This window comes from Haliotis rufescens, unplaced genomic scaffold (assembly GCF_023055435.1).
Source record: "Haliotis rufescens isolate VD_foot unplaced genomic scaffold, xgHalRufe1.0.p SCAF_1, whole genome shotgun sequence".
Lineage (NCBI taxonomy): Eukaryota > Metazoa > Mollusca > Gastropoda > Lepetellida > Haliotidae > Haliotis > Haliotis rufescens.
Window position 1 is genome coordinate 28,736,597 of NW_025963779.1, and position 72,089 is coordinate 28,808,685.

The 72,089-nt window shown below is 42.3% G+C and overlaps 4 protein-coding genes across 6 annotated transcripts in view; 3 read left to right on the plus strand and 1 right to left on the minus strand.

The window, feature by feature from the left end:
* Positions 1–3,706, minus strand: part of LOC124149501 (catalase) — an 18,687-nt gene extending 14,981 nt beyond the window's left edge. The window contains exons 1-3 of the mRNA XM_048394236.1: positions 3,479–3,706; positions 1,345–1,516; positions 489–599 (exon numbers count right to left, since the gene is read on the minus strand). Of these exons, the coding sequence (XP_048250193.1) occupies positions 489–599; positions 1,345–1,516; positions 3,479–3,535 (340 nt within the window). The 5' untranslated portion in view covers positions 3,536–3,706. The remainder of the gene's footprint in view (positions 1–488; positions 600–1,344; positions 1,517–3,478) is intronic.
* Positions 3,707–34,572: 30,866 nt separating this feature from the next.
* On the plus strand, positions 34,573–44,196 carry LOC124149503 (thyroxine 5-deiodinase-like). 2 transcript variants are annotated; one of them, XR_007220354.1, is made up of 3 exons: positions 34,573–34,692; positions 41,534–42,859; positions 42,903–44,196. XR_007220354.1 is itself a non-coding variant. In XM_046521132.2 (2 exons), the coding sequence occupies exon 2, from the start codon at positions 41,548–41,550 to the stop codon at positions 42,304–42,306; it is 759 nt and encodes a 252-aa protein (XP_046377088.2). In that variant the 5' UTR covers positions 34,573–34,692; positions 41,534–41,547; the 3' UTR covers positions 42,307–44,196. The 2 variants fall into 2 exon arrangements, 1 of the variants encoding a protein (XP_046377088.2); XM_046521132.2 differs by having other exon boundaries at positions 41,534–44,196.
* A 7,434-nt stretch (positions 44,197–51,630) lies between these two features.
* Positions 51,631–58,215, plus strand: LOC124149502 (thyroxine 5-deiodinase-like). Of its 2 annotated transcripts, none has more exons than XM_046521129.2 (2): positions 51,631–51,706; positions 56,639–58,215. In XM_046521129.2, exons 1-2 carry the CDS (start codon positions 51,696–51,698, stop codon positions 57,405–57,407), a joined length of 780 nt encoding a protein of 259 aa, XP_046377085.2. In that variant the 5' UTR covers positions 51,631–51,695; the 3' UTR covers positions 57,408–58,215. The 2 variants fall into 2 exon arrangements, with proteins under 2 accessions (XP_046377085.2, XP_046377086.2); XM_046521130.2 differs by lacking the exon at positions 51,631–51,706 and adding an exon at positions 54,299–54,427.
* Positions 58,216–64,577: 6,362 nt separating this feature from the next.
* Positions 64,578–72,089, plus strand: part of LOC124149504 (15-hydroxyprostaglandin dehydrogenase [NAD(+)]-like) — a 10,568-nt gene continuing 3,056 nt past the window's right edge. Inside the window, exons 1-5 of the mRNA XM_046521133.2 lie at positions 64,578–64,804; positions 66,421–66,544; positions 69,562–69,668; positions 70,226–70,322; positions 71,693–71,769. Coding sequence (XP_046377089.1) covers positions 64,712–64,804; positions 66,421–66,544; positions 69,562–69,668; positions 70,226–70,322; positions 71,693–71,769 — 498 coding nt within the window. The 5' untranslated portion in view covers positions 64,578–64,711. The remainder of the gene's footprint in view (positions 64,805–66,420; positions 66,545–69,561; positions 69,669–70,225; positions 70,323–71,692; positions 71,770–72,089) is intronic.

Genomic DNA, 72,089 nt, shown 5'->3' on the forward strand with positions numbered 1-72,089 from the left:
GTGGAGGATACGGTCAGCCTTCTTAGATTTCAAATTTACTACTTCTAATTTACGTACTATCGTTTTTTTGGTATATTATTCATATTATATGCTATGCCCTGAAACTACAATCACTCACACACTCACTCACTCTCTCATTGAATCACAAGCTACTGATTCTGTTTTTTAGTTCTGCAGTAGAAAATGTTAATCAGTATTCACCGCGTGCAGTGAGAAGTGCAGAGCTTGCCTTCACAGATATTAAAGTCACGAGTGCAACGACGAATTTCCTGACCTCCCGTCGGCCATTCTTGCAACTTCACGCCCTTGAATAAATATACGTGACTGTAATCAGGGACAGTGTGTGCAAGCAGCCTGTTATTAATACCCCTGTTATGTAGGTGGCCTTGAAGCGGGTACACGGGTTGTCGCGACACGGAAACACCGGAGACAAAAACGACACTGCACCCGTCTATTTACTTTACCAGACAGTCACTTGACATGCTTACCTACAGTTGAAAACCTGATCGCAAGTGGCGTCTTCTTGCCAACACGTTCAAATACCTTTGCTTTACAATACTTGGTGATGTCGTGTGTTATTTCCAAGTAGCCGAACGCCCCTGCAATGATATCAAACAAAAAACTAATTAGAACAAGTCTCAAAAAATATATTCCTCATAATGATCAGAATTGGTCAGATGCGTTTGTTCAACATAAATATTTTATTATCATGATTATTTAAAAAAAAATACACTTTGAATTAATTACTTTTTAAAATAAATACATTAATGTGTGTATTCTTATAAAAAAAAACAAATTAAATTCATTGTTGTGTCACAGTTGCGTCCCTCAGAGTTGATCTGATTATGATCCTTGGTCAGTCGCTACAATACCCCTGTTCGAGAGTTTCAGCACTGGTAGGCGTGTATGACAGGGGTCACTTTAGGATCTCATCCCACTCCGCTGCCATGTTACAACTGAAACACTGTTCAAAGTGGCGCAAACCCAACTCACTCACTCACTCACTCACTCACTCACTCACTCACTCACTCATCCAAGCAAGCACTCACTCACTCACTCACCGAAGCACTCACCGAAGCACTCACTCACTCACCGAAGCACTCACCGAAGCACTCACTCACTCACCGAAGCACTCACCGACGCACTCACTCACTCACTCACTCACTCACTCACCCAAACACCAACCCGCCCGCCCGCCCGCACGCACGCCAACTCACTCACTCACTCACTCACTCACTCACTCACCCACCCACCCACACACCCACCCACTCACTCACTCACTCACTCACTCACTCACTCACTCACTCACTCACTCACTCACTCACCCACTCACTCAGCAAGTACCTGCTCCTTTAGCATGCACGACTCTCTCAGGGATCCTCTCTCTGTTGAAATGCGCCATCTCGTCCGTGAACACGAAGTCCTGCAACAACACAGGCCCCTGTGGTCCCACAGTCATGGTGGCTGTCTTACGGCCCACAGGTGCACCTGTGCCTGTTGTGAGGACATCCGGTTTCTACAAAAGAGCACGGTGTATATAGGATATGAAAGTACAGATGCATATACGCTAGATGATCCGCGGTTTAAAAGGATCCAATTCACGAACATTTGTATATATTTTAATAATTGCGGTAGGTGAGGTAGGTGAACATTCCTCCAAACTAAAGAAAGATATGACTAGTTCATAACGAACAGGTTTCACTCAAAACACGACAGGGGTGAGTGAAAATGGTTTCATGCCGTTTTGGCAATACTCTGGCAACATAACGGCAGGGGACACCAGAAATGAGCTTCACACATTGAGCATATGTGGGGAACGAACCCAGGCCTACGACGTAACGAGCAAACACTTTAACCACTAGGCTACCACACAGCCCACATACGACAGGAATATAATAGGGGACATTTATCGTGATGACCAACCGACGACTAGATGATGAAACCCTTCTGTTATTCATTGTTAATATTACATATCCGACTATATGTTTGTAACCACGACTACACAGTACCTTTTTGATGGGAAACACATTCCCCTTCAAAATCTTTGAATTGTGAATAATTTTACCTGTATTGACTTGTGATAACTATTATTCATTACAAAGAATATGTCAGTCAACAAATGTAAATGTCGTGTTAAACTTTGCAAGGTTCCTGAATTGTTTCTTCACAGGAAGATAAAGCACCTGTTTATCTTCCCTTAAGAAATAACTCTCTGTAAAATGGTACTTGTAAACCTTTTTGTACTATGGGCCTGATGGCCTTCATGCAAATAAAACTGTCTGTTTGTCTGTATTGACTTGTGTCCAAGACATCTTCCCGAGGCAAGGGCGTTTACTGACTATGACAGTCCAGTTTTCACCCTTGCCGAACTAGGTTGGACTTCAGCAGAGACATTTTGTCTGGACTAACGAGCCTATGCATAGTCCAATCGAAACGCCCAGCGAACTAGACATCCGGTTCGTTAACAACTTGCAGATTTCGGTCGACTGCAGGATTTGCAAGGGATGTGTACCGTCAACTGGGCGTCGACAGATATTTTGCAAATCTTATCATGTTTTTAATCAAGGTGCTCAAGTGATTTGATGCACTTCGCGAAGTACGTCCCGTTTTATTACAATAAAGATTTTGACTATCGATGAGATTGTATTGACTAGGCGCCGCCGTTTTGTTTGAAGGAAATGCAAGAGATATGAGAGATGGAATCTGATTGGTCAACTGGATTGACATAAAAGGGACATAGATCGTAATAGCCACTTGTGGCGCTACGATGGAGTCAGGAACCTCCAGCCTAGTTCGAATTCGGGCCATAAATAGTGCATACATTTCCAAGTTTTTATTAGAAACCTTGATTGACCAATCACAAATATTCTCTAAGCTCATAACATAATTATTACACATAGTTATATTTAAGAAATAAACGACTCTCGGTCGTTGTTTAGCATACAATAAAACACCGCAAGGAGAACAAACCATGCCTGAATAGAATCCGACCTCGGCAATGTCGGACAAGTTAAGAGGGGTGTAAATTTCATATCTCTCCCATATCTGGATGCGATCCATTGCGTTTATCTACGTTGCCCAACTACATCTATGAGAAACAATTCACTAGACACTTCTCTCTCGTCGTCCAATTTACGACGTCATAAAGTCGAATCTCCAATGACGTCATGATAGAACAATGTTTTATCGTGAAATAAACCACGCCCCGTTCTTAATATTCTCTGCGATTTATCGCGATAAATCGCAAAGAACAATGAACTCGGGTAGGAACCCGGGTACAATGGGCCTCTGGTGATGAGAGGCGATCACACTGGCCATGGTGGTAGGCTCGTTCACTTCGGCCCATTCGTGTAACTGCACCTCGATATCATGGCACGTTGCTCATGACGTTACAAACTGCTTTGTCCGTCCCAGACTCGATTACAGCCGAACAATTTTGCCTGGGTCGTAAAAAACACCAACAAACAAACAAACTTACCTTCTGTCCTTTGCTGAATTCATTTAGCTGCTCGGACGCCTTATCCCTGGTCGCCATGATTAAGAAGTGAAGAAACGCGCAGAACTTTCCTCTGACGTACAGCTTATTCAGGTCAAATTACCGGTTGCATAAACCAGGATCTGTTCGTTGAAGGCTTGTCGATGTTATGCAGGCTAAGCTACATGCATGGGTAGGAGAGTGTGACTTTACGGATACTGCATGGAGTCGGATAACGCTAGAGATATCTATATATATCTGTATCGAAAGTGCTCTGTCATTGGTGGACATTGTTCAAATGGAACTGCCCTACACAGTTGGGTTTTGCTTTCATGGAGAATCTGGCCTTACAGGCGTTCAATGCTGGCGATATTGCAAGTCACGACCAATACAAGATTTATTGTAGATCGTGACAATTATGCATCATAAAGGCGCTCAGCCAGCGGGTCAGAATTCGCAAAATGGAGTGTTGTATAAGGCAAAACAGGTCATTGCACCGATAAATTGTGAAGTTGAAGTTTTTATAGCCGTGCCTACCTCTGTTTTTGATAAAAATAATATTTTGTAATATTCAAAACTTGTATTATTATTATTTTCTTAATTGTTGACGTATGTATATGTATACTACAGGTTAAAATCTAAATGTTTATCATTTATGCGACGCCACACCCTTGAAAATATCGAGAGGCGTGATAGCAAATAATCGATGGCAAGTTCAAATATCAACAGTTATCAGCCATGCGACCATTTAACATAGCGCACAGAGTTTTCATAGAGCACGAGATACCTAAATAGTATACATTATTGTACGATAATATACCTTTTTGGGCCAGTTTCAACTATCAAAATGAGTGAGTGAGGGAGTTTTGGTTTTACGCCTCTTTTAGCAATATTCCAGCAATATCATGGCGGGGGACACAGAAATGGGCTTCATGTCGGGAATCGAACCCGGGTCTTTAAACACTAGGCGACCCGACCGCCCCTCAACTATCACAAACTTGCAAAGTTACTGTAGAATAGACTTCAATCTTGGTTGTGTTTTTATTAAGTTACAAGGGGGGGCACGGGTGGCCCAGTCGTCTCAGGCGCCGCGATTCGCTGTGCAGAGTTGCGTCACTTGGGCACCCAGAAACCTATGACTGTGGGTTCGAATCCCGGTTCGCCCCGATTATGTTTCTAGGTTTGTCAGCACAATAGCCATGCTCGTGGGTTTCACCGAAGTGGTAAACATCTGAGACCTGCATCACTTGGGGCTTTCCTCCCACATTAAGCTGACACGCCGTGATATAACTGGAATACTGTTAAAAGCGGCGTTGACCCAACTCACTCACTCACTTACTGAGGTAAGAGCGTACAAACCGGTGCGCACACTGTGGTATAGTTTGCATTCCGTTTGTTCACGTATATTTAAGAATTGCAGTTTGTGTGGATTCATTGGAGTATGAACCGTCATAGAAGGCCAAACAGTATGGACGTAATGTTCAGTTTTACATTTGTTCATTTTTAAATTGAATCAAATATTAATATACCCCTGAATTTAAGGATATAAGAACTATAAAGAACATCCCAATTTTGAAACGAAACAAATTTCTTTCACTAGTCTTAATCAGAGCTTGCAACGACGTTCAATGTAAAGGGCCTCATTTTGTTATACTTCAATGAACTCACACAAAGTGAAAGACAGTTTTTATCATTTTTATTTCACTATTTATTTACCCCGAAGGGGGTACTTCTAAACACAAATTTATTTGGTACGCGTGACTTCATGTTTACACTGACAGCCATACAACAACCATCTGAAGGAAGTCGTTCCTCAAAAGGAGAGTGAGTAAGTGAGTAAGTATGGTTTTACGCCGCTTTTAGCAATATTCCAGCAATATCACGGCGGGGGACACCACAAATGTGCTTCACACATTGTACCCATGTCGGGAATCGAACCCGGGTCTTCGGCGTGACGAGCGAACGCTTAAACCACTAGGCTACCCGACCGCCCCCTCAAAAGGAGAGGTGACATGAACGTATGTATGCTTACATTGTTCTACAGAGACATAAGTTGTAATTTGTTTACAGCAAATATATTCATATACTATTATGTATTGTAATATCCACATTAGATGAGAAGGGTCTGCTAAGAACCATCTCACTAAGTCAGTCACAATAAAAGCGCCGACACGATAAACGCGACGAGTGAGATTTCCGAACTCGCTATAAACCTGTGGCGATTACAGGTGTCACTTCGTCATCATTGATCAATTGGCCGATCGTTGATAGGTGGTTGTAAAGATGTGTCAAATAAATACAAAGGTAAATTCAAGGATTGCTGTAGATTGTATATGTCTGTCTAGACACGGATCGGGTGGATACCACTATAGTTTGGATGTGCATATGTTCGTTTTCTTCACTAGGATGGGTTGTAGCGAGGGTATTTGTGAACGACCATGCAGTCAGACCTTTCTCAATGGATACTAAAATGATGAATTGAAGATTAAAGGGCCTAAATGATCAGAAACAATTGTTCTGTATGTATTCCTACAAGGGAATTCCCAAAGGGTTTCCCAGGAATGTGGAAATAGTCCGTCAATGTTTACGTCATTTCAAGAATACAGGCTCGTGTAGAACGTATGAATGTCAAATATTGTGTCATTTATACGTTTATGAGCGTCAGTTTCGCGGTCATGTGACCGGCCTCTCGTCCAATGAAAAAGCCGTATATCGCGTAAACTTCACATTAAAAAATTGTAGCTCAATCAACGAAAACAAATCTTAATAATTAAATTAACAATATAACTTCACAGACCGCTATAGACAACGACCAGTGACGTGGGTCAGAGCACAAATACAACACAAGCCACGCCCATCCCATTATCAGCCAATAAGGAAACGGTTGTCCGGTAGAGAGCCTGGCCTATTTTTTCAGTTTGTGGGAACATGAACGCAAAAGTATTGCTTGGTTAGCCAAGCAAATGCCTTAGCTTCACTTGTGATTTACTTAGTGAATAATAGAAGTGAATTCTTTCAGATAATGATCTAAAGATGTCAACTAAAATTCTCTCAGGCGATTTCTTTTTCCATTCGTGTTGATCCAACACTGATTGTGCTAAAAGGGGCATGCGGGAGTATATCAAAAAGATGCATAACGTGACATCAGACAATATATAGAGTGAGTGAGGGAGTTGGGACCTGCGCTGCTATAGCAACACGCCCGCGGAAGGAGACACCAGTACTGGGTTTCACATTTGTAAGTGAGTGAGTGAGTTGGGTTTTACGCCGCTTTTAACAGTATTCCAGTTATATCGCGGCGTGTCAGCTTAATGTGGGAGGAAAGCCCCAAGTGATGCAGGTCTCAGACGTTTACCACTTCGGTGAAACCCACGAGCACGGCTATGGTGCTGACAAACCCAGAAACATAATCGGGGCGAACCGGGATTCGAACCCACAATTATAGGTTTCTGGGGTGCCCAAGTGACGCGACTCTGTACAGTGAATCGCGGCGCCTTAGACCACTGGGCCACACGTGCCCCCTTCACATTTGTACCAGTGTTGGGAATCGAACCCGCGACGCTTCATCCACTATGTTATCCCACACTGTGATACTGATCAGTACACTATGCAAGCGTGGGCTCTCTGCTATCAGACAGCAGGATCGTGACAAGTGCAGCTCAGAACTGCCTCGTCATTCGGGTTAAAGTGCAGCTCGTGCAGTCGCCGGGCGAGCTCCCGACCCAATAACGTCTTGTTATATAAGGGGCTGTACAGGTTCACGTGTGCTTAAACGTGATTTTGTGATATCGATAGTATCTCATCGTCATCTGGAAACAAAACTATGTAGAACTGAAATCAATCAATATCAGCATTACGTCCCGTATAAGGGTGAGATATACCAGCGTATTTAAAGCTTAAACTAATTCATGTATAGGTATGAACAATCTGAATTCACATTTGAATAGTTCAACAGGTTTACAGACCACTTTCCCTGACAACTGAGAGTATAAATTTGGGAACTATTCAAACCCTAGTTACTAGCTGCACGGACGCAGACACACACACACACACACACACACACACACACACACACACACACACACACACACACACATACTAACCACACACACACGCACGCACACACACACACAAACACGCACACAGACACACACACGCACGCACGCACACACGCACGCACGCACACACGCACACACACACACACACACACACTAACCACACACACTAACCACACACAAACCACCACACACACATTACGCTGTGATATACCTGCAATATTATTGAAAGCGGCGTTTCACTCACGTTAACGGGAAGATGGGCAAGTTACATGCATGGCAGTCGCAGCTAGGTTGATCAGGCATTCCAAACTCCCTCTTTTTGTTTGCTGACTCAAATGTCATGACATACTTAATTCAACCGGTTACTCTAATTGCACATACACGAAGCATCCTATTTACACAAGATGAGATGACAATATTTTCTGTTGACATTCTGCCAACAAATTCCGGTATACCCGCTATTACGGAAATTTGTTTTCCGGAACGCGTTGTCGACCTGATTGTGTGTGTATATGTATTGCTTGTGGGAATATATATATATTGTTCCTATTTTTACGATGCACAGTTTCTTTATATGGCTAAGTCATATAAATCCATATAAAGAAACTGTGCACCGTAAAAAATAGGGATACAAAATATGCAATGGGAATTTATTCGAAATAAATTATGTTTCACAATTTAAATTCACAAACGTGAACAGTAAAATGACTAATGCTGTATAGCCTTGCCGTCAGAATGCCAGTCTTACGTAGGGGTCAAACCTGAAAATCACAGGCTCAGTATCGAGTGTGGCCACCGGCTGCATCAACAACGACAATCGACGCCTTATGGATGACAAACGTCTGGCAGGAAAAGCTTGTTTGATGTCATCCCAGGTTCTGATCAGTTCTGTCCGCAGATCCTGAAGCGTTGCAGGCGGATTTGGTTGACGTCGAAGTCGAAGATCCATTTCGTCCCAGACTTGTTCAATCGGTGAAAGGGGTGAATTTCCTGGCCAGGGAAGATCGACCTGTTGTTGCTCGAGGAACTGCTGATTAATACGTGCTGTGGGTAGACGTGCGTTGTCCTGCTGTAGGATGTTAGCGGGGCCATGACATTGGATGAAAGGAAGAACAACTGTTCTTAAGATTCCATCTCCGTATCGAAAGGCGTTCAAGTTAGCATGAAGGAAAATAAAAGGTGTTCCGTTACTGTGCCGTGATGCCTCGCCAGATCATGGCAGAGCCTCCGCCATAGCGATACCTCTCACAACACATGCATCTGCGTAGCGTTCATTTGACGTCGATAGACACGTTGACAACCATCTGATGACGAAAGCTTCAAACGAGACTCGTCAGTGAACATCACATGCCTCCACCAATACAGAGGATGCCTAAGATGCCGTTGCATTACGACCATATTTGTTAATGCTTAGGTTTACGGATGCGCCGCACACTGACACAAAGATGCCCCTTGTAAGCTATAAATGACCAAGCACCTCGCAGCGATAACCCGTTCGCGGAGCTCCCTGTACTTTTATAAGGTTAAAAATGCACCTCAAAAACATTAGAAAATGGTAACAAATAAAACCGTTATAGCTGCAATGAGGAGTTGCATTAGATATAGTTTGTGACAGAGAACTTTTAGTTCGAAAGGAATCAATAGATAAAAGACATTTCACATTTATCACAAGGTATTCTGGACATTTCATAGTTATCATTGGATTGGTTCCAGGTTATCGTCCATTAGTTAATGAAACAAGCAGTGAGATTCAAGGTATATTTCATTTGGAGCTTCCGGAGCGAGTCACAAAATCAATAGAGAGATGAGCAATCTGACACATAGGCTTCTGTATTTTTTCGATTACGACACACATGAGTTCATGGTCAGATCTAACTTTTAACGAATGAAAATGAGGTATTGTGACATGTGACAAAGACACTACAAATGATATATTCAACATTAGGTGAGGTGAGGTGAAATGGGGTTTAACGTCGCGTCCAAGATTATTGCACTTATATAGCGACGTGCATGCAAGTGTGTGTGTGTGTGCCTGCTTGTACTAGTCCGGACTGATGCCGATTTATAGTGCTATCTCACTGAGATACCATATGCCGAAGTTTAACATGAATACCCCACTCAGACACAGTATACTGACTCCGAGCCGACCAGTCCTTGTTTTAGCCCCTTAATGCCGAGCGCCAGACAGGGTAACAACTAGTACCAACTTTTAACGTCTTTTGGTATGATGCGGTCGGGGATCGAACCCCGGACCTTCCGCTCTACGGGCGGACGCTCTACAACTAGACCACGGAGGCGGTCTTCAACATTAGGAGAAGAGAGCGCGGTTTGCAATCGATCGAGTCGAATCCCGATCGTTCTAAGTTTTCCCTATGTACTAACGAGTCTGGCCGGTCTGATCCTGTCCTGTATTGATAGATGGGCTTAGAGTAAGTAAAACTATGTGAGTATAAAGCTGGTGTTGCGTTTCTTATGCGAGTATGAATGCAGATAGAGACAACTTGGAGCAAGCGTCGTTAGACCAATCACTTCTTGACGGAGCCGAGCCGCTGCGGACATGGCGAGTTGCAAAGTCATGGCGTAAATGACCATGATGACCAGGAACGGCAATACATTTAGTAACTGTAGTAGGGTCGCACTTGACGCCCGAAAGCAGTTACGACAGTACTATCGCTGCCACCAGTCAAAACTCCCCACTGTGATAGGTGGCCCCAACCATGCTTGGAGTTGAACTCGCACCCGAATGACCGTTATGTTTACAAACAAATGACGACTGTCGTGACGCCGAATACTCTCATCCCTGCTAAATTACTTTCTTTGTTTGTCAATTTGAATTTCTATTTCATTAAAAGTATCATGTTATTGAATGTAAGGGAGAAGTTGGTTGATTTTCCCGTTAGTCTGCAATCTCGAACCAATCTGATCATACAAACAACAAAGTATATTCACCTGGAAAACATGGTCAGTCGTAAACCTTTTCAAAATTCACTATGATGGCATTCCCAAAGACATAAACAAAAGTATGAACGTTACTACATTTGGGGTTAGAGGCCAAATTTCAAGATTCTTGTAATGGCCGCGCCCACACTGGTGGCAGCGATGTTACCAAGAGTGTAACGTAGGTGTCACGCGCTGGGGAGGAGCTGGATAAATGACATGTTTTAATCAGTTCCTATTGGGTATACTTGGTATGAACTACAATATGTAGTTCACAGCAAACGAAACAAACATAGCATATTCTGATAAACTGAATATAAACAATGTATCTAATGGACACGACCCACACTTGAAACTCAATAAAACAATGTCAGAACATATAAGCGACAAAAACCTTAATAATCTTTCAATCAGCATATGAAACGGGAACACTGGGTACAAGTCAAATTGGGGAAATGTATTGGAAATCATTTTCAATATTGAGGCGTCAAATTTAGAAATGTCCTCCACATGTCCACCAACAAACTTTTGAAAGCTTTGTAATCCTGATCAAACAACTTTTGAGCAAGAGTCGTATAACACTCTTAGGGCATGCACGATTTTACCTCAACTGTTGTGAAATGTAAATACCAACGTCTGGAGCTGCTAACCATCTCGTCATACAGTCACTCTGAGTGAGTGAGTGAGTGAGTGAGTGAGTGAGTGGGTGGGTGGGTGGGAGAGTGAGTGAGTGAGTGAGTGAGTATGGTTTTACGCCACTTTTAGCAATATTCCAGGAATATTACGGCGGGGGTCACCAGAAATGGGCTTCACACAATGTACCCATGTAGGGAATCGAACCCGGGTCTTCGTGACGAGCGTACGCTTTAACCGCTAGGCTACCCGACCGCTGTTCCACTGGTCTTTCTTATCTATACTTCAAGTGGGCAGATCAGTGAAAGGGAATTTGCTACTTACCGTTATTGATTGATTTACCTGAAGCTTTGCTTAAACTTGGCCAAATTTCTGTAATGGTCAACTATGCTCAAGTAATTTCAACAAAGAAATTCATAACACAATTATTTTTCGACCGACCCACATCTTAGATTGATAACATAAGTAAAAAAACGTCTGGCTCTTGTTTTACCCTCACATATTTTCTGGAAAAATGAACGTTTGATGAACGTTTAAGAGCAAGGTGAGGTGAAATTGGGTTTAACGTCGCGTCCAAGTTATTGCACTTATATGTATGTGTGTGTGTGTGGCTGCTTGTACTAGTCCGGAATGATGCCGATTTATAGTGCTAGCTCACTGACATACCATGCCGCAGTTTAACATGAATACCCCACTCAGACACAGTATTCTGACTCCGAGCCGACCAGTCCTTGTTTTAGCCCCTTAATGCCGAGCGCCAGACAGGGTAACAACAAGTACAATCTTTTAACGTCTTTTTGTATGACGCGGCCGGGCATCGAACCCTGGACCTTCCGCTCTCCGGGCGGACGCTCTACCACTAGACCACGGAGGCGGTTTGACAGCAAGTTGTTATGACTGTATTGGTTGTCACAGACACGTGTTAAGAAATAAAACATGCAGATGGAACTGTACAGTGCTGATTGTGTTGTCTTGCTTGTCTTATATCCCCGGATATTATTTCACATTGCGCAACAACAAAAAAGATTTCATGTCTCCGAACAAAGGTGCCGGGTAGACGGGAAGATCCCTCCGAAACTCTACACCCGTGATCGTGTCCCAGGGTACTTCGTGTAAATAATTGTAACTGCGGTTTCTTCCCTGTGAGGTCAAACACCCGTGATCGTGTCCCAGGGTACTTCGTGTAAATAATTGTACACTCCGTTTGACTCCAAATGAGAACGATGAATTGCAAAATAACTCGAAATCCAGAAAAGTGTAGGAAACATCAATACGGTACTTGACCATGAATACCCTGTACCCAACAAAATCTGAATTTTGTTTAATTTAAGACCCATGACGGATGAAGTTCTTTAAGAAACTATCATGTAATTTTGTATAGAAATGTATACATATATTTGGAGTCAAACGGACTGTGGTTTTTTTTGTAACTCCGGTTTGTTCCCTGTGAGGTCAGGGGTGCGTCAGGGGCGTGTGCTGTCACCAACACTCTTTTCAGTTTCAGTTTCAGTTTAATGATTTGGCTGAAGAAATCAATAGCTTATATTAATTAACGTCTAGTATTCAACTGGACGGCTCAATAATCAGTATGGTATTGTATGCAGACGACGTCGCGCTTATTGAGCGAGGTGAGAATTCGTTGCAGCGCATGTTGGATTGCGTAGCTCGCTCGTTGAGGCGACTCTGAGTAAATATTACGAAAACTAAATGTGTACACTATCGCCCTCAGTCTGTTGCAAGATCTGAATTTAACTTCACAAATGGTTGTGATCACATTGAAATTATTCATGCTTATAAATATTCAGGTATTTGGTTCAAGAACACCTCGACTTTAACTTTACTTCGTCAGAAATAGCTAAATCTGTAAGGTCAGCGCTCGGATATGCAAGTATAAATTAGCTTGTGGTATGGTTTATAATGTTTTTAACACTCTGTATGAAAACATAGGGCCCCCTGGATGATTGGAGTACTCTGCCCCAAGAGACCGCCTCCGTGGTAAAGTGGTTGAGCGTCCGCCCGGAGTGCGGAAGGTCCGGGGTCCGATCTCGGGCCGCGTCATACCAAAAGACATTAAAAAATGGTACTTGTTGTTACCCTGTCTGGCGCTCGGCATGAAGAGGCTAAAACAAGGGCTGGTCGGCTCGGAGTGAGTATACTGTGTCTGAGTGGGGTATTCATGTTAAACTGCGGCATGGTATCTTAGTGCGCTGACACTATAAATCCATCAGTCCGGACTAGTAGACATAAACACAAACACACACACACACACACACACACACACACACACACACACACACACACACACACACACACACACACACACACACACACACACACACACAAAACACACACACGCACAAACACACACACACACACACACACGTCACTATTTAAGTGGAGTAAACTTGGACGCGACAGTCCGGACTAGCACGCACGCACACACACACACACACACACACACACACACACACACACACACACACACACACACACACACACACACACACACACACACACACACAATAGAACGTCGCTATAGACGTGAAGTGCAATAATCTTGGACGCGACGTTAAACTCCATTTCAGCTCCCCTTGGAAGTCGAGCTTGGTAGGGTCAGACAGACTACAGGACAGACTTTGTATAAGCTTAGTCACACGAATACTGTGCAGGATGATGAAGCTGTAATTTCTATTCTGGTTTTATACACGATCTGTTGAAGGAAGCTATTTCTTTCGAGCCCTCTTTCATAAAAATACCTCCCGCTGATCAGATTATCTCTCTTATGGGAAATGGGTGTTTGTTAAACCCCAAGCCGCACTGGTATCATGAATGTTTTGACGTCGAAAAGATAAACTCGCTGTATTGTAAATAGAGAATCTCACCCGAGTGTCTTTTGATATCAAATATATCAACACAAGTTGATAAAAGTGGAAAAATTCCGAGGCTTGCCGAGGATTTTTGCCACTTTTATCAACGAGTGTTGATACATTTGATATCAAAAGACACTCGGGCGAGATTTTATTTATCATCCAACATCATTCTTCCAACCTTTTCAATTTGTAGACAGTAATTAGCAGTGTTTTCAGTGTAAAAATTACTGCTGACAGCTTCAGTAACAGAGCCATTAGTGATGTCATTTGATTGTGACGTCATGGTAACCGGTGACGTCACAATGGTCTGCAAAGCATTGTGATGTAATTTCATTGCAGCGATATCTACAGTGTAGATATCGCTTGATCTAATCCAAGCGATATCTCCTGTGGGAGTCAGTTTTGGATGATAACATATGAATACAAACCTTTTAAAGTGACGCTGTAAGTGTAACATCTGTGCCAACACATGGTTTTAACTTTCAATTATAATAATATTTTTAAATGACGTTTGATGTCTCAAAGGCCGGGTGTCGGTTATTGTAATATATACTGTCATATCAAAGTAACTTTCATGTATGTACAAGCACGTGACATCTTAATAAAATATTTTTCTTCCTATTCATATGTCCCAGGTTCGTATGGCTGTGAAAGTAAACGTTTACCCATGAAAAGATCTATAGAAAAGCTGACCTATATACATTTCACAATGTCGTCTTTTGTCGTTGCGCATAGACATCTTCAGCCGCAGCTTGCATTAGTACGCGTGTCGTTAATATAGGAAGTACAATGCGAACCATTGGGACAGAACCAGTGCATAGCGGTAACCGGGGCACATATATCCAGGGTCGTAACGTCCTTTAATTGGTGACTGTACTCATTCGACTATCCTCTTTAGCAAATATAAGGCGGCATTGATAAAGCTTATCTATGAGTTAGAATTTGACGCCCATGGTTAAGCAATGACACATATACACACTGGAACTTTCCATCTGACATGTACATGGATATATCAATCGACAGTTTCGGGGAAAACTGATGCTGATGTTTACTTAGACATGAGGAGATGAAGAGATCTGGGGGATGGGAGTTGGGGGAGAGGAGAGAGATAAGGGAAGGAGCGAGTCGCTGTCGCTGTAGGTGTACAGAGTTGCGTCCCTTAGGTGTGATGGAAACCATTCGTCACCACTCGCCTCTTTCCGTCACCTGCAGCTTGTCCCGGAATAACACGAGTTGGTCACGAATGGATGGAAACATGATTGTGGGTGTGGAGAACCTTGGAAGATGGTGGACGGGAGTTTTGATGAGATGTTCCGAAAGGACAGATTTCATGCCAGATTTTAAACAGAGGTCTTGTGTTCTTTATTCCTGGTGGCTATGGCGCGTGAAGTCTCTCCAATGTATGTGTCTCCACAGTTGGCATAAAATCTCATATACACATCCCGTAGGGTTTGGTTGACTGAGTGGGACCTTTACCGTTGGCGTGTCAGACGTTTCTAAGTGTCTCGTCGGTGGTGAATGTCAGGTATATACTGCCACCATGTTTCCTTGCAACTAACCAACATTCTCCATACCAGTGTTAGTCACTGGAGAAAGAGGACTTACTTACTTATATTGGAGATTTTACGTGCGCTTTCCGACTGCAGCGTATTTCGCACACGGGCCCGGCCAGGCCATTTATTGTGTTTCCGAAAAGGGGAAAAAGTTGTTTGGCAATCCAGTAGGGGTGTTTTAGTGGTTGTTTATATAGAATTTTGGAGAATTTGAGTTTGGAAAAAATGCCAAGAGGGTTTGGGGGCCGAACTAAGGGAGCTGAGTATGGAAGTTTTTTAGAAAGAGGAAACTTCCAGAAATTATTTAAATCCAAAGAAAGAAGCCAGCCATTAACAGAGACCAAGGCGTCTACCTACCCAGAGTGTATTGCTCTGTGTTTTAATCATGTCATCAACCACAAATTGACATATTGCCTAATAGATTAGCTCCTTGTTTTCCCAACCTGCCCAATCACTACAGCTTCATTATACTTATCTGGCTTCTCTCATATTGTTATTATGTTACTGACGATCATAAGAGAGTATACCGATCAGTTTTTCACAAACACAAACCCATGTTGATGAAAATGTTGTATTGCGAAACACACACTCACATTAAAAGATATAATTGTGATCCCACATGTGATATATTAAAGTGCCTTGTGACCACAATTCTCCCAACAACGTTTATTTTATAGATATTTTAAGAAAACGCGCCACATCAAAACCATATCAAGCTGATGAAGAAGTAAGCATATATTCCGAAACGTTGTGTTCCTCACAATAAAGAAGTTGACATACATAAATTCTCTTCCTTATGTGTCTCACTTCTAAATGCCTTATGAGTCTTCTAGTGCAGCGGCATAACCCCATATCTGACAGTATTGTGCATTTTGTGATACAAGCACCAAATTTGGCACACAGTTACTTTAATATGATGTAAACATTTTTGGATATGGAGCCACTTGAAATTCCAAATGCGTGAGACGCCATTTTGAAAAACTATAAACTTGTTCTTGGTGGCTATTTCTAAATCTGGGGGGTCACGGAATCATATCAAGCTGGTTTTCAACATGGGCTAGCTATCTTTAGATATATTCATAATCTATATTTCTGTTAAAAATGTACACCAAGGGATATACCAGTCCTATATCATAAGGAAATGTGTTTTTGGCAGTGCCGCAATCAAACCCACTTGTTAGTTGACCGCCGTCATATAGCTGTAATAGTGCTGAGTGCGGCGTTAAACAACAAACAAACAAACTTGTTAATTGTGTAAGTATCACTTTGTACATGCTATACGCAAACCCTGTCTACGAAAATATCAACAATAATTAATATTGTAATTAGAATGTATCACATGACCTTATTTATGCTATGGATTCCCCCAACGCCCATTTGTTGTATCAAGGATATATTTATGTATATGAGTAGCTCCTCATATAGACGAGAGCAACTGTAATAACTCGTCTGTGTGCGTGACAAAACTATACTGATACAACCATCCACTCCAACAACATTAAAAAATATTATAGTTTTTTTACGAATTCAAAATGAAATTTAAAGAATATATAGAATGGATTGAAAACTCTGACAATTATACAAGGAAATTTTCGAACAGTAGACGTCGATGTGATTACAATCTGAGGATTATTAATGTGAACAAGCTTACTTTAAAAATGGCCTTAGCCTTTGTGACTATACGCACACAGCTGTGTCCTTGAGGTAACTGTCAAAATCAATCACCCTTAGGCTCAAATGTATAGAAAAAAACAATGTGACTCATTGTGTTAAATAAAGAGCGTTACATTTCCGGGTCTCCGTTCACGAAGCGATCTTTGTGCTACGTAGTCGTAAGTCCATGTTAAAACATAGGAAGAGCGATCGTCTTGGCGCAAAGATCGTTCAGTTGAACGGGGCCTAGTTTTGAGAGCTACAACAAGAATATGATGAATCGCCGTTGATAATTAAACAGTTAACTTTAGGTGAGAAAAGTAATCTACTTATTTATTGAGAAGATATTTACTGTGTATGAGTGACCTTCTGGTGAAAGGGGAACTAAGCGCAAAATTACACACAGAAATATTATGTTACCGCGGGGATATAGATGGTGTGGTTTAGGTATGCTGTGTTGTCAAGCATCACAATAATCGACTGTCTGTACGCATCTACGAGTATGATAATCTGTACTTTACTGATAAAGTGTTATCCCAAATATAACATTTGTTACATTGCGCGTATCTCCGCCTCCGTGGTCTAGTTGTAGAGCGTCCGCCCGGAGAGCGGAAGGTCCGGGGTTCGATCCCCGACCGCGTCATACCAAAAGACGTTAAAAGATGGTACTTGTTGTTACCCTGTCTGGCGCTCGGCATTAAGGGGTTAAAGCAAGGACTGGTCGGCTCGGAGTCAGTATACTGTGTCTGTGTGGGGTATGTATGTTAAATTGCGGCATGTTACCTCAGTGAGCTAGCACTGTAAATCGGCATCATTCCGGACTAGTACAAACAGCCACACACACACACACACAGGTGCATGCACGTCGCTATATAAGTGCAATAATCTTGGACGCGACGTTAAACCCCATTTCACCTCACCTCACCTCGTCCGTGAGCAAGGATTTTGCAAATATAGTTAGATATCGGTGTGCATGAAAAGTTACTTCAGATTGGATGTATGCATCACAAAGATAACTGTGTAAGACCGTTCCTCTAATAGCTTATAACCCTAAATCGTTGATGAAAGACGCAAGACCAGACCAGAATGTGTCATTGTTACATTACTTGACACGGACTTGGGAAGGAAACTTAACACAATTTAATGCATTGAATGTGTGAGTATGGTTTTACGCCGCTTTTAGCAATATTCCAGCAATATCACGGCGAGGGACACCAGAAATGGGCTTCACTCATTGTACCCATGTCGGGAATCGAACCGGGGTCGTCGGCGTGACGAGCGAACGTTTTAACCACTAGGCTACCCGACCGCCCCCTTAATGCATTGAACAGAAGAGGATACCGACCACGTTCACCTGCAGACATTACATGTGTCGTGTTTGTTCTTGTACCTATACAACTGTTACGTGACGGGAATAGAGTCTCGCGATTATGTTGATTTGTTTATGATCCCATAGTCGCCATCCTTCGCCAGGTTTGACAATTTGTAATGTATTTGTTTGTTGTTTAACACAGCACGCACAAATACCCCAGCTATATGACGGCGGTCTGTAAATAATCGATTCTAGACCAGACAATCAAGTGATTGACATCATGAGCATCGATCTACGTCATTTGGAATACAATGACATGCGTCACCAGATCCCTTTAGTCGCCACTTGCGACAAGCATGGGTTGCCGAAGACCAATTCTAACCCGGATGTTCACGAGTCCACCACTTGTAGTGATGAAGCATACTAAACACATATATACTAACAGAAAAAAGTAACCGTGCTTCATATATAAGTAAAATTCAATGAAAATAAACTTATTCTGAAATTGAATCTTTCAATACATATGAATTGTTTGATAGGCATTACTTAGAAGTTGACGGATGTCAAAGTAGACACAATTTATAGATAACAATTGCTTCAATACTGTAAAGGTAACGTTTCGGTATAGATCCTTATACCGTTGTCGGCTGTTTTCACTGACTCGTCTTTATCAACTCAAATGATTGTCACAACCCATAGTGACACTGTTAATTGAGTTGTGACACCATCCCTCTTTCAGGGCCTGTCGCTCAGTCTCCTGTTACCATGTACGGGTTTTGTCAATGAATTTGTTATAATTCAAAAATTATCTGACGAATGGTCAACTATTATGCTATTTTCAATAAAATTACATGTGTACCACATTATATGAAGCACAGTCATTTGTTCCGTTAGTATAGGTTATTATGCCTTATATAGGATGTATAACAACACTAAAACTCAGTGGGGCGGTCGGGTAGCCTAGTGGTTAAAACGTTCGCTCGTCACGGGTTCGATTCCCGACATGGGTACAATGTGTGAAGGCCATTTCTGGTTTCCCCGCCGTGATATTGCTGGGATATTGCTAAAAGCGGCGTGACACCACAATCACTCACTCACTAACTAAAACTCAGACGGTGATATTGTATTTAAACAATAATATGGCTGTAAAACGTCGCTCACAGCTGGTTTGTCAAGCCAAGCCTAGTTTATTTCCAGGCTGGTAAAATGTTGACAATGAGTTGCAATAGTCGTCTGTGATCGACCTGCGCCATGGCTGGATATTCCCCCAGATTTAGCTGACACCCAGGGATGTAACAGAGAAACTGTTCAAAGTGACGTCAAACCCAACTCACTTACTCAAATATATTGCAATTAACAAAAGAAATTTACCCGCCCAACAATCACCAGAGTTGTGACGAATAGGCACACTCGCAGGCATAAATACACGCACGCACGCACGCACGCACGCACGCACGCACGCACGCACGCACGCACGCACGCACACACACACACACACACACACACAAAAAACACACACAAAAAACCAACAAAAAAAACCCAAAAAACCACAAACATCTTTCAATGGCATGATTGAAGCTCCGGCAAGTGCAAGGTTTATTCGACATGAGTATTAGCGAGGCCTGTATTTAGGACTTGTGTGTCTGATATCCATTCAATTTTTTTTTGTAATTTGCGTCACATCCCTGTAGTGAGTGAGTGAAGTGGGTTTACGCCGCTTTTAACCGTATTCCAGTTATATCGCGGCGTGTCAGCTTAATGTGGGAGGAAAGCCCTAAGTGATGCAGGTCTCAGATGTTTACCACTTCGGTGAAACCCACGAGCACGGATATGGTGCTGACAAACCTAGAAACATAATTTGGGCGAACCGGGATTCGAACCCACAATCATAGGTTTCTGGGGTCCCCAAGGGAAGCAACTCTGCACAGCGAATCGCGGAGCCTTTTACACACACACACATTCCTGTAATGTCCAGTTGAGTGAACGTGTCTGTAAAGGAATTTAGAAATGCATGACACGAAACTGTATGAAATGTATTATAAAGTGACAATTGTAGCATACGGTAAATTGACTTTGGAGGGCAAGGTCATCACTTGTGAAATTCCCATGCAAACTGATTTAAACCCGGTTAATGGTTAATGGTTTTTCATCCGCGCTTTGAATGTAAGCGATTGTATGTCAGCTTGCTCTTCAAAATAAAAACATATATCGTCGTTTCAGTTTAATAATTAGGTTTGTACAGAAATTATTTCCATGTACTGCTGTTACAGATGATTCATGTCAGGAGAATGTTTCAAAAACAACAACAAAGTACATGAGAAAGTAGGCTTAACTTTGAAGATAAATAAGGTTCCCGTAGAGCACGTGGTGTACACTTGCCAACAATCTATAAACAGACTGACTGTAAGGTCGAAAGCCACCCCTAAACTCAGTTAACAATATTCAAAGGAAAATTCACGTGAAGCATGCTTCCATGACAACCTGTTGTTTGTTGCTTAACGCCAGACAATCCAGTGACTGACACCATGAACATCGATCTACGCAATTGGGACACGCTGACATGCATCACCCAAGTCAGCGAGTCTGACCACCGGATCTCGTTAATCGCCTCTTACGACAAACATCGTCACCACTTACGACAAGCAAGGATTGCTGAAGACCATTAATCCGGATTTTCACGGCACATGCCTCTTAACTTGACCCGTTATTCCCTAATATGTCACCCATTGACCCGGGTGGTCCAGTCGTCTAAGGCGCCGCGATTCGCTGTGCAGAGTTCCGTCCCTTGGGCACGCCAGAAACCTATGATTGTGGGTTCGAATCCCGGTTCGCCCCGATTATGTTTCTAGGTTTGTCAGCACCATACCCGTGCTCGTGGGTTTCACCGAAGTGGTAAACGTCTGAGACCTGCATCACTTTTGGCTTTCCTCCCACATTAAGCTGACACGCCGTGATATAACTGGAATACTGTTAAAAGCGGCGTTAAAACCCAACTCACTCACACTCACCCATTGACCAGACCATATTAACAATGTAGAATGATATGTTTATTTCTCCCCTCGTCGCTGCTGCTACTGTTATGTTTAATCCCAGAATATTCACTGCGCAATAGAATATTTTACAAATTTTATAATGATTGTATTATTTGTAATTTTAGCATTAACGTGCTTTTATTATGTACATATTTGTATATATTCTGGTGTCTCGTAGATCAATTTTAGCCGGACAATGTACATTGATGAATGTTTTGTATTATCTTATACGGGGCGGTCGGGTAGTCTAGTGGTTAAAGCGTTCGCTCGTCACGCCGAAGACCCGGGTTCAATTTCCGACATGGGTACAATGTGTGAAGCCCATGTCTGGTGTCCCCCGCCGTGATATTGCTGGAATATTGCTAAAAGCGGCGTAAAACCATACTCACTCACTCACTGTTATCTTATACGTATGTACATTGTGTAACACCGAAATAAAAAAAATCCCCTTCTTCTACAAAAAGACGCCAGACAATGTGGTCCGTGTGGCACTCACCAGGTAACCGTTGAAAGTTTGTGATTGCATTTTCCCATCCCGCATTATTCCCCGAGTAATGTTGGCTCAATACAATAATTCTATTGGTCGTGTAGAGGCAGTTTTGTCTCAGGGTGATGGCGCAAGACTTTTCCAGGCTGACCGTCAATAACCCCTGGCAACGACGAAGAACACCCCGAAGTGTGCAGGATAGATCAGGACGACCAACACTTACGACACCTGTCGAGGACCGTAACATCCGTGTACAACATTTGAGGGATAGTTTCCGAACAGCAGCAGAGACTAGATCTAGATCCATGGTGTCCGACGAATCTGTATCCGAGCACGTGGACCAGTCCGACGTGTCGCCTTGCTGCCACGCCACGTTACAGAACCCATGCAGTGGTGTCAGAACGCATGCAGCGACGTCAGAACGCATGCAGCGGTGTCAGAACGCATGCAGTGGTGTCAGAACGCATGCAGTGGTGTCAGAACGCATGCAGTGGTGTCAGAACGCATGCTGTGGTGTCAGAACGCATACACTGGTGTCAGAACGCATGCGTTGGTGTCAGAATGCATGCGTTGGTGTCAGAACGCAGGCAGCGGTGTAAGAACGCATGCAGTGGTGTCAGAACGCATGCAGTGGTGTCAGAACGCATGCGGTGGTGTCAGAACGCATGCGTCGGTGTCAGAATGCATGCAGCGGTGTAAGAACGCATGCAGTGGTGTCAGAACCCATGCACTGGTGTCAGAACGCATGAAGTGGTGTCAGAACGCATGCAGTGGTTTCAGAACGCATGCAGTGGTGTCAGAACGCATGCAGTGGTGTCAGAACGCATGCAGTGGTTTCAGAACGCATGCGCAGGTGTCAGAACGCATGCAGTGGTGTCAAAACGCATGCAGTGGTTTCAGAACGCATGCAGTGGTGTCAGAACGCATGCAGTGGTTTCAGAACCCATGCAGTGGTGTCAGAACGCATGCAGTGGTTTCAGAACACATGCAGTGGTGTCAGAACGCATGCACTGGTGTCAGAACGCATGCGGTTGTGTCAGAACGCATGCGGTGGTGTCAGAACGCATGCAGTGGTTTCAGAACGCATGCGGTGGTGTCAGAACGCATGCAGTGGTGTAGGAATGCCTTGCTCGGAGACCAGCATGGAGGACAGTCCTGTTCACAAATGTCCCGTTCAGGACTGCTGGTGTTCGTGGTTACTGCTGTCGACGTAACGAGCGTTACGCTGCTAACTGTGCAACAAGTTGTCATCCATAAAATTGTGTCTACCTTTCAATGGCTTTTGGTCAGGACATCGAACCAACGACCTTCCACTCTCCGGGCAGCCGCTCTATTCACTTGACCACGGAGGCGGTCTTATATCTTTAGAGCTCTCCAATGTTTCATCCCGTGAAGATCTAGGCTAGAATTGGCCTTCCTCAACCCATGCTTGTAAGATGCGACTAACGGGACCGTGTGACTTGGTTGATGCATGTCATCTTATCCCAATTTCGTAGATAGATGCTCATGATGTTAATCACTGCCTTGCCTAGTCCACACCCGAACATTTAAAGACCGCGTTACATAGCTGGAATATTGCCGAGTGCGGCGTTGTGCATTTTTTCACCACTCGCCCCTTTCCGTAACCCGCTATTCGGCTTGTCCCGGAATAACACGAGTTGGTCACGAATGCGGCGTTGTGTTGAAGATCATCGTTAGATGTACGCTGCCTAACTGTATCTTCCCAAAACACACATGTGGCTTCAATAACATCAAGCGATATATATATATATATATAAAAGATTGGTTGGTGGTTGGGATACTTTTTTGTTTTAAGTCTGTTCCCGAAAATGCTCGAAAAATAGTTCCGCATTTGACATACTGGGTTTTCTGAAAACTTGTTCTGCGGCAAAACAACCTTGTTGATCTCTTTTATAGAAACGAAACGAATTGTGTGTATTAAAGCACTGACTGAGCTAACCCGATATACAGAGAGTATCTAGGGCACAGCGATTGTCTAATTGTGAGTCGTCGTACCGCAACGACGTTGGTCATCGATGCGATATTGCCTGATGTAAGCCCACCGTAATATAAGCTTGAATATTGCCGCCTCAGCGAGACACGGTGCGTTTCCTGTCAGTTAACTATGAAGGTTCTCATGTTATGGCAATATAGCTTACCCAAATGAATATTAATATAATAATAATTAATAATTAGTTTCTATAGGCACGTCATTTATTACTTGCCCGTGAAGAGATCACCCGTTTAATAAACCAACAGCTGTATTACACATTGTGTAATACCAAAAACGCGTGCTTGTGTACTCTCGGAACACGTTTCACGAACAAATATTGAAAGCTCTCAACATCCCTTGGCTTATTCAACGACATTGCGAGTTGAGTTGATAGATCGCTGAGAGGAGCTTATGCAAACTCGATGACCCCAGCAACCGTGTTGGCATGACACTGTTTCGCCGATGGATCTTGCAACAAAATTCCACAAATTACGTCATCGGGTATTGTGACGTTATTGTGAACTTTGAGGTGCAAGGCTCGTTCCACAAGGCGATCGTATTGTAGCGTGATGACAGTCGTTAGTCTGTTAAAGTATGTGAGTTGCGATAGTCTTAGCCCAACGATAATTTTGTGAATTCTAAAGGTGGACCGTTGTATGGTATTCAATTCATACGTTTCAATTTTTGACGTGTTTGAAGTATTATTCTGTTAAACTCAATTGGACTATGCCGTGGACCGTGTAGGTGTCAGCCTATTCACACTTAACAGTATAATTCTAAAAACGTTATAAATGGCAAGTAATAAATAAAATACTAAACTCGCTCCCGTGTAAAACCAATTTTATGAAACTCGTGAATAGTTGTGGTATCTGACTCGCTTTCGCTCGACAGATACCACAACTATTCACTCGTTTCATAAAATTGGTATTACACGGGAGCTCGTTTAGTATTCTAATATATATATGTGGTAAAAATCGCTATTATGAGACAGATGGTATATGCTTTACGGGTTTACGTTCGCCATGGTGCTAGACCAGATATAAATTGCCTGTACATGTATCAGATAACTGGAAGTGAAATACACTTAGTTTACAAAATGAATGCATAGAATGCCAGGTTTCATTAGTTGTAACAAATATATATTGTCATATAGAACCACAGATGTTACTACTCTAGCTCTAGGTCAATTGTGTACAGGGGACTCGCTGAAAGGTAGGTGTTACCTTTATGTCCTCTAGACCCAAGATAAATTCCTGGTACTGCATCTATATATGACCCTTAACAGGGTCAACAAAAGCTCTTTTCGACTTAAGGTTCAACATCCTATTTCACAATCATTTGTTTCTCGGTTGGTTGGTTTGTTGTTTAAAGTAGAACGCAATATTCCAGCTAAATGACGGCGGTCTGTAAATTATCGAGTCTGGACCAGACAATCCAGTGATTAATATCACGAGCATCGATCCACGCAATTGGGATTGATGACATGCATCAACCAAGTCAGCGAGCCTGACCACCCGATTCCGTTAGTCGCGCTTTACGACAAGCAAAGTCGACTTTTAAGGCAAGCATGGGTTGCTGAAGACCTTTTCTACCCCGGATCTTCACGGATCTCGGAATCCTATGTGTTTGTGTTATTCTGAATTCTTAACGGATGTGTTTGACAAAAACTACCATGACAATAAGGTAAGTTTTATTGAAATCTAGCAATCGTGACGTCCTATAGCTACATTCTAAGTTCACATTGCACTACTCACGCTCCCCGCCATGGTATTAATTCAACACAGGTTGACGATGTATGCAGACAGAAGTGTAAGCGAAGGAATGTTCACCATCGCCGTTTGTTCCCAGCTCTTTCCGTTGCGAAACTGTTTAATAAGCTGTACTCGGAAAGCGATAACCACTGTGGAAGTTTCATTTAATTGACTGGGAAATACATGCATTGCCATTTTGTTCAAAGTGTGCCTTTATGTTATTGTTGTACGTTAAATGTGTTGTAGGCCTATATATAAAGTCTATTTATGCAAATTTTCAATTATATGTTTAAAGACGTTAAATTCCAGCATTTAATGTGACATATTACTCCACAATAATAAGATGGCGACTTTTCTTCTTACAGACATTATAAGCATCAATGGGATATGTAAGGTGCCTTTTACTGTTTGAGTAATTCTCGTCACCTATACCTTCCGTAGAGGGGAATGTCCGAGTAACTCTCCATTCCTAAAAAAAAAATGGAGCAGAGGCCCCGCAGGGGCCGAGGCCAATTATTTTTAAGGAATGGAGAGTTACGAGGATATTCCCCTACTTAAAACTCATCCCTACTTTTACACTTTGACAAAATATTCTATAGTTGAAAATATTTGAAAAATTCAAATGCTGCTTCAAGATAATCAACAGCTGACAAGCAACTCTCCATTCCTGAAAAATAATGGAGCGTTCAAACAATAGAATGACGTCACATATGTGTTTTAAGCCGAGTTAAACGGCTTCTAAAGTGAAGGTCCAGGGTTACACTGTGTGGCAAACATTTTTCAAAATCATAATTATGCTAATGTCTTGATGCGGCTATAGTTTGACGGTCCGACTAATTAGTGCCTTGCTAGTCACCGCTCCAACATCCGGGAAACATCCAATCGGGGGTCGGATAATGACTCGGCGGAAAAAGGAAACGTAGCTCGTAGTCGTGAAAACAGTTTCGAGAAGTGGGTTCCGTTCATTTATCTTCCATCTGGCGAACCATCAGGAGAAAAACCTAGTGTGTTTTCCATGTAGAAACTTACGGACGCCTTTTAGGGCCATGTCCAAAAAAAATTCATATCCCTCTTAACTGGAAATTCCACTTAGTATCTGGAAATTTCCACTTAGTATCGCGAAAATTCCACTTAGTATCTGGAAATTTCCACTTAGTAAAGGCTTCCGTAGATACTACAATGACAACCAGTTCCAAATTAAAATACGAGGTGTCTAATCCGCAGTGAGACTACCCCAAATGTCGACACACACGGTTTATCTCCATTCGATACCTCTGGCGCACCAATCAGAATACAGGATTCTCAAATCTAATTTAGTTAAAAATCGAAAGAGGCCAACCTTTCAAAGAATGATTAATCACGGTAAATGTGATAAACTGCTTTCTCGATCTGTTTCTGATCAGGTCTTGAATAATGACCTTCCATACTGTACCTGAATTTAACGCTATGGGGCCGTAGACAGACATCTCTCAAACAAACGGAATATTAGTTCTTAAAGCCATGCGCCCGAGGCAAATCAGTGAGTTTTAATCCCATAAAGTACTGTTTCCTTGGGAAATTTGCTTTTCATAAAAGATGAAGCTGTTCCGACATGTGAATCCATGACGATAAAGGTTCTTCATTCCTTCTCTTTGCTCCAACATCATCATCAACAACAACAACAACAACAACAACAACAACATCAACAACAGCAACAACACTACTATTCATGGCTGACATAAAGGTAACAGTTCAGTTGCAGTGTTTGTGAGAAATGCAATTAGTTTGACAATTGTTCAGTATCAGATAAAAGATGGAGACATACTTCCGGCCATGTTATGACTATAAGCCACGTCACAGTAATGTACCTGTGTCAGCCAACCTAATCACCGGAACACCTCTGAATCAGTCTCTTTTCCAGCCTTTGCCAACCACTCACGCTTCGGGGCATGGGTGGCCCATCAATTTTTCTAAAGCGCCGCAATTCGCTACATTCAGAGTTGTGTCACTTACCTGTGCTAGGATCCTATGATTGCAGGTTCGAATCAATGATTCGTCCTGATTATTACCATACCTTAAGAGCCATACCCATACTCGTTAGCCTCTAGTATCAATGTTAACCTCTAGTTGGTCTAGAACAGACTCGATTAAGTATACTTCTTATCTATAGTTGTAATATGCTTACCGGGACAAACATACGCTCACTTTCTCTAACTGTGTGAGGGGGTGGAATAGTGGGTAAAGCGTTCGTCCGTCACGCCGAAGACCGGAGTTCGATTCACCACATGGGTACAATGTTTGAAGCCAATTTCTGGTGATATTAGGGGGCAGTGGTGGCCCAGTCGTCTAAGGCGCCGCGATTCGCTGTGCAGAGTTCCGTCCCTTGTGCACCCTAGAAACCTATGATTGTGGGTTCGAATCCCGGTTCACCCTGATTATGATTCTAGGTTTGTCAGCACCATACCCGTGCTCGTGGATTTCACCGGAGTGGTTAAAGTCTGAGACCTGCATCACTTAGGGCTTTCCTCCTACATCAATCAGACACGCCGTGATATAACTGGAACGCTTTTAAAAGCGGCGTTAAACCCAACTCACTCACTCACACTTTACAACCAATGAGCCGTACAGACAATATCAGGGCCACCTGAAAATAAGACAGGGACAGAAAAAAAATCGGTGGCTGATAGCAAGAAAGAGGTCCCCAGTCCGGGCACGCTGACACCAGTTTGTGATTTGAAACCTCTGACTGGCCAGTCAGAATCGATATGTTCCTAATTCATGAACGAATGGTTTTTTAACGCCGTTTAATTCCATCTTCATAACGGCGGCCTGGAAATAAACGAGTATGGACGAGATTAAAACCAGTGACCCAACACATGAGCAACGATCCGCGCCATCAGGTCACGATGACACGCAACCACATCACACGTTGTAATTATAACCACCCGATCATCCGTACACGACTCTTACGAGAAATGTGCTCTGGCCTCAACGCGGGGAATACTGAATCAGTTCCCATCTACCAAGGACATTACGCGCTAAGATGTGTACATTCTTATGTTGCAGTAAAGATTATTGTGGGTGTTAGGAAGTGGATGGAATTTAGAGTTACCGCCCCTGGTTGTTTACAAACACGACAGGCTTCATCGTTGTAAACGTTTCGGCATGGGACAGTTTCAATAACAAGAAGACTGGCTGTACCTATATTATAAGAGCGACGAGTGGGTTATACGATTTGTTTTGGTTTGGTTTGTTGTTTAATGCCACATTCAGCAATATTCCAGCTATTTGACGGCGGTCTGTAAATAATCGAGACTAGACAAGACAGGCAGTGATTGATATCATGAGGGGATACGATGCCAGTTGCGGATTAGATACCTAAAACCGAATTCCTGACAGCTACCAACACTATTCCGGATCCAAAAAGAGAGAGAGACCTGTATCAAGCACTCGACAGTGACAAAATGCTGGACATTCGTCATCGCACTAATATATATTAGTGCCTGTTACTTATTGCTGCGGTCACGTATTTGACTCATCGTATTGCCCTTTGGGATTGTAAACCTAAAACTGTGTTTTTCAATATAATTGTGTTGATTATTAATTCAGCTTGCGTTGTCGTTTATAGGTTTCACAATTTAGTTCTGTATGTACCGATTTGGCAATCACTTTATAACAACATACAAATACTATAAGGTATTTCAGCTCCAGAACTTACTGCTGTTCTATTTGTCTGCGACATTTTAATTGCAACCTTGCTGTTACTTTGGATTTGGTGGATAGTATATTCACAAGTTTCATCAATGGTGTTTCCTGAGAGAATACAACTTCCCGATGCAAGCGTGTCCACTAGCCTATATAAAAGCCTAGTTTCTACCCTTGCCACACCAAGCCAACGTTGCTTGGCTCGACCGTGGCGCCAGCCGCGTAGATCAGGAGTTGTGCCCCTTGTAATGAAAACACGATATCCAATCATGGCTGTTCTTTGATCGTATGGCTTCACAAAGATGGCGACTACCATAGGCGACGACCTGGTCGATCAGATAACGAAAACATATCCTGTCAGACAGACAAACAAAGGCAATCGTTGAGGGGTTTAAGAGAAATATATGCGTGTCAACAAAGACAGGCAGTGGTAAATCAGTCCTGTTTAAGGACTATTCTCATCATCGTACTGCTTACAAGCACAGTACTTGGGCGAGTTGATTTACAACTTGGAAAAACTTAGAAAATACTTGTTTCTCTTAACTGTTGAAAGACAAGCTACATTACAGCGGTCATGTTCTCGGAACCCAGATGTTGATTTTAATGAAACGTTCTCTGATTGGGCTGTCGATATGTGCTATAGTCCAATCATACTTAGCACAGGAATGTGGGAATCATGTGGGAAGGGTGAAAACTAGAATTTGATAAACAGGCTAGTGGACGCTCATGCCTCGCTAAAATGGAGAGAATAAAGGTTGACTGATTGTTAACCGGACGATATCACTGTGTTAATACCGGAAAACTAGGTGTCTTTGTTCTTTTCGAGATGCATTTAATAAGGGCTAACGTAACACATCACTAAATTAAACTCTTATATTTCATTCCCTTGTTGTGAATAGTGGATTGATCCCAACCTTCTTCAGATAATGTCGGTCGATTTTCTCTCCCCAGTAGGTCAGGGACAACTGGTAATAAATGACTCGACAAAATTTACCGGGTCAGCGGCTGTAGATAACTGTGAAGCGTATGATAAGGGCTTGCCTGACTTGCAATACTGCACATGGCAGATACCATCTTCCCGAGGCCAGGGAGTTAACTGACTATAAAAGTCAAGTTTCCACCCTTGCCGAAGTAGGCTGGTATTATGGAGTTACATTTTTGCTGGACCAACGAGTTTATGCATAGTCAAATCACAAACGAAATCGAAATCCGGTTCGTAAACTGTCATGCAGATTTCGGTCGATCGCAGGATTTACAAAGCACGTGCACCGCCAACTCGATGTCAACAGACATTTTCCAAATTTTTCCATGTTTTTAATCAAGGTGCTCACGTGATTTGATGCACTTCGCGATGTGAGACCCGTTTTATCACAATATAGATCTTGATTATCGACCAGATCGCCTGACTGGGCGCCGCCATTTTGTTTGAAGCAAATGCAAGTGATACGAGCGGTGGAATCTGATTGGTCCATAGGAGAGGCAGAGAAGGGACATAACTCGTAATAGCCACTGATGGCGCTACGGTCTAGCCGAGGAATGACAGCTTAGTTCGGCAAGGATGGAAACGACTTTTAATATCAGTTAACTCTCTTGTCTCGGAAAGATGGGCACATACTGAATGACTGTGCATTAACGGGTCGGGACTTTCTTCATATTCGTAACCTCCTATTCACCATATCACCACGCATGCTTTATGATACGGATGAACATGCTTGGAGTATGATGCTGCATTTCAAAATTTACTAAATTAAATATATCTGCTTGAAATATGCATGTCATGATAAACTGCTTTTCCCTTGGACGAGAAGTAGGTCACATGGCCGCGAAACTCACGTTCATGAGTGTATTAGTCGGGAGGCTGTTTTCTGGGCACGATGGACTATTTCCGCATTCATTTCAAGTTGTGTTACCCCAAGTTGTGAAACACTCTTTCATAAAAAAATAATTGATTTGCATCGGACTTGATACATGCAAGAATAGAGTGGATAAAGAAGACTCCATATGCTCTGCCATGACATCAAAGAAAAACACATCAAGTGGTGTAAAATAAGATAGAGAACTCTTTAGGGCTAAAATGTCCCTGTCATTTTCTTCATGGAACACAACAGTTCTATAAATTGTGCCTTTACTATTGTACTATTGTTCTTGCGCTTTCCGAAAGATACCAAATACTCAATTTGACCAAATTTGTCCCTAGAACAGCATCATCCGATGCCGCGAATATATTATATTATTGAAGAAACAAATTCAACATCCTTCCACGAAGCTCATTGAGTGGGTGGGGTCAACAGTCAAATCACTAATTACGGTGGGGGTAAAATTAAATTGACTTCAGCCATTATATGTCTATCATCCTGAAATACTAACCGAATGTTAATAAAGTCAAATTATCCAAATTCATTTTTTTCTCAGTAACATCTAAAATGAGAAAAATGCTTGCTTGCTAAAATGAAAAACAACAACACCAGTTTGCTTCAGATCTGAATACAACTTTGCCATATATTCGTATATAGTGAATACAGCAGCATGAAAATCTCTTTAATGGTACTGACTTTGTCTGTCCCACATTCCATAAACAATACTAACTTCCCTTCTCCCCAACCCTTACTGTAATGCCATAGCCCTAAAGAAGCAAGTCTAGATTTTCCTCAGGCTCAGGATCTGATCCTCCCATCTCACTGAGGCTCCTTTCCAATTTAATTGGCATTGTTTGTGTCTATCAAAATTATATATTTTCAGAGACTAATCGTTAGTCTAGGTACTGACTGTATGATCGATCAGAGGCATTATTCTGAAATACGTTTCTCCAAACGGGATATAGGAATCGCAATTTATGATCAGTAGGAGTGGATACGTCAATCATTGCCCTTTGCATAAGCTACATACTGTATATCTATTATAAATGAAGCCATGCCGACTGCTATTGTCCACGGGGCTGTCATGGACATTACACAGACGACCTATTTATCAGTAATCATTTCAAGTCTTCCATTTCAAGAGGCGATATCATGCAAGTCACTGTGTGGTATCCTTGGACAAGGTTATGGGCTCTATTTTGTCCTGCCATGATATGACTGAAACAGTTGTTGGCTGTGATGTGAAATGCCCATTAAGCATCATTTACCGTTATTTGGAAAAAAATGCAAACATAATAAAAAATATAAAAAAGTTTATTGCAATAACCTAACTGGCGAACAAAATAAACGTTACAAACAAACGTTGATTGTTTCTTAAATCAGTACCAATGTCCAGGAAGATACTTATCAAAAGACCTGTGAAGATCCGGGGTAGAATAGGTCTTCAACAACCCATGCTTGCCGTAAAAGGCGGCTATGCTTGTCGTAAGAGGCGACTAACGGGATCGGTTGGTCAGGCTCTCTGACTTGGTTGATGCATGTCATCCATCCGAATTGCGTGGATCGATATTCATGATGTCAATCTCTGGATTGTCTGGTCCAGACTCGATTATTTACAGACCGCCGTCATATAGCTGGAATATCCCTTTTAATGTAAATATATAAAAAAATTATTTTGTTTACGGAAGTTTCTGAAGTTCACAAAGTTGACAATAACAACTTGATCGTCAGTTTAATCAGAAAATGGTATTTTCCGTAGTAGTTACGTGTAAATACGGACGTAAGACAGTCACAAAATCATTCTGTGGCTGTCTAATAAACTGATTGTTTATTCACTCACTCACTCAGGTCTTGTGTTGTTGTGTGGGTTGGCCGTGGACAGTGGCACCTCTGCTAAGCGACCTGATTCCCCACTCTTGCTATTTAAAATTTCCTTCCAAAATGACCACAGCCGTCGTGACAGGGCCAATGATGCCGCATTGACAGGATTAACTATGCCGCATTGACAGGATTAACTACACCACATTGACAGGATTAATGATACCGTAGTGACAAGGCTACAGGCGCTGCCACCACAAACGGTTCGACATCTTGAACGCAACGTGACGTTCGTTCTCCTCGTCGGCGGTAGACTCACGTTCTTACACTTGCTCGAAAAGCTGGAATCTGCTCTCTGCTTTGATCACGACTCTTTGCCAGTTTCTGTTATGGTCTGCAAGCTCTGACATTGTACCGACGCAGTCTTCTGGACACTGTCCAGCGACTGACAGGGTAACCTCCTCAGCTGATGCCGACACAATGATAATATCGTTCCTCGGATGAAGGATACCATGTATCCAAGTTTCCTGGGGGATGGTGAGAGGAGGTCTGCCACTCCGAAGCCTGTCACTCTGCCGCCCAGCCTGCTTGAATCACGTCATGCGCCTAGTGACTGTCATTCGGCTATGGCCCAAACTCCTTGCGACTAAGCCATGCGATCCTCCTTGATGTGTCATGCCAATGGCTTGTTATTTGTCACTGTCTATTGGTGTGAATAAACAGTACAGTATTCCAGTTACATCGCGGCGTGTCAGCTTAATGTGGGAGGAAAGCCCGGAGTGACGTCTCAGACCCACGAGCACGTGTATGGTGCTGACAGACCCAGAAACATATTCGGGGCGAACCGGGATTCGAACCCACAATCATAGGTTTCTGGGGTGCCCAAGGGACGCAACTCAGCACTGCAAATCGCGGCGCCTTAGACGACTGGGCCACCCGTGTGCAGTCTGTCACCTATATTTGAACTGTTTTAGTGAGCAATGGCAAAAATTTAACATTCTTTCCATATGCTGATTTTGAAATATGAGATAAAACAAAACTCTCAGCTTCCTTGTATAAAGACAAAAACAATATGACTCTAAATAGACAATGACATATGTTTATAGTGTATCATTTACCTCATTCAGGCTCTATTCTTATTAGAAGATCCGGGGTAGAATAGGTCTTCAGCAACCCATGCTTGCCGTAAAAGGCGACTATGCTTGTCGTTTGAGGCGACTAACGGGTCGGGTGGTCAGGCTCGCTGACTTGGTTGATGCATGTCATCGTATCCCAATTGCGAGGGTCGAAGCTCATAATATCAATCACTGGATTGTCTGGTCCAGACTCCATTATTTACAGACCGCCGTCAGATAGCTGGAATATTGCTGAGTGCGGCGTTAAACAAGAAACCAACAAACCAACCTATTTTTATTACATTTGTTGTTGGATCCGGAAATCGACTTTCTGCGCCCTGAGTGAATCACGTGTGCCCATTGACGTTTATACACCTTGGCCTTGTACATACCGTCATGCCTTTCGGTAGCTCAGACGACAGCCGCTAGCTGAGACGACACAACTGTGACAGTCTTGCGGAGGAGGTGAGATAAGGTGTCATTATTTGAGATGGAAGTGTTGCGATGTTGTTTGTAGCTGAAATGATACATTGTCAATTTGACTTACAGTCACCAACTGACCTTATTGTAAGGTGTGTTCTCGTTGTAGGACATCAAAGATGGAATGTGAAGAAATATTGTGATAATATGATTTCTATTTTCCATACAATTTTTAAATATCTCAAACTAACAGCTGGTATATTCGCTTATGAGAACCAGCCGGTTATTATTAATAGTCAGTGATTAGCGTAGTGGCACGTAAAATGGACGTTTAATTCATCATCTGTGTTATTATGACAAGTTTAGTATTGAGATCATTGTCATCAAATGTCCTATTTGAACAGCTTGAGATAATTAGTTCCCAGTAGTTTTACGACCTGATCATCCAGGCGACAGGTGAACAGGGAGATGTTTAAATCATCGAGAACAAAATAAATCTATGACAAAGTCACTCTCTCTTTCAAAGGTGTAGGCCCGATATGTAGACAAGCCGATCGTATGTCGCCTCGAACCGGATTTAAACAAACAACGCTGAAATGAGAAGCACATATGTTTCATGTACTGGCGTCTAAGTGTCGCATATCGGTGACCCATTTTCGCATATCCGCCACCTACTCTCGTTTATTAGCGACCTACTTTCAGATACTGTGCTCTATTTTGGACAGTTTCCTAAGGTATAATCCAAACAGTAGAACCTCCATCACTGAAATAACAAAATAAAAACTCACAGTGTTTTCATCCATTTAATACGTATCAGATGTTGCTTTAGCACCGTCGCGTTTCACAAAGATATATACAGGTTTAGATTTTGTATATTGGGTCTCTTGACTTCTCTTGACGTCAACGGTGACCAGCTAGTTGCCGATGTGGCAGTTGCTCGTGTTTTTATCTGGGCAACAGTATAAATCAAATACTTATTCAGTACATACTTCCCCCGCCATATTTGACCCGTGAAGATCCGGGGTAGAATAGGTCTTCAGCAACCCTTGCTTGCCGTAAGGACGACTATGCTTGTAAGAGGCAACTAACGGGATCGGGTTGTCAGGCTCGCTGACTTGGTTAGTCATCGATCCCAGTTGCGTGGATCGATGCTCATGATATCATTCACTGGATTGTCTGGTCTCGACTCTATTATTTACAGACCGCCGTCATATAGCTGGAATATTGCTGAGTGCGGCGTAAAACAACAAACAGATCAACCAACCCGCCATATTCAGTGATATTTAAATAAATGCGACAAAATCCTTTACAAACTGTACGTGAATATTAACCCTTAAACTGAACAATACACACTTGTTCCATAATTGAAGTACCTATATTTTAAATGCAAATATGAGAATATAATGTTTTAGCGCCAGTGCAAGAAATCTGTTCAGCAAACAAACATTGTTCAAAACTTCCAAAGTTTTATTTTTGCAGATTGCATAGGATTCGCTCGGTCCCTCTGGAATAGCAAACAAAATGATATTATTACCTTGACCCCTTCTCTCTAGATTCTCCAGACGTGTATCAACAATGTCCAAGTCATAAGACACATCGTCTAGTTTTTGGCAGACCGCATCCACATCACAAGCCTAATAATATCTTGTTCTCCCTTGTTCGTGCTCACTTGATTTCGTAAATCTGTGACGTCACATCGTAATGTTTGCAATTCATCTTTCATTGAAACAATTTCCTTTAATTTTTGTTGTTGAATAATTGCATTTTTCATATCATCCAAATCCTTACAAAATTGGCCAAGGTTAGATTCGACATCACCTGACAGGTGCATCAGCGATAATACACAACGACAAAACAGGAGGACTTCGATCCGGACTTCGTTATGTAGTGAGTGAGTATGGTTTTACGCCGCTTTTAGCAATATTCTAGCAATATCACGGCGGGGGACCCCGGAAATGGGCTTCACACATTGTTCCCATGTCGGGAATCGAACCCGGGTCGTGACGAGCGAACGCTTTAACCACTAGGCTACCCGACCGCCCCACTTCGATATGGAAACAAAGTGTTACAATCACTAGGACAAAAGTTCGCATCCATCATACTGAGTGGTGGATTTGTCAATATATATTGTAAACTTCATCTTATCTTGATGATCGTACCTGAGGTATATATTGAGAGAAGAATCAGAATTACTGAAGACTGATTGAGGGGGTAAAGTAGGTCATCCGTTGTTTCGCCTTGAAAATCTGACTTGGCGTGGTCGTAACATTGAGCCGGTACTTGATCCAGTCAAACAATAAGTGTTTTCTTACCCCGATTCTTGATTTTGACCATGACTCCACCAGACCACCACTGCTATTGAACAAATTTCAAGGTTAAATGGTACTTGCTCTGATTCAGGTTTAAGAGTGAGTGAATGAGTGAGTTTGGTTTAACGCCGCTTTTAACAGTATTCCAGTTATATCGCGGCGTGTCAGCTTAATGTGGGAGGAAAGCCCGAAGTGATGCAGGTCTCAGACGTTTACCACTTCGGTGAAACCCACGAGCACGGGTATGGTGCTGACAAACCTAGAAACATAATCGGGGCGAACCGGGATTCGAACCCACAATCATAGGTTTCTGGCGTGCCCAAGGGACGCAACTCTGCACAGCGAATTGTGGCGCCATAGATGACTGGGCCACCCGTGTCCCCTTCAGGTTTTAGGAGCTCAATTGGATGGTGAAATATTCTTTCCCCTCAACTCCATGACCTGTCCGGGTGGTCGTACAATTCTAGCGCAATGATACTGATCCAATTAGCCTTGTTCTGGCTCTCTGGTCCCTTTACTGTTTTAGAGATCCATAGGAGTTTAAATCTCCCTTCTTTGATGAGCAATTTATCTCTCTTCGTCCCTGGCCTTAATCCATTCTCAAACCAGACTTGGGTTTGCTGGACTGCTGTCTGTAGTCTCCACAATTGTGGCAAATGCCCCAGGCTCTCGAATAAGATCTTATCCTGTGTAACGCCTTCAGTTCGCCTTTGAGAAGGTGATGCATCTTGGCATGACTTTGAACCTTACTCGCCGTGAGATGAGGCCCAGCGCTGTCTTGTCCACTCCTATCCCAAGGCGCATATCAAAGGCTGGCGAGTGAAGGCTGCCGAAAAGCCTCTGACGCTTCCAAGTTTCAGAAAGGGCCCAGTCCCCATGACGGTTTCAGCTTGTTTATCCCATTCCTCGAAGTCCACTTCTCCGTTCTTGATTGGTGTTGTGCCAGAGAAGGTCTTGAGCCATAAGTAACTGGACGATGGCCAGTACCAATAACCTTCACCTGCTGTGGGTCTGGGCATACAGTGTTACTGCTACCGGCAACCCAAAAATCTGAGCGTGCGTCCTTAGAGTCGCTGGCAGCCTTGGGCTCTGAGCCACTGTCAGCCGCCACAACAAATGAGTGAGTGGTCGGTTGCTTTTTCCCTTCATCGGTCGTGGCTAATGGGAAACCGTTGCAGCAACAGTTCAAACTGCCCCCACATCTCGCCCTGCAGTACCTTATCAGCAAGTGGATGATCGTACAAGTCCATATGGAGCTAGCTCCAACAGTGTGTCAATTCGCCCAGAATGTAAACCACTTCTGGCTATCCAAAATGAATACCCAATTTCAGCAAATATGCTGAAAGGAATGTAATAAATGGATATTACATAATTCATCTTACTAAAATTCAGGCGAATGATTGTCCATATAATATAATACATTATATAATTATTGAATACAAGGTGACTTACACTTTCACATCAAGTGGTAAAACAGAGTGAGAAATAATTCATATAACCACATCAGATAATTTAGAAATACTACATGTTCAACAAGATAGGATTTATATTCCATAAAATGGATTATAAACATATTTAGAAGATGGCCAATGCTAAGGCTGTTGTCATCGTTTGGGTTTGCGTAACGCCAGACGCCACGAGAACGAGAAAGTTACCATGTGCAGGAAATAGCCAAAGTTTGGAATTTACACTAATATCGAATTGCCTGATAAGTTATGGTGTATTTATTCACCTGTATGTGTTAGTACTACTTTCCAGACATACGATAGGATGAAAGTAATTTATAGAAGGCCAAACTGTGTTAAGATTAACATGAAGCTTGCTTGACAACGGTATAAGGATCTATACCGAAACGTCGCCTTTACAGTATTATAAGAAGATGTTATCCATAAATTGTGTCTACTTTGTCATCCGTCAACTTCTAAGAAATGCCTATCAAACAATTAATGTATACGGACTGGCGTCAAGAGCAACGGCGCTCGTCATTAACTGAAGGTGTATATAACGTTATAAGTGAGTTAGTATCTGAATTAGGTCTTATTAAATCATAAGGATGCCGTATGCTTTATTGTTGTTGCAGTTGATTCTGAGTAAGGAATTTACTGGCCATTATGTAGATGCAACAAGTAAAACTGACGCAACCATTAGTCATTATGCCCAATTACAGAGAAATTATATATCAACCATAACATGGTTTCTGTCAGAGAAATCACTCGAATCTGTTAATTTCTCCATTACATCATGATACAGAAAAATATGTACGGCTGACCTTGCACTTTCATTACTAATTCAATACACTTACTTGCTGGGTAGTGTTTGGACATGACCAAATTGAGCATGCACATTTTGTATGTGTTATGAATGTGTTGATTGGGTACGTTTGCACCATCTTGTATTTAAACAGACATGAACATCGCGACAACCCCTTGTTCGCTCATGGTGATGCGGTGTAAAATATTAACTCACTCAATCTAACGCGGTACGCGGATCTAGTACAGAGGCACGTGGCTATAGTTGGTTGGTTGGTTGGTTGGTTTGTTGATTAACGCCGCACTCATCAAAATAGTGTTAATAATCGAGTCTGGACCAGACCAGACAATCCAGTGATTAATATCATGAGCATCGATCCACGCAATTGGGACGATGACATGTATCAACCAAGTCAGCGAGCCTGACCACCCGATCCCGTGAGTCGCCTTTTAGGACAAGCATAGTCACCTTTTACGGCAAGCATGGGTTGCTGAAGACCTATTCTACCTCGGAATCTTCACGGGTCACGTGGCTATAGACATACAATCTGAAAATATGTTTTTAAAACTGACATGTGTAAATATTAGTCCTGCATTTGTACTTTTTATTCTGCTTTTTTTACATAATATTTATTTCAATTTCACAGCATTTCCACATGGTCTCCATATTTAAAAAGAACATAAACCCTGTTTTACTGAAAGCAAATGTGCCAGACTAAATAAAAGTGTCCAAAGTATAAGTTTCGTTATTCTTTTATATTCAAATAAAAATAATCGAGCACCTGTTTTTGTTAATGAAAATATACTTGAGCTCTGAAAATAAATTAGAAAGCTGATCTCAAACCAAAATCGCCAACTCACCCCACTCCACCCAACCATTACCCACACACAACTATCAAATGGTTGCTCCTTAAGCAGTTATGTGGTGCATAAATAGCACCTGGGTGTTCTATACCTAACCTGGGTTTTTGGGTGAGAAGGAGAAAGGTCAAACTTTCTTTAAATGTTTATATGCTCGTAATAACGAATATATATAATGTTGGCACGCAACAACACAAGGCCTGGGTGAATAAACAGTATTAAATAAACCGAGGCATTGGTGATAAAGGCTTTTATGACTGAAGTTTGGTATGAAGAATAATAGTTTACCAGATGCTAGTATGCCACGAATGTATACGTTGTAGGTGTGAGTAGATAAGGGTAGATACCAGTTGTAGATACAGATAAATGTATTAACGTCTTAGGTAAGGTGAGGTGAAATGGGGTTTAACGTCGCGTCCAAGATTATTGCACTTATATAGCGACGTGCATGTACGTGTGTGTGTTTGTGTGGCTGCTTGTACTAGTGCTAGCTCACTGAGATACCATGCCGCAGTTTAACATGAATACCCCACTCAGACACAGTATACTGACTCCGAGCCGACCAGTCCTTGTTTTAGCCCCTTAATGCCGAGCGCCAGACAGGGTAACAACAAGTACCATATTTAAACGTCTTTTGGTATGACGCGGCCGGGGATCGAACCCCGGACCTTCCGCTCTCCGGGCGGATGCTCTACCACTTTACCACGGAGGTGGTCTATTAACGTCTTAAATCTGTTTGTCTTACGCTATCTGATCAGCACAATGAGAGATACTGAATCTGATTCATGTTCGATGCTTGTTATCGGTTTGACCCTTGGCAGGTTTAGATGCTGGAACATGGTTCGTTAGTTGGTAATTTGTCCTTATTTCACAATTTCCAATTCTTTATATGTGGCATGTAATGTGATCAAATATTTGTAAAACCTTGTCCATTTTCCCCATGTTAATATTTGGAAAAATAACACGTACGTACCAAGCGTGGCGTTAGGGCTCAGTATCCTGAGCCTAAATATTAGTACTTTTGCTATAAATGTATCCTGACGTAAGAAAATAATATAAATAGGCGACGATTGTATCTAATATGAGACTGTGAACTATCAGGAGTTCCTAAGACGGTCAATAGTGTATCAATTCGAAGCACAGATTGCACAGATTGTTCTAAGAATTATTAATAGGCAGGGATGGGGTGTGGGGAGGGTTTCGACGCGACATCGTACGGTACTATCCCTTGTCTGTTAGATGGTGTGCGGCGCCTTTCATCTCGCCTTCAACCATGCAATGATAAAATACGCAGCTTAGTTTTAACAGTTAAAAGATGAATGCATAACATTAGGGTAAGTGGGGCCTCTCCCTGATCTGAAATACCTTGAGACTGAACAATATCGAGACCTGTTCTCATCAGCAAATCTCAAACATATGTCCGCGTGTTTACCCATGCCCCCTTTAATGTGAACTTCGAAATTGCAGCGGAAGGCTGAAAGATGGCGTCACCGACGGCACCCTTGACCATGATGCTCCGACTGCTTGCCCTGTGCTGGCACACGGTTGAATTCTTTTTCAAACAACAGATAATGGCCCGTCTGTCCACGTCCGTGCGGGAGGACCTGATTGACGGTATCGGCTCTGTGATGGGCGGCACTGGCATCAGCAGAGAAGACTACTCACAAAGCATTCATAGCCTCGAATACGTCAGCACCTACTTCCGGTCGAGATACTTGAACATTCTGAAAACAGCCACTCTCAACGACAAGGCTCCCAACCCGGAAGTGATTCTGTTAGACGGGCAGACAAGAAGGAAGCTTCTAGATTTCGGGAAGAAGGATCGCCCCCTGGTGTTGAACTTCGGTAGCTGCACCTGACCCCCGTTTATGGTAAAGATGGCGAGATTTAATGAGATCGTTGCTGACTTTACCAACATGGCGGACTTTTTGATTGTGTACATTGAAGAAGCACATCCTACTGATGGGTGGTTCTTCAAAAACAATATAGATATCCAGAAACACAACTCCCTGGAGGATAGGGTCGCAGCAGCGAAGCGCCTCGGTGAACTGAAACCCTGCGATTGTGATATTGTAGCGGACAACATGGAGGATGGAGCTAACAAGCAGTATGGCGGCCTGTACGAGCGTCTGTATATAGTGCTGAACGGGGTGGTTCTGTATGAGGGCATGCCAGGGCCAATTGGATATAACGTGGAGGAGGTGTATGACTGGTTAGCCAAATACAGAGGAGACCAATAGGGAGGTTGCATGATATAAACAGTAATATGTTCAAAGGGCAGTTTAATGTTTTAAGGTATCTTTAATGATTTGGTAAATCCATTTTTTGTCATGTCATCGAGGCTTTCTTAAAACAAATGATCTATTCAAAGGAAAGTGAACAAAAATAAGTTCTCCATTACACTAATTACAATGTCTAAATATCTACAATGTCCAATGCATTAAGCCAATAACAATGTCTAAATATCTACAATGTCCAATGCATTAAGCCAACTACAATGTCTAAATATCTACAATGTCCAATGCATTAAGCAAACTACAATGTCTAAATATCTACATTGTCCAATGCATTAAGCCAATTACAATGTCTAAATATCTACAATGTCCAATGCATTAAGCCAATTACAATGTCTAAATATCTACAATGTTCAATGCATTAAGCCAATTACAATGTCTAAATATCTACAATGTCCAATGCATTAAGTCAATTACAATGTCTACATATCTACAATGTCCAATGCATTAAGCCAAGTACAATGTCTACATATCTACAATGTCCAATGCATTAAGCCAAGTACAATGTCTACATATCTAAAATGTCCAATGCATTAAGCCAGTTACAATGTCTAAACCTAAACTAGAAATTAACTGCAAATACTAGACCTATACAAGAAACTAATTACGGTTTCACAACCTCTACTACAAAACACTTGCAATGTTTAGACCTTTACTGACGGACAAAAGAAAGTAAACACCTATGTGTGATGCTAGCAATAACTGAAACAAACAAGAGATGGTATTCGGTGGTGATGAATATGATGTGGGTATCACAGTTGCGTTTTGGACCTTAAATTTACAGTTTTTTTGCGGCTGTTTTCAGCCAAGTAACGTTTTCATAACGTTAGTAATTGTTTGATCAAATCCAATTTCAAGTGTATACTTTCGTTTGCCCACCAGTGTTTATTAGTAACTTTGAGCATCTAGTTTTATACAATAAGCTTATTATTACATACTATACTATTATATACTAGAAACTAATGAACTAATTACACTGTTTAGACCCATACTAGAAACTATTTATAATGTCAAAACATATACGAGAAACTGATTACAATGTAACATCTATTCTTTAGCATTGATTAAATGGATTTCGTTTTACTTAATGACATAGTTTTGTCTATGTGTACTTTTCAATGGAACTGTAGTGTTATGGCAATCACATATTACTGAACAATAAAATTGCAAAAGGGAAAAAGTAACCAGAATATATTTTAAGCTGAAGGAAAAAGATAACACATACATTTATAATGCACCTTCTAACAGATACTAATTATTGTGTCATGCCACGGCTCACCTTATTCCGCTCACCTGAATGTTCTATAGCGTGTGACGTCACTGTTGCAAAATGACAAGGGCTGCAGAGACTGAGGTTACTGTTCACATCACTGAGGAGAATGACGTGCCAGCACGTGCTGAAGGTGTATTGTAAAAGTAATTGGGCATTTCTTTCTTTTGTTAAAATATTGACTTTTAAATCATTATATTTTCAAACCATTTCTCTTCTCTCCCACATAACGTATACAGGACGAGCAGTTCTTGTAAACTTCCAGGATAAGAGGTCGACCATTTTTCTCCAAAACTTCTTGAAAAAAATAATTAGGCTTGCAATGTATTTTTTTGAAACAAAAACTGGGCTCACAGTTTTAATTTTAAAAATATCTGTTTTTGCAGCTGTTTCTTAAAAATAATATCTGGTCACAATACACAAAATACACAGAATGTCAAATGGTCCGTCCTCTTTGTATGCATCTTTAAATAGCCAACGTTATCATTCATGGCTATTGTTTTTGAGGAAACGAGCGCATCTTGAAGTTGACTGGCATCTTTTTTCTGAATAAACGTTCGATTCAAGCATGTTTCGTTTGATCTTATTTTGAGATTAATAAATATGGCACGCTTACTAAACAGAACAGTACAGGTTTCAGATAAGACTGAAGGAAGAGATGAACCAAGACCATTTATTCACGAAAGATTCATACCAGGTCTTCCCTGGACGTGTGTGTAATTTTTGCCTATTGATAAGAAAAGTCTTTGCAGGTTATTATCTAAAGATATTGTTTATTATTTATTTCCCTCCCCGTCTGAAGATGTCGGGCATCAAACACAAGGTGCTGATGGGTATCATCCGCTACGTGTAGAATCATGGTAACATCAACGCAGTGCAAATACTTTAAAATTAACGTATACGGACTGACGTCAAGAGCAACGGCGCTCGTCATTAACTGAAGGTGTATATAACGTTATAAGTGAGTTAGTATCTGAATTAGGTCTTATTAAATCATTAGGATGCCGTATGCTTTATTGTTGTTGCAGTTGATTCTGAGTAAGGAATTTACTGACCATTCTGAACATGTATTTTAAAAACTAAAACTCACGCAACTACAGTTCATTGTGCCCAATTACAGAGATATTATAAATCAACCATAACATGGTTTCTGTCAGAGAAATCACTCGAACCTGGTGGTTTCTCCATTACATCATGATACCGAAAAATATGTACGGCTGACCTTGCACTTTCATTACTAATTCAATATACACATTTGGCGGGTAGTGTTTGGACATGAACAAAATTAGCATGCACATTTTTATATGTGTTATGAATGTGTTTATTGGGTACGTCCATCTTGTATTTAAACAGACATGAGGTGAGGTGAAATTGAGTTTAACGTCGCGTCCAAGATTATTGCACTTATATAGCGACGTGCATGCACGTGTATGTGTGTGTGTGGCTGCTTGTACTAGTCCGGACTGATGCCGATTTATAGTGCTAGCTCACTGAGATACCATGCCGCAGTTTAACATGAATACCCCACTCAGACACAGTATACTGACTCCGAGCCGACCAGTCCTTGTTTTAGCCCCTTAATGCCGAGCGCCAGACAGGGTAACAACAAGTACAATCTTTTAACGTCTTTTTGTATGACGCGGCCCGGGATCGAACCCTGGACCTTCCGCTCTCCGGGCGGACGCTCTACCACAAGACCACGGAGGCGGTTAAACAGACATGAACATCGCGACAACCCCTTGTTCACTCATGGTGATGCGGAGTAAAATGTAAACTCACTCAATCTAACGTGGTACGCGGATCTGGTATACACACACGGGGCTTTTGACATACAATCTGAAAAATATGTTTTTATAACTGACATGTGTAAATATTAGTCCTGCATTTGTACATCTTATTCTGTTTTTTACATGTATTTTTTTTATGTCACAGCATTTCTACGTGGTCGCCACATTAAAAAAAACCCATAAACCCTGTTTTACTGAAAACAAATGCCTCGCATTGTAGGAAAGGAATAATGAGCCAGTCTCCATACCAGTGTCCAAAGTATAAATTTCGTTATTTTTTATATTGTAACCAAAATAATCGAACACCTGTTAATGTTAATTGAAAGATACCTGAGCTCTTAAAATAGAAAAAGCTGGTCTCATACCCAAATCTCCACCTTACCTAAAACATCTCGGACCAACACTCGGTCACTCGCACCGAAGGGGTCCCGGCTGTGCAATATAAATGGTTCGGTTTTATTGATCTATCAGCTGAATTAATATCATGTCCGTACCATTTTGGAAGGGGGAATCAGAGCGCTCGGCAAAGACGTTTATGTTAACTGTACGACCCTATACTGAAGACGTGAAAATCAACTTAAGTCTGCTTGCATGTCAGTGACAAGCTTCGAACGAAGGGCAAGAACACCATCTTGATAAGACAACCGTGATCTATACTCACAGCGTTTTACGCTAGAGATCAATATGGAATGTTATTGTTCTCATTTAGAATGTTTGGGCCCACAAAATCAGAAGTTAGGCCCACTTCCACGTAGTTTTCGAATGATTTGTATCAAAACTGCTCCCTTTGAGTGATGTGTTTCTGCAGTCGTGTGTGTTCATTCATGAATAAACACCTTCGGAAGCTGTGCGACAAAATACGCTTCAAAGGGAACACTGATGACACAACCGGAGCACCCAACGTAACCCTTTACGTCAAATCAAATTGAAAGTGGCGAAATCGCTTATAGGGACCCTCCATCTATCGGTAGCTAAGTCGTACAAATGGTTATAGCTCGATACAATTTCTGCTATAGCTCTATGCATAGCTAATATGGTGTCAACGTGTATGTTGACCGGGACATTAGCTCAGATTGAAGACGAAAATACGCTGAGTACAAACTTCTTTAGTCGGCAATAAAACAAACAAATACTAATAGAAATATGTCGGGCGGAGATTCCAACTCAACTACTACAAGTCAAGTCCAGCAAGCAGGCATATCCTACTTGCTGCTGTACATACAGGTGATGTCGGAATACCAGACTAACAGTAAAGATGTAAACATACATATACACTATTGGACAACAATAGACAGACGAAGAGACATGGCGTTGCCCTGGACATGGGAATTATTGATGTGATTACAGACACGGCTCAGGGGGAAATGGATTAAGACTATAAATGTCACAATGTGAAATGCTGTGTCAGACAATGGTACAACTGACCGCTGTTACGCATAGATTTTCTGAACGATATGTACTCAACACTGTACAAAAATGAAGTAGTTCAGAAGCTATAATTCTTTAAATATAATGCGTTGTCCAGAGTGTTATTAAGTCACTCTGTGACAATAGAATGCAAAGCAAATTTGATTCGTGTTACTATAATAGTATATGTGAAATACTGGACATGCTCATTGATAACATCTACGTAAGATTTGGGTGAGGTGAGGTGAAATTGGGTTTAACGTCGCGTCCCGTAAGATTTGGGGGTAAGACATTCAGGCAAGAAGTAGGCATCCATGGGCACCATTGTGCTCCCCTTCTTGTGGATCAGTTTTATTATGTATATGAATCGGAATTTCTGCTCGGATTGGCAAAGTCAGAACAAGGTAATTTGGCCAAGGAGTGTAACTTAAGCTTCAGGTATACGTTGATCGGATATCGTTCAATAACAATCACATAGCCAATTCCCTTCCACTGATTTACCAGCCTGAACTAGAAACAAAGGAGAGTTGCGTCCCTCGGGCACGCCAGAAACCTATGATTGTGGGTTCGAATCCCGCTTCGCCCTGATTATGTTTCTAGGTTTGTCAGCACCATACCCGTGCTCGTGGCTTTCACCGGAGTGGTAAACGTCTGAGACCTGCATCACTTCGGGCTTTCCTCCCACATTAAGCTGACAAGCCGTGATATAACTGGAATACTGTTAAACCAAACTCACTCATTCACTCACTCACTCTTTTTCTGATTAAACTGGCGATTAAGTAAGTATTGTGAACTTTGGTGGTGCTATCTCGACGGAATTATAGAATTTAGTTCGACCGAGGCTTAATGATATAGACTTTTATTACTGATGTTTGGTGTGAAGAATAATAGTTTACCAGTTGCTGGTATGCCACGAATGTATACGTTGTAGTTGTGAGTAGATAAGGGTAGGTGAATACCAGTTGTAGATACAGATAAAGGTATAAACGCTGAAAATGTGTTTGCCTCACTCAAAGTTCAATAATTTTATAAATGCTGTGAATTTCCAAGGGACAGGGTTTTTTTAAATTTACTTTTATATGTCTTGCGGTATTAACGCAAAGAAGTATTTTTTTATGAATAAATAATTTAAATACACATATGTAGGCAACGATACGAAAACAGTGACATTGATCAGCACAATAATACGAGAACAAAATCGCCAATTTTATCATCAGCCAATCAGCAAATAGTATTCCGCAAGTGGGCGTGGTCTATATGTTTTTAGGTAAATATTCCTTGGTTAACCAATTAAATGCCAGGGATTCACTTTGAATAATTACGCTATAATTTTTACAATCACCCAAGAGAGTGAGTTAAAGATTTACATCGCAGCGGCCATATTGCCATGTCGCGATGAGACCCAAGAGTGTGGCCACAGTATAAACATACAGGGTTGGTTGTGTGACGTCATTCCTGCAGGAGGTGTGAAACTAGGTCAGATCACTTCGGTGACACGGGGATTTTATATATTGGACATTGGAGAGGGGACAGCCGACAGGCTGTAGGTACACAGGGGCGATGGACTTCGGATTAAATTGTCTCATTCTGTTTCTTTTAGCAGACATTTTACCTTAAGTATGATAAATCTATATAAACATTATAAAAGTTAATTTATTTTGATTGTGTATAGCAACTTAGATAGGAAGGAAGGTATTAACTGACACGACGCTTATATTTTAAAAATGCTGAAAATATAGTTCAGGCTACTAAAGATCAAGGGGTAAAGTGATTTGCATATCATGGAACCACAGGAACTCGGTGATAGCGTGTATAGCATAATATATTCGTACAAAGTGAAAAAACGTCACATCTGGAAGTTAATTTTAGGTACCGACGTTTACTACAATATCTGAAAAAAAACATTGGACCTACTCCAGTCAAAGTTGGTATGAGATTATTAAACAGTCATACATAACTGGATATTACATTTAAAGACACTCGGTGCATGAATAAAAAATCTGTCTATTTAGCTATCACTATATTTCATCAACAACCAGACCTGTTCATCACAGGTGGAACGAGCATTCATTGTAACAGCCATCTGTATAATGCTACCCCTGCGTCACAGGGACACAGTTGAACCAATCAACACAACTCGAAAGGTTGCACGGGAATCACGCGCGCACGAATACGGTGTTAGCGTTAGATTTCATGATGTCTCAGCGCAAGCATCATTCCGCTGATGCGAAAGGTTTCGTTGTTAAAATATTTGAATACTTTAAGGCTGAAAGTGAAAGACGTTCGCCCTTCTTTGACATTTCAAAGTACATGAAAAGAACAATTCATGTGTTACAGCTTCCCAAACAAACCGTAGTTAAGATTTTGAACTCTCATAAAAACACATGCTCCCCTGCACATCCCTTAGGGGGCATCTCAAAACAGGATAGGAAATTAAAGTTAGATTCCTTTGATAAGAAAGTTGTCAGGGACGTGATGCGGCGGTTAACACGAGAAAACGAATTTATTTCAACACGAAAACTAAAACAAATTCTCCTTACAGAGCATGACACGGTCACGAAGTGCTTAGACTTCCACCTTACCATTGTGACTTGAATCCCATCGAACTAATCTGGGGTGATTTGAAAAATATGGTCGCACGGCAAAATAAGACCTTCAAGCTTGCCGACGTCAAGCACATTGTCTTGAAAGGGATGGGAGAAATTGCAGATGTACGTTGGGCAAACTGTGTCCAACATGTTATCAAAGTTGAGGAAGAGTATTGGAAACAAGTCCAGCCTGTTGATGTTCATTTAGGTGACAGCACTGACTCCGAATCTGACGACGAGGGCATTTCGTGGGACCAAGAATAGTGCAATACATATACCCCCGTTTCACTACGACATGTAATAGCCCGAATTACCACGGATATGAACATATTCTTAACCATTTCTTAAGAATCTTAAATATATCTTATTTGATTCCCAAACATTCTTGTAGTTCGTGGGATTCGTGAGAAAAAATGTGTTTATCAAAGAATTTCTAGGAATCGTCTACGAATTTCAGGTTCGTGCTTTGTAGTACATGTCGTAATCGGATCTTGTCCACTTTGTGCAATTCTTGGCTCAAAATTTGATTCTCTTTCACCCGAAACAGCCCCGAAAGTCTCGAATCATCTACGAAAATATTAAAATATTTTCTTCGAAACCATAAAAAATGATTTGTCTAAATGAATAATTACGTATGATATATTACACCGAATAACATGATGCATGAAATATAATAATGTGGCAAGTAATGATACATTCAAGTCAATAACACTGACCTGAAGAAAATGCAAAAATAATTGGATAAATAGAGGATTCATCACGAGTGTTTTTTAATATGAGAAATATCAACCGAGTCTTTAGTTAATCGGTATTTGCCGAGCCTTTGGCGAGGCAAATACCGATTAACGGGACGAGGTTGATATTTCCCATATTAAAAAACACGAGTGATGAATTCTATTTATCATTTTCACATTGTTGCTTCCAAATTAAGGGATAATTGCATTAAACATTAACATCAGCAACTTGTCGAAATCTTACGTATAGATCGTGCGTAGTGATACATGTTTTCCATAGCCATGTAAACCAAAATAAACAATTCGCTGAGAAAAAAAGTTCCTCGGATTATTTTAAACAAAATACTTGAACAGACTTTTGCAGAATAATTGAAACTTTAATAACGGTAACAACAACGATTCTGTGTAATCTGATTATATCTCTGGTGTAACTTCACTTATAATATATAGTTTCAAATCAACCGCTCGCTCTTCCGGTTATCTAATTTGCATATCTAATTTGCATACTTATGTCATTGGGGTATGACATACATGTTTTTATGTCATAAGCTTATGTCATGGATAAATGCTTAAGTTAAATGATAAATATTATTAAATAACTGCTTGAGACGATCCAACGCTAACACCGTATTCGTGCGTGCGTGCTTCCCGTGCAACGGTCATATGGCCCTGTGACGCAGGAGTAGCATTATGCAGATGGCTGTTACAATGAATGCTCGTTCCACCCGTGACGAACAGGTCTGGTTGTTGATGAAATATAGTGATAGCTAAATAGACAGATTTTTTATTCATGCACCGATTGCCTTTAAATGTAATATCCAGTTATGTATGACTGTTTAATAATCTCATACCAACTTTGACTAGAGTAGGTCCAATGGTTTTTCAGATATTGTAGTAAACGTCGGTACCTTAAATTAACTTCCAGACTGTATATACATGTACATAGAGACAAGGGGTGACACCCGCCATCTTGGTTCTTATATTCAAGATTTCGCACGCGGTTCAAATCATAGCTCATTATCGCATGAAATATGAATGTCACTTATTTCAACCTATTGGAACTTGATAAACAAACATCAGGCAACACAATCGTGTTTATCTGTGGTCACCTTACCTCGTATTTATTTTAAAACAACCATCAAATCTCAACCCTAAGCTTCGCCGCCGAGTTAAACAAGAAAAAGGTGGCCGGAAACAACGGCGCTTCACGGGCTTGAACTCGCCAAACGTTTCTGATTGGCTAAAATAAAAAATAGTGGATCGAAATATTAGCACACAGTGAAAGGAGGGAAATTCAAAACCGTCAATGGTAGGCCTGCTTGCATAATGTTGGGGTTGACAAGGAAATCTACAGCATAATTAAACATTTCGAAGCAGATTATCATTGGCGGTCTTGAATTTCCCTCCCTTCACCATGTGCTAATATTGTGATACACATTTTAACCAATCAGAAACGTTTGCTGAGTTCAAGCGCCGTAATTTCCGGCCACCTTTTTCTTGTTTACCTCAGCGGCGCAGCATAGAGCTGACATTTGATTGTTGTTTTAAAATGAATACGAGGTAAGGTGACCACAGATGAACATGATTGTATAGCCTATGGTTTGTTTAGCAGGTGCCAATAGGTTGAAATAAGTGACATTCATATTTCATGCGATATCGAGCTATGATTCGAACCGAGTGCGAAATCTTGAATAAGAACCAAGATGGCGGGTGTCACTCCTTGTCTCTATGTACATCGTGCCGACACATCAATCCGTGGTACTCACCAATCCGTGGTATTCTTTTATGACGTCATTTCTCGCGCACCTCGCACGGATTTGCGCCCCCTAGCGATTGTTTACATTGACAACTCGATCGTGACAGCTCCGAGCGAAAAATGTTCAGAATTGCATCTATTTGCGTAAGTACAGCTTTATATTACGATAAACTAACTAAAACTAACCTTCTGTACGTAATGCACTTTTTGTACCATTATAAAAAATGAGATCGTAAAAAATATTCAACTCGTAAGTTCAGCAAGAGAAGTTCGTCTGCTAGCTGATGTAAACAGTAATGTGTATCACGTGACTACTAAGGGGAATACCCGCTCAATTTTTAAAACTATGGAAGCTGAGTAGGGCCATATCTTATATCGTTTATCGTGGTTTGTAGGATAATCCTGCGAGACGCAAACGACAGTACCGGCCTTATAGTCCAACACAACTGAAAGGAGCATATCATGAAGTAGTTGAACGAGGTTCTTCTGTCTACAAAGCAGCCAGGAAGTACTCTGTGCCTGACCAGACTCTGAGGGACAGAACTAAAGGCATTACTTCCCCAGAATGTTTGACCTCTGGACCAGGGCCATTATTTTCCCAAGAAGAAGAAGCACGCCTTGTCGACCACATAAAGCTTATGGCCTCAGTAGGGTATGGATATACCAGGGCGCAGGTTATCTGTCTTGGAACTGACTATGCCATAAATCTCAAGAAACGTAGTAATGATTCCAAATCACTATCACTGCAGTGGTTTTATGGGTTGATGGGAAGATGGCCTGAACTGAAGTTGCGACGACCAAGGGGATTGTCTCAATTACGAGCCACTGCCACATCTGAGGAGAGCATTAACAAGTATTTTTCTCAACTTGAAGCAGTTCTTGACAGGTATGACCTAAAGTCAAGCCCAGAGCTGATCTACAACGTCGATGAGAAGGGAATTAATCTCACACATTCTTCACCGCAAATCGTTGGATCTGCAGAGGAAGTTCCAATTGAAATCTGCCCAGAGAAATCCTCTACAGTTACTGTTTTGGGATGCGGCAATGCATTGGGTCAGAAGATTCCACCTTTTTTCATTTTTCCTGGTTCACGCATGCGCGATGACCTCTTAGATGGTTCGACAGTTGGAACTTGTGGAACTGTTAGCGAGACGGGATGGTCCAATACAGACATATTTCAGCGATGGTTGACAGGCCATTTTGTGAAATATGCCAAAGTCGGAGGTGACAAGAAAGCTCTGCTGCTATATGACGGCCACAGGTCTCACATCACCCCTCATCTGATAGATTACGCTGTTGACCAGGGGATAATCCTGTTTGTTCTACCACCTCACACAAGCCATGTTCTCCAGCCGATGGATGTTGGGTGCTTTGGGCCTTTCACCAAGATTTTCAGTTCAGAATGTAGGAAATGGCAGCGGTCAAATTCTGGAACAGTTAACCGATATAGCGTCTGTTCTTTGGCCTGTAAGACATACGAGATTTCTCTGTCTGCCAGTAACTTGCACAGTGCTTTCAGGAAATGTGGTATTTATCCATTTGACCCAACGGCAATTGACAAGTCATTCCTGAAGCCATCTACGTTTGCCAATCAACAGTTGGAAAAAGCTGCAGAAATTTCAGTTACATGTCCTGACATCGTTGAACAGCCCTCAGATTCAAGATTTTTTGAAGATCATCTTCCTGTTATTACCATAACAAAATCGAAGCCCAGACGTTCTATCCATAAGATCGTTGGTGGACAAGCAATTACGGAACCAGATATATCATGTCAAATCACGGCTTACATCAACCAGTCCAAACAGTCAACAAACGGAGGAAGCAAGGCATCAAAATCAACTGTGAAGCCAAAGACAACTAAACCAACTACCAAGTCTACTAGCAAGGATAAGCAGGACAGTATGTCATCCCAACAACCTGGACCATCTGGGATTGATAAGCTCCTTATCTCAAGCGACGATCAATCAGATTCTGAATCTATCAACGATGTTGACGACAAGTGTTGTGTATGCGGAAAGTTTCAGCCAGTTGAACTGAGGCGATGTCAACATGTTGAATTCACTAAGTGGGGACAGTGCATGCATGGGAATTGTGAACACTGGGTGCATTTAAAATACTGTTGTGACATCTCCTTTCTTCGTCGACATGATGTGTTTTTCTGTCCGTGTCACGGTCTACCTTGCAGACACCAAGAAGAATAACGACATTTGTGATGATCATGATCATAAACTGTAAATAATCTGAAAATTTGTGTTCAAGTGACAGTTATTTCATATTTCATAATTCAGTACAGTGTTATCTGTATTTTGTTACGTTTGGAAGTGCCTTGGGAACATTACTTTCGATTCCAAAGAACTTTGACATTGTGGCGTGTGCTAACCACCCGTAGCTTGACCCGATGAACTTTACCACGGAAACATATGACGTCACTACATGTTGTGTAAAAATGGCCGCTATTGTACAGCAGCCGATACGGAGGCATTTGTGGACAAAATGATGTTTCCTTGTTATTAAATGGTGTAAAGGTGAGTGTTCTAACGATTTATTTCACATTTATTGCTTGTCGAAGTCAGCGGGTTGGTTTATCGTAATGCTATTCTTAATACCACGGAAACACGTGTCGCGAGGGTATAGAGGGGTGTGATTTTTTTCTTTACGAATATATTATGTTATACACGCAATCATCGAGTTCCTGTGCATCGAACCCAGATGCCACATGCTTTCATTCAACCTTGAACAGGCTCGATTATTATTAACACGCCGCTGTGATTCACCTGGAATACCATCATCCAATGCCTCAACTTACATGAATCATAAGATAAGAATTATTAGAGACAACTTATCATAAAATTCGCTCAGTTATGCTGTAAGGATGACACAGTAAAATGTTATCCATATAAAAGATGTTTTCTACGATTAAGAATTAAAAAGCAGACTTTGTCACACACAGGCATCATTGAATTTAAAACAAAGTTTGTCGATATCAGGTTCATCTAAAAGATTCTTAGATTTAACAACACATTCAGTATAAAGAGGTACTGTCGTTCCGAGTCAGTAACCGGCTTTCACCTTTAACGGGTCTTTCACGGAGGTGAATGGGCAGTATGTTTTTTCGATTTAACACTTGTATTTCTATTGTCATGTCCGGGGGCACGGGTGGCCCAATCGTCTAAGACCTTTGACACATCGTCACTTTCGGGTCTTTTAACGCAGGAGAATGGGCAGTATATCGTTTCGCTTTAACAGCTATATGTCTATTGTCATGTCCTGAAATATGTTACTTGACCTTGTGATACCTCGTCACGTGAATGGCCACGTGTGTATTTGTTGCAATAGACATACTCTTGATGGTCGTCTTTTTCAGGTAGCTTTGTTTTCCTTTTGCAGTGGGTGTTTATAGAGTTATTTTTGATGTTTGAATTCCACACCTTTAAACATCACATATATATGTGTTTGTTATATATGTCATCTATATTTGTTTGTTGTAGACCTCCTCCGTGGTCTAGTGGTAGAGCGTCCGGGGTTCGATTCCCGGCCGCGTCATACCAAAAGACGTTTAAATATGGTACTTGTTGTTACCCTGTCTGGCGCTCGGCATTAAGGGGCTAAAACAAGGACTGGTCGGCTCGGAGTCAGTATACTGTGTCTGAGTGGGGTATTCATGTTAAACTGCGGCATGGTATCTCAGTGAGCTAGCACTATAAATCGGCATCAGTCCAGACTAGTACAAGCAGCCACACAAACACACACACGTACATGCACGTCTGTATTTAAGGGCAATAATCTTGGACGCGACGTTAAACCCCATTTCACCTCACCTTAAGCTTGTTTGTTGTAAACTGTGCGTTTAAACACAGTGCATGTTATCAACACCCGTTAGCCCCTGTTATTGAGTTATATTTCATAACATACAATTAACTTGCAATATATTTCACAAGTTCAAAGAAAAACTGACATAATGGACGTAGTCAGTTACCACCTGGGTATGAGCACACTGTGACATCAATGAAGTTATGACGTCACCAAAACGGGATGACGAATGAAGTGACAACATACACATATAAGGTCAAGGTATATTTCACTGCTGTTTAAAGCCATATTCCAGGAACATGATGGCGAGGGATACCATCATGAGATTCAGACATTGTACTCAGTTGGGAATCGATCCCGGGACTGCTAGTAAGGTGTGACGAGAAAAAAGCCTTATCCGCTTGGCTATCCTACAGTCCATCTACTGATGGAAAATAATAAGGGTACCCATTTTGAAGATTGCTATTTTCTGCAGGGGTCAGTAAAATTGCTTCTAATCAAGTGAGTGAGTATGGTTTTACGCCGCTTTTAGCAATATTCCAGCAATATCGCGGCGGGGGACACCAGAAATGGGCTTCACACATTGTACCCATGTCGGGAATCGATCCCGGGTCTTCGGCGTGACGAGCGAACGCTTCAACCACTAGGCTACCCGGCCGCCCTCTTCTTATCAAGACAATAAGTCAATGTTGTGTCAGATGTAATCGGGCGGTGGGGCAGCCTAGTGGTTAAAGCGTTCGCTCGTCACGCCGAAGGCCTGGGTTCGATTCCCCACATGGGTACAATGTGTGAAGCCGATTTCAGATATTGCTGGAATATTGCTAAAAGCGGCGTAAAACCATACTCACTCACTCAGATGTAATCGTTATGATCGTTTTTGATTGGACATATACACAGTTCCACCAAATGTGTTGTTTTACTTTCAGCAAGATGGGCGTAGGAAGACGGGTGGTGTTGCTGTACCGCTTGCTGGGAATAATACTCCAGCTCTGCTTCCACCTTGTATCCACCATCTTCAGACGGGTTTTCATGAAACCTAAACGATCCGTTGTTCTCGCAAAAACCACGAGAGAGGGAGCCACCAGTGAAGACCTTGCCAAAGACTACGATCGTTCTGTTCTAACGCTGAGCCACTACAAAGCTTTGTTCCGTGCAGCGTATCTTGACTTGTACAAGGACGCTTCCCTCCACAATCTTGCCCCCAATCCTCAGTTGCACTCTCTTAAAGGAAACCAGATCTATCGTCTGCTGGATTTTCAGAGACAAGGGCGCCCTCTGGTGGTCAACTTTGGGAGCTGCACCTGACGACCGTTCATGAGCAAATTCAAGCGCTACAACGCTGTGGCGTCAGAATTTGCCAGCATCGCAGATTTTTTGATCATTTATATAGAAGAGGCGCATGCTTCCGATGGTTGGCGCTTCGAGTACAATGTTCAGATTGCCTCTCATAAGACGCTGGAAGACCGCCGCAAGGCTGCAATGATTTTGGCTGAGAAGAATCCGGTCTGCCCTGTCGTCGTGGATAATATTGAAAACACCGCCAACATCCAGTATGGCGGCTACTTTGAGCGGCTGTACATAATCCAAGATGGCGTCATAGTGTATGAGGGAGGAAGAGGGCCAGAGTTCTACAAGTTAGAGGAAGTAGAGCAGTGGTTGGCGTCATACAGAGGCTCCACAGATAAACAGTGCTGAAGTTAGAACAATTTATGCTTTTCTAATATATCATTAAAGGAACCTCACTCGTCTACTATAATCGCAACGCTGGCAACCCTACTACGCGCATAAATGATACAATGATCACTTATTGAAAGTAGACGTATTAATGTTTCGAAGGTGTGTTTAAAAAGAAAGTAGTTAATGTCTTTGCCACTGAACATAAGAACCCATCAGATAATGTTAACCTGTTAACTTCTTTTGTAAAAGACGACTTATGCATACTCAGAGAACACCTTCATGTCGTCACCGATTCTCAGTGATCCATTCATATTATTTTCAACGCTATTTTGCCTTTTACGCTCAATGGAATCTGTTTCAAGACTGGTCATTATCTGGAGTCGTTTATATGCATGTCGTCGTCATAGTGCCATTGAGGCTGAAATATGTGAGTGAAATATCAATTATAAGTTTTCAGAATGACAAGCAAGTATATACGGGTAGTTTACATGCGATTCGGGGGCACGGGTGGCCCAGTCGTCTAAGGCGCCGCGATTCGCTGTGCAAGAACCTATGATTGTGGGTTCGAATCCCTGTTTGCCCCGATTATGTTTTGTTTATTAGGGATCTTATTGAACATCATGATAAATTATTCCGTGTTTTATCCCTATGAGTCATGCCTGTATGACGTCACTGCAGAAAAACCTGTGCATCTGCAGTGACTGATGCAATAGGCTGACGTCATATGGGTTGAAACAGATTGAAGAATTTTCATGATGTGTACATTGTAATCAGTTTCGACATTGTATATGTGTCCTCAATAAAACCAATGTATTGCTCATAAAGAGATGTTTATTTGTTATGGATTTTTATAACGGTCATTACAATTATAAGATTTTTATTTAGTTATTACACAAAGACATGTCCGTTTTTGTATGATCAAATTGAAGCATGCCCCGTAAATGCGTTATTGTTCGAAAGTGTCCTAAAGGAAGGATTTACTGTTTCAGCGCATATTGGCGGTTATTGATGTTGGGCGCAATATCGTTTAATGTATGGAAGTATATACACATTCCAGCGTTTATGGAACTAATAGACATTTCGCTACAGACCCGTGAAGATCCGGGGTAGAATAGGTCGTCAGAACCCATGCTTGCCCTTAGAGGCGACTTTGCTTGTCGTAAGAGACGACTAACGGGATTCGGGTGGTCAGGCTCGCTGACTTGGTTGATGCATGTCATCGTATCCCAAACGCGTGGATCGATGCTCATGATGTCAATCACTGGATTGTCTGATCCAGACTCGATTATTTACAGACCGCCGCCATATAGCTTGAATATTGCTGAGCGAGGCGTTAAACAAATAAACAAACAAACATATCCCTACAACAATGACAGGAGAATACGTTTCATGAATATCTTTTAAAAATACGCATCCCCATTTACCGGATTCTTACCAGAAGCGACCCTTGATGATCCTTGTTACAATAGGTCTTCAGCAACCAATGCTTGCCGTAAGAGGCAACTATGCATGTCGTAAGTGGCAACTAACGGGAGCAGTTGGTCAGGATCGCTGACTTGTTAAATGTGTGTCATCGTATTGCGTAGATCGATGCTCATGGTATCAATCACTGGATTGTCTGGTCCAGACTCGATTATAGATGGACCACCGTCATAAAGTTGGAGTGCGGCGTTAAACAATAAAGAAACAAAACAGAACAAACAAAACTTACCCGAAGCATCGTCAGTTCTGTTCTCGAATTTGTGCAAAAGTCTCAGGGAGCACACTCAGGGACCACACTCAGGGGCCACACTCAGGGGCCACACTCAGAGGCCACACTCAGGGACCACACTCAGGGGCCACACTCAGGGACCACACTCAAGGACCACACTCAGGGACCACACTCAGGGGCCACACTCAGGGACCACACTAAGGGGCCACACTCAGGGACCACACTCAGGGACCACACTCAGGGACCACACTCAGGGGCCACACTCAGGGACCACACTCAGGGACCACACTCAGGGGCCACAATAAGGGACCACACTCAGGGACCACACTCAGGGACCACACTCAGGGACCACACTCAGGGACCACACTCAGGGGCCACACTCAGGGACTACACTCAGGGACCACACTCAAGGACCACACTCAGGGACCACACTCAGGGCCCACACTAAGGGACCACACTCAAGGACCACACTCAGGGGCCACACTAAGGGACCACACTCAAGGACCACACTCAGGGGCCACACTAAGGGACCACACTCAAGGACCACACTCAGGGGCCACACTCAGGGACCACACTCAAGGACCACACTCAGGGGCCACACTAAGGGACCACACTCAGGGGCCACACTCAGGGACCACACTCAGGGACCACACTCAGGGACCACACTCAGGGGCCACACTAATGGACCACACTCAGGGGCCACACTCAGGGACCACACTCAGGGGCCACACTCAGGGGCCATTCAAACATCGTCCTGACGGTTACGGATATATCTCTTAAATAAATTTTAAAATACGGTTATCAAAAAAATGTTTTAGACAATTTAGGTATCAAGGTTCTTTGAATAACAGCCATGGTTTACTCTCCACAAAACTGTATCAACTTTCCCTTTATGTCGAGCAATATTTTATAACACTTCAGTGTCTACATTTCACAACTTTCTTGGTACAATCGAGCATCCTCTTTCTACCAAATTTCCAAAAGTGTCATACGACTCTTGCTCAGAAGTTGTTTGAATAAAATTTCAGAATTCAAGGCTTCGGTTAAGCTTTCAAAAGGTTTTATGGTAGACATGTGGGGGACATTTCCAAATTTGACCCAACAGTGACAACAATTATGTCCGATACAATTCCCTATTTTGCCTTGTTCCATATGTGCCCGTGTTATATCAGGTGAGCAGTGGCTTGCCTTTGCATGTGTGGGGCAGGATACGCTCAAGTTTTCGCGAACACCTGGTATCATCACTATTTGCTAGTGATTCATAAACACATGATCTTGATATACTCGGAATCGTACAATTGGGATATCTTATGAATATGGAAAGGGTTTTGTCACTTTTAACTAGATAGGTAAGACCACTCGATGACATTGTGTCTAATACTTAACATTGTTGGTTAGCAGCATCCCCGGCGGTTGGTACAGGTAGGGCAGGACAGGCTTACCCTTTCTGCGAGGTGAGGTGAAATGGGGTTTAACGTCGCGTCCAAGATTATTACACTTATATAGCGACGTGCATGTACGTGTGTGTGTTTGTGTGGCTGCTTGCACTAGTCCGGACTGATGCCGATTTATAGTGCTAGCTCACTGAGATACCATGCCGCAGTTTAACATGAATACCCCACTCAGACACAGTATACTGACTCCGAGCCGACCAGTCCTTGTTTTAGCCCCTTAATGCCGAGCGCCAGACAGGGTAACAACAAGTACCATCTTTTAACGTCTTTTGACGTATGACGCGGCCGGGGATCAAACCCCGGACCTTCCGCTCTCCGGGCGGACGCTCTACCACCAGACCACGGAGGCGGTCCACCCTTTCTGCGAACACTTGATGCCATCACTGATATTCAGTGATCCATGCACATAGTATTTACCACCGCTATTTTGTTTTCACGCCCAATGTTGGTTTGTTTATTGCATCTATATGACGGCGGTCTGTAAATAATCGAGTCTGAACCAGACAGTCTAGTGATTGATATCATGAGCATCGATCTACGCAATTGGGATCTGCATCAACCAAGTCAGCGAGCCTGACCACCCGATCCCGTTAGTCGCCTCTTACGACAAGCAAAGTCGCCTTTTACGGCAAGCATCGGTTGGTGAAGACCTATTCTACCCCGGATCTTCACGGGTCACGCCCAATGGAATCTGTTTCGTCTGGTTATCGTGACTGATTATTCTCTGACGTTTTACATTTACGTCCGATTAGTGGAAGGACTGTTGGGTACCGAGTACGAGAGTATAACATGCCACCACGAACCACTTGCACAAAGCGATCTTAGTGCTAAGACTATTGTAAGCATATGTTAAAGTATGGGAGTTATGATCATCTTAGCGCTAAGATCGCTTTGTGCAAGTGGGCCAACGACGTTTTGCTGTACGTCCAGCTTTGCTGCCACGTCATCGAACTGCACGCCTGCATCTGAGGTTTAGGTTGTAGGACTGAAGGTTAGTCCTCTTCACAGATATGTCAAGGCTTCATCTTGACATCACTGATGTCCGTCAGCGTGTTTATCGACGTCCTTTGGGCTGCAGTTTCCTTAGGTTGTCGCCCTTTGACCATTTGTGGGATAAAATGAAACGTCTCTTACACGGACTTCCAAACCAACAGATAGTGTTGGTCCAGTTGCAACAGTCTATGGTCTAGGATGATCGTAACACTCATACTTTAACATAGGCTTAAGATAGTCTTAGCGCTAAGATCGCTTTGTGCAAGTGGGCCCAAATCTGGAATGACATCCCGCAAGCCTTCCTCAGTCAATAAGGCTCGTTGTCAAGGGAGTGTCACAGCTAATTGTGGTTGTACACGATGCTGAATTCTTCGTTCTTTGTTTGCGTTTTTGTTTATTTTGTCCTCATGATAGTCAGTGATGCACCGGAACCTGATTCCACTAGTGACTTTAGGATAAAAACTTTTAAAAAAGTAACAAGGCGCATATAAGAGTGCATAAAAAGTTAATGCACCTCAGAAATGTACATCCGCGAGCGTGTTATTGCAGGGGCCTGCTCACTGCATGGCCACACGTTGCCCCATTTCCCACAGTCATCTTTGCGGTTAAGGAAAGGGATGGGGTTGCCGATTGGGGTCAAGCATGCTTAATATGGGTCAAGGTGTTGACCGTGAATATGTACAAAGCGGATGTGTGAATGCCTCGTCAGGAAATCTGTGTAAGGTCATGTCATTATCGTGCACACCTTGATATGTCCCTCACATACTGGTCATTGTGAACTTTGAATACTGACAGTTACGCTCCAAGCTCACTAAATAAAAGCGACAAAATCCTTTCCATAATCACACCGCATTGTTGTGACGTCACTTTATTGTTCTGAACGTGGTTTATTTCTCCACAAACAATTTCAGCCAAATAGCTGAAACACCATATCAATATGAACCTTTCCATTTGTTCACCTCGTACAAGTATTGTCACCGTGACATGTCGGACTGCACGTGCAACCGCTTGTTTCGTTTCCACACAGGTGTAGATGGTTGTGTTTGCGGGTTGGTTCCTCGTCAGCGTGGAATTATTAATGTCAAATTAAGACCTCAAAAGGGTGTATTCGTGAAAATAACACACTGCCACGCGTTTCCGTTCTTTCTTCATGGCAAAAGTAATATTTTTCTACGATTCCGACAATATCATATCTTATCATAAGCATGTGTTTTGGAGTCACTATCAAATAGTGATGATATCGACAATAACCTTAATACCCTTGTTCAAGGTCTTCAAAGATAACACAAATGCACCTTGATTTTGCACAGACTGATCTGTGCCGTGTATTAACATACCACTGATAAACAGGGATAGGTCGTTGTGCAAAAAAAAGGACCCGAGGACCCGAGGACACGAGGACCCGAGGACCCGACCCCTCCTGGTCTTCCAGCTGTCCCTGTGATCGATCTTCAGAAACATCGGGGACTGTGTATTGGCAGCCGTAGACGCCATATTGATTACGTGACTGGTCACTTTTGTTTGTTTATTTGTTGTTTAACGCCGCACTCAGCAATATTCCAGCTGAAACTGTAATTTAAACAAATCTGGACCACACAATCCGGTGATTGACATCATGCGCATCGATCTACGCAACTGGAATACGATGATATCTATCAACCAAGTCAGCGAGCCTGACCACCCTATCCCGTCAGTCTTCTCTTACGACAAACATAGTCGCCTTTTACGGCAAGCATGGGTTGTAGAAGATCTATTCTAACTCAGTTTTCCAGGTCACTGGAGAGTGAGTTTGGTTTAACGCCGCTTTCAGCGCTATTTCAGCTATATGACGACGTGTCAGTTAATTTGTGGTAGGATGCGATGCAGGTCTCAGACGTTTACAACTTTGGTGAAACCCACGAGCACGGGTATGGTGCTGACAAACCTAGAAACATAATCCACAGACATATATAGGTTCCTGGCGTACCCAAAGAAGGTGAGGTGGGGTGAAATGGGGTTTAACGTCGCGTCCAAGATTATTGCACTTATATAGCGACGTGCATGTACGTGTGTGTGTTTGTGTGGCTGCTTGTACTAGTCCGGACTGATGCCGATTTATAGTGCTAGCTCACTGACATACCATGCCGCAGTTTAACATGAATATCCCACTCAGACACAGTATACTGACTCCGAGCCGACTAGACCTTGTTTTAGCCCCTTAATGCCGAGCGCCAGACGGGGTAACAACAAGTACCATCTTTTAACGTCTTTTGGTATGACGCGGCCGGGGATCAAACCCCGGACCTTCCGCTCTCCGGGCGGACGCTCTACCATTAGACCACGGAGGCGGTCTCGTACCCAAAGAACGCAACTCTGTGAAGTGACTTGCGGTGACCTGGACGACTGCCCCCCGTTCCCCCTAGGTCACATAACTGAAACATGATCAGGTCAATATCGAACACACACTCACACACACACACACACACACACACACACACACACACACACACACACTGTGTGCGTGTTCATGTTGACAAGACGAATTAAACACTCAAATCTGCATTATTTCTGGAGGTATGGGGAATTGATAGACTACCAACAGAGTTACTAGTCTTACTTGGAGAGTTTGGCCAACATTGTGGTTTGTCAATTCCGGACATAAGTTTCTTTTTTAAATAAATGTGTTCGTCATTATTCCCATTTTTATTCCCGGTGGCAAGATCTTTAATGGACGAGACATTATACATGCGCTTTGGACTTTCAACATGGATTTTTTTCTAGTGGGACAAAGTCTCTTCCTATGTCTTGCCCATTTTGAGTGAGTGAGTGAGTGAGTATGGTTTTACGCCGCTTTTAGCAATATTCCAGCAATATCACGGCGGGGGACACCAGAAAAGGGCTTCACACATTGTACCCATGTCGGGAATCGAACCCGGGTCTTCGGCGTGACGAGCGAACGCTTTAACCACTAGGCTACCCGACCGCCCCTTGCCCATTTTGAAATATACCAGTTATATAAGCGCTCCTGCGTAAAGAAACACATCGACAGTATCTTGACCTAAATCAGCATTTACATAAGATTGATAACGGGAGAACGTGTGTGGAGTTTGAGCGACACAAATTACCTGTACAACAAGAGGCAGATTGTTGTGTCCTCACAGTCATCTCTCTACCAGCAACACAACATGAAGATCGAAGGCTCCGTTGCTTTTATCACGGGTGCGGCCATGGGGGTTGGAAAGAACGTGGCAGAAGCCCTTCTCAAAGAAGGAGCTAAGGTTGGGTCAATACATTTTCCTTGCGAGATTAATGTTTTATCCAATTAAGTAAAATTCTTTTATGATAATTCAGTGTTTGATCCCAAGTAAAATTAATTTTCGTTACTAAACGAAAGTTAATAATCACTGATCTTCTAGTATTATGTAAGAATTAATTATGAATCGGTTTCCTTGATTTATCACATTTTGTTAAAGTGGTGAATGTATGGTTCATATTGTTAACAGCTACCTCGTTATTATATTGGCAATACAGTAAACTACGGTTATAACGAACTCAAAGGGACTACTAATTATAGTTCGTTATAACCGTAGTTCGATAGCATATATACAGCATAACCGCAGCAAATAGTCGGGACTAAAAAGTAAGTTCGTTATATCCGTCAGTTCGTTATAAGCGTGTTCGTTATAACCGAAGCTTACTGTAAAACATATCACCAACTGGTATTTATAATTATAATTATGTTGTTAAAGACACTGAGATCAGCGTTCAATTGTGATCTTACTTTTCATCACTAGTTTGTCTTTTACGCCCATTGGAATCTGTCTCGGCAGATAATTAAGAAAGATTATTCTTTGGCTTTGACGTTTTATATTCATCATCACTTTTGTTCAAGCCGAAGCACAAAATAGAAATTAAATTTCTTACACCCTTGAAGTTGGCCCAGCGGTCATATCGCCGTTGCTTCCCTTTGCGGGCTGATAGTACTAAACATGGTACGCATTAAGCACCTATACGAGCTACGTCAAAATGGTGAGGTGGGGTGAAATTGGGTTTAACGTCGCGTCTAAGATTATCTCACTTATATGGAGACGTGCATGCACGTGTGTAGCTGCTTTTACATGTCCGGACTGATGCCGATTTATAGTGCTAGCTCACTGAGATACCATGCCGCAGTTTAACATGAATACCCCACTCAGACACAGTATACTGACTCCGAGCCGACCAGTCCTTGTTAAAACAATGCCGAGCGCCAGACAGGGTAACAACAAGTACAGTTTTTTAACGTCTTTTGGTATGATCGAACCCCAGACCATGGAGGCGGTCTCGTCAAAATGGATTTTGACACCGCTATAAACAGTATTTTATATATATCACGGCGGGAGAGAGTATTGTGGAAAGAAAGCCCGGAATTATGCAGGACTCCGACCCACCATAATGACAAACCAAGAATCATAGTGAAGATGAAGACTGTGACCCGGTAGGATTCTGGGTTATCTCGGCGAAGCAACTCTGCGGCGATTTGCGCCGTTTTAAAAGACTGGGTGACACTTATCCTCTGTATGTACGGTTATACAGTGATGCTTAATGGTACAAGAATTAGTCCATGGCTTTTTACCGTAGTTTATTCTTCTGTGGGTGGCCATGACTATTTCCTCAGAAGAATCCCTCTGAATCTTCTGTTACATTTTGATTCCTAACAAACAATCACGAGCAAGTATTGAACATAAATATCTGACTTAAAAATTGTAAACATGTAAATACTTAAAGAAAAGACATCAAGGAGACGTCGACGCGCTTTATGACTAAAGTGAAAACTTTTTTGGTTTTTTTTGGTTTTTTTTTGTTAAATGTATACACCATGAAGTTCATGTACTGTGTAACTACCGTCGAACAGGTTGCCTTAGCTGACGTCGCCGTGGAGCAAGGGGAGGCAACTGCGGGGGACTTCAAAAAGGCGTACGGAGACGGCAGGGTATTCTTTGTCAAATGTAACGTTGCCGACGAACAGTCTTTTAAAGGTAGGTATGGTGTTAACTTGCACTTACTGTAACGACATGCGTCAAATCATAGGCTCAGCTGCATGCATGTTGATAAAATGATAACCTTTGCCATATACAGGCGTTTAATCTTAGTGATCGCGACCATGGCCCCATTCGCTGACATGGTTTGACACAACGCTATATTTATATTCACAAAGAAACAAATCAGCAACAAGGGAAGCGCAATTTGTGCCCAGGGTGATGCCTACGTCGCGACCCGTGACGATCCGGGGTAGAATAGGTCTTCAGCAACCCATGCTTGTCGTAAGAGGCGACTAACAGGATCGGGCGGTCAGGCTCGCGGACTTGGTTGAAGCATGTCATCGATCCCAATTGCGTGGATCGATGCTCATGTCTTTGGAATATTGCTGAGTGCAGCGTAAAACAAACAAACCAACAAACCAACCAAGCCTACGTCGCGTAAAAGTCATCGTTTACAAACGATGTTATGCAAAGACACAAAGTAAACCGCGTGTTCTGTTGGTTTACGTTCTGCCTTTGTAGAATGAATTCTGAGGTGTGCTTTGAAATTTGTGTTAAATATTAGTCGTGATTTAGGGGTGAGTATATGAGACTCAGAGTGAAAAATTAGATGGCATTCAAAATCCAGGGGATAGGGGGTGGCATCCTCATAAAGAGATACGGCTTTACAGAAGTCTTTTCAGCTGACATTCTCACACACTCTCTCTATCCGTATCTACTACAGTAGGTGTCTCTGCCGCTCTAACTATGTAACAGTGCCCCCCCCCCCCCCCCCCCCCCCCCCACTCCCAACTCTCATACAGCCCGTGCAGCACCCATGTCACCAGCGTTCACCATGCGTTCTCAACGCGTGGAAGGGGAATACACGTCTCGGCAGTGGTGTGGGTGTCCCACAATCATTCTCTCTCACTGGAACTGTCACGCTCTCTCTTTCTCTCTCTCTCTCTCTCACTCTCTATGTGTGTGTGTCTCTCTCTCTCTCTGTGTGTCTCTCTCTCTGTGCCTCTCTCTGATTCTCTCTCTTTGACCTGTCGTCGGGTAATCCCATTGCAAACACCCTTCAATGGTTTGCTGGTACAAGAGTCTGTGTGTACTTAGACTTTATCTGTGTTAGTTAAACAAGTCCTACCAACCACCCTGATATAAAGGCTATGTGTACTTTAAGCCTAACCACGAATCTGCCCAAACACATTTTCAAATAAGTTTCGAAAAAATCCGATTTTAGTCCGCATAGTGCCTGGACCATACCTTTTCATAGATCTACCACACTTTAACATAGACTTGATCGCTAGAGCGAAAGTATTCTTTACCGAAACCAACAACGGTATTTGTGTGAATGTGTTCATAATACCAGTGACTTCCAGAGATTCACTCATAGGAAAGTACATACCTCATATGACTTAGATTACAGTAGTCCGCGCCGTGCAAATGAAATAACACCCCTAAAGTGTAGAGATATGCTTTGAGGTCGATCTTTACAGGGCCATTTGTCTACATGCGAATGAAAAAAACGTAAGACCACGGTGTCTTTGTGCTAGATAATGTTTGAAAAGTGCGTTCCAAACAAAAAGCTATGTTCAATATATCAATTATCTTTGTTCAGCTTTTCTTTTCCTCCCTCACCCATAATAAAACAAAATAAAATATTAAATGCAAAACCAATTAATGTTTTATTATGATTTAGGACGGAATGTATATTGACAATTATTATATGAGAGAGTTCCGAATGGATAATGGTTATTAAATCCCTGTGTTATTGGAAGGACTACGGTAAGGTCGAGGTGGGCGTCAGATTGATTACATATGATTGTCGCATCACACCAGCCCTATGAAATCTGATAACTGTGACAAAGGTCGACTGGTGACCTCGAATACGTAAGTAGATAGGTGGATGACTCGTCAATACCTCGTCACGAGTCTATTCACACTAAGTCACACCAAGACACCAACACAAGAAGCTATTCTGAAATAGAAAATAGAACTTGCTCAATATACTTACTTCTATGAAATTCATTTTATAATTTATAAAATGTATCTCTGTTTCGTAAATGATAATATTTGATGGCTGTTTATCTTGGCACGTGGGTGAGTGAGTGAATGCTATTCACCAGCTATATCACAACGGTCTGTAGCTATTCGACTCTGTGTCGGTCAGACTTGTGGTTGATGACCTATCTACGCCACCATGTTGCGAAAACATACTGTCAGCTATCACCATATTCCACATAATACGTTGACCCGTGAAAATCCGGGCTAGAATAGGTCTTCAGCAACCCATGCTTGCCGGAAAAGGCGACTATGCTTGTCGGAAGAGGCGACTAACGGGATCGGGTGGTCAGGCTCGCTGACTTGGTTGATGATGCATGTCATCGTATCCCAGTTATGGTGATCGATGCTCATGATGTCAATCACTGGACTGTCTGGTCCAGACTATAATTTACAGACCGCCATCATATAGCTGGAATAGTACTGAGTGCGGCGTTAAACAACAAACAAACAAAACAAAAAACGTTACACATCTTGGTGGGTATTACATGGTAAGAAATATGCATGGGTTGATAACAGGCTGATTATGTAATCGTATTGCAATGTGTGGGAGCGCTGAAAAACTCCCCAAATTTGGCATTCACATGTTACAGGTGATTTGATATGAACAATGAAACATCTCATTTGATATTCTGGAGGGGTTGTGGGTTGTTGTTGGGCTAGGATTTTGTATGGAGGCAAGATATGTTTTAGCTATAGCTGCAAAACCATATGTCTTTTTATCAAAACTATTAGCCTGAATATATTAGTTTACAAAAACATTTCGCAGCAACGTATTTTTGTAGCAGATATTTTTTTCCTCAACCGCCTGTAGAATGTGTTTTCAAGAATTTTCTGGGACAATTTATTTTTTTCCTTCTCACCTCCTCAGACAAACAAATGGTCAGTCCCTATATTTATGGATGTAAAGTCAAAATCGATTTGGACACCAATATAAAGATGGAATGAATGATTTGTCGTGATTACAGATGCCTTCGCGAGCGCCGTGTCTCACTATGGTCACATAGATCTGATGTTGAACAACGCTGGGCTGGTCAACGAGCAGAGATGGAAGATGATGTGCTCTGTCAATATTGTAAGGGTCGCTGGTGTTTTCATTTATTCAGCGAGTGTAATTGGTGTATCGCCGCTTCATCACTCAGTTCGCTTCTGAATTGTCAAGATGAACATGTTTTTCATGCATAGTAAGTCTAAGAACTATTCTTCCCCTGGAAGGGGAACAGGTGGTCTCAGGCGCCGCAATTCGCTTTGCAGAGTTGCGTCCCTTGGGCACGCCAGAAACCTATGATTGTGGGTTCGAATCCCGGTTCGCCCCGATTATGTTTCTAGGTTTATCAGCACAATACCCATGCTCGTGGGTTTCACCGAAGTGGTAAACGTCTAAGACATGCATCACTTGGGGCTTTCCTCCCACATTAAGCTGACACGCCGTGATATGACTGCAACACTGTTAACATCGGCGTTACACACAACTCACTCACTCACTCTTCCCCTAGAAGCTGGATTCAAGATACAGCAAAAGTTGTATTAGCGATAGTCTTCTGTATTTTGTTTGGTATCTGTGGAAGTATTCTGAATGCTGTGTGGTATCTGTGAAGGTCGCCTGTATGTGGTATACTATCTATACTCCAGGACGGGGTGGTGATTGGAACCCAACTAGCCGTGGAGCACATGCGCAAGGACAAGGGGGGTCGTGGTGGCGTCATCATCAACACCGCCTCCATGGTCGGTAAGGATAGAACAGGGGCAAATGGATCGAGTTGAACATTTAATTGACGAGTTGTGCTCCTTCGGATAGATCGGAGTGAGTATGGTTTTACGCCGCTTTCAGCACTTTTCCAGCAATATCACGGCGAGGGACACTAGAAATGGTAATTCCAGTAAATGACCCTGAAAAAGAGCGTTGAATGGCAATTCACCAGTAATGGTCGTCAATATTGCCAGCTGGTCAGCGGTCATGGTTTGTCCCAGCTTCAGAGATAAGGGACTTACCGAGACCTTAAAGGGGGCACGAGTGGCCCAGTCGTCTAAGGCGCCGCGATTCGCTTAGCAGAGTTGCGTCCCTTTGGCACGCCAGAAACCTATGATTGTGGGTTCGAATCCCGGTTCGCCCTATTTTTGTTTCTAGGTTTGTCAGCACCATACCCGTGCTCGTAGGTTTCACCGAAGTGGTAAACGTCTTAGACCTGCATCACTTCGGGCTTTCCTCCCACATTAAGCTGACACGCCGTGATAAAACTGGAATACTGTTTAAAGCGGCGTTAAACCCTACCCACTCACTCACTCACTCACGAGACCTTACAGGAGACCTGGGATAGAGCAAAATGGCAGTGCCAGCAAGATAGAAGCATGTCGCTCAAACATCAGTCTGTTTGTCTCCTTGTTCACAGTTTATTGTGTCGACCAACTTAGCACTTAATGGTGTCCACACACACGGAGACGCTCAGTTTCACCCAGGCATTCATGGCAACGTCTTCCCTGGAAGTGTCTCCTGGCAATCAAGCATAGTCATCCTTTTCAAGGAGGAACAAGCACTAATATTTTTTTTTAAAAGGGAGGGGTCCAAAAAATCTAAAATCTAAATCCTCCCTCAGTAAATTCTACTGTCTACAACATATTACATTTGGTTTTAAAAAAGTGTGTGTTGAACTCCGAACCCGGGCAGAATGGCAACGACTTGACTTGAAGTTTCTCCTGGCAACCAAGCATACTCATTAGTCAACCTTTTCAAGGAGGAACAAGCATTTTTATTTTTTTTTAAAAGGGAGGGGTCCAAAATATCTCAATCATCTCTCGGTACATGTTCCTGTCTACAACATATTACAGCGCGGCGGTCCCCCTGGAGCCCCCACCCCCATCCCCACCCCCTCTGGATCCGCCTATGCTTTCAAATGCAAATCCAAAATTCGTTATTTGTGAGAACAATGATGTTAATGGTAGCGATCTGATCAGAACATGATCACACTGTTGCAAAAGTAAAGGATGTCCTAATTATGAAAAAGAATGAAACCCAGAAGAACGAGGAATATAAATAGGCTATAGGGCCAACTCAGTTGAATGAAATCGTGAACTATGTACTTGTACTATCACACATTGCAGGCCTCGTCACCAGGTTCGTCTTCCCCGTCTACGTGGCCTCCAAGCATGCTGTCGTCGGCTTTACCAACAGCTGGGCGGTAGGTTATGTAGTCGTAGTCGTAGTAGTTGTGGTGGTGGTAGAGTGGCTCTGTCTTTAGATATTGGTGTGATTTGAGATTTATGAAGGAACAATATTTTTATATCTTTGTGTGTCTGTGTAAGAAATTGTCTGGAGATTGTTTGTTTGTTTGTTGTTTAACGCCAAACTCAGCAATATTCTAGCTGCATGATGGCGGTCTGTAAATAGTCCAGTCTGGACCAGACAATCAAGTGATTGACATCATGGGTATCGGCCTGCGCAGTTGGGGTCTAAGCACCGATCCCGTTTTTCGCCTCTTACGACAGGAATGAGTTTGCT